We start from the raw sequence: 72,089 nt of genomic DNA, 5'->3' as shown, positions 1-72,089 counted from the left end.
CGGCAAGCTGTGGGACTAATGTTCGTTTTTTATGCTTCTACTCTTTCTTGTCCCACCATGCTTTTGTACAAGTTTAAAGGTGGGTTGGGGCCCGAGTCGGCTATCACTCTTGTTTCATGACTGTTGATTTTAATGGTACAGTGGGGCTTTTTGCCTCAGACTCGTGCAGCTGTTCACCATGAGAACTGTGGTGCATGCTACTTCATCTGAGTAGGCCTCATCTCTGCCTTCTTCGCTCTGGATTGCTGCCACAGTCTTCCTCCCTTTCCACATGCTCACCGATGTAAAATGTCCATACATTCTGCATTTCGAACATTCTTTATTCCTTTCTGGGCATTATCTGATGTTGGCCAGGTGGCTTGTACTAGCGCATCTGTGGCACTTCAACAGTTCACGTTTCCCTGCTGCGTCATCTCTGGCCTCGCGTTGCCCTCAGTCTCTTCTACCTCTATATTGCACCTACTGTACTTCAGGTGATTGCGCAGTGATTCCCCACTCCTTGCGCCTGCAGGACGTCTCTTCCACTGCCCTCGCAATTTGGTTTGCATTATCTAGCACTATTTCCTTTTCAAGAAAACATTTATCTTGTACCTTTCTGTTGTTCGTCCGGACTTGAGCATGTCGCAGATCCTTTGTTCCGACGTTGCTTCAGAAGCGCACAGCGCAGCCATTTCTCTTAGCTTGACCACGTAATAGTCTACTGGTTCCACTGATTCTTGCTCCCTGCCATAGAATCTGATTCTGTGTAGTATAACTTTTTCTTTACATGAGAATCTCTTGGCTATTCTCCTTTTTGCTACTTGATAAGCATCATCATCTTCTCCTGTGGGGCTTGTTAGGCAAAATTGCATGCAGTACCCTCTGGGACCAACACATACAATTAAGACTACAGGTGTAAGCAAAACCAACCTTTGGTATAAGTCGGTACTACACAGTTTTTGGTAGCGAGCTGAGCATCCAGGCTTATCTCAAGAGGGAATGTGAGTAGTATAACATGTTACACAGAGGTCTTACAATCATAGTGGTTCAAGTATACATTTACATTCAAGGTTTCTTGGTAAAACACATATTAATTTATTATATAGTCATTTAGAAAACATTCACTAGAAGGAGGCAACTTAATATCATACACAAATATACTTCAGTACCAAACCAATACGTTTCTAAGTAAGTATAGGCTCCCTTGAAATAGGAGCAAAATGGCATTTCAGTCACTTTAAATATGAGTACAAAGGCACAAGTTAAATAAACTAGATCACACATACTTTCTTAGGCAGTGCAAATAGTTTTAGTTCACTAGAGGACTCGATTCAGTTCAATAGGCCTAGGCCAATGTCAATGGGCTAGTGTCTTGGATAGGAAAGAGCAGTTCTTGTAGGAAAAGGTAAAGTCTTTGCCAAAGTTCTCAGAAGTAGTTTGTACGAAAATGAATGATATGTTGGGTCACTAGCTGATTAGGCCTGCAAGTTGGGAAAGTTTAACAAACTTTCACTGCAAGAGATAAGTTCTCTCAATCGGGTTGGCACAGTACCTTAATATGAAGGAAAGATGCAGCTGAAGACGTTGGTTCCTGGCAGTTCCTGCAGATCTCACTGTTCCTGAGCCTCAGTCATGAGGACAAGAGGGAGGACGTCGGGGGACTCCTGCACTACACAGGGACTGGTCAAACAAGCTGGCAAATAGTAGATCTTCGGTTCGAATAGCTGTAGTCAAGCACACAAGCTGGTGTCCTTCCCCCTGGTTAAACCTAACCAGCTCCGAAAATGGTATCCAGGTGGCTTACGAGTTGATTGGTCTCACCAACTCAAAGGAAGAAGTCGTCCTTGAAGGGGCTTCTCTGTCGAGATGAACTTGGCAATTCGGACCTTCAGCAGGGCTTCACCGGGCAAACCAATGGTCCACGAGTTGCAGCAGCCATCTTCTTCCAGCTCGTCTTCGGTTCTTTCATTCCAGTGGTCGACTCTGCCTTTCAGTCCAAGAGTCGGCCAGCCAATCATGCCAGAGTGCATTTGGGTCTCGTAGGAGACTAAGCACAGGGAGTTTCGGGCACCTCCCTCACTTCCTGCCCACCCCAGACACTCATGCGCCAGAGGCGGTCTTCAGTCCTGAAGTCCGCCAAAGGCGTAAGAACAAAGGGACCAAACCTGGTTTGGCGCGCAGAGACAAACTCTAGAAGGACCTTTCCAAAAAGAAACGGCAAAAAAAGAAGACCGGGCCCTGTTTAAAGAAAGGGGCTTAAGGCGCCATCTTGAAAAACATGGTTCCTGCGATTTTTAGCTACCGTAGTTCGCGGTCGGGGAAAATCATGGTGGTTCATTGTAAAACCACTGCCACCAGCCATTTCAATAAGAAAGGGTAGCATTTGACTGTTACATGAGTTTCTAGATACAGTGGATACTAGGTAACCCCTCCAGCACTCTATACGAAGATAGTGTGTGCTGTGTCTAGGAATTTAAAAAGACTAGTAAAGTCAATGTAACTTTACATTCTCTGGGAAACAGTAGTTTGTCCCAGAGAAGGTATTTAAACCTTTTGGAAGTCTATAAAGACATCCCTGTGTCACTGCACTGAGGGTGCTGTGTAACACACATGAAAAGATGATGCCTATGGAGTTGTCTAAAACTCCATAACCAAAAGAAATAAACATAGAAAACAAACAGATTAAAAAGTTCAAAGCCCCAAAATTTAGCAAAAGAGTTGGGGGTCTCTAAGGTAGAGATGAATTGGCACATTTTGAGAATTCTCCGTAACAGGGCTTCTGGGTTCAGGCCTTCAAAAGTTCTTTGTCCTTCCACGCCCATCGCATTCAGCAACATGGCCTTTTTGCGTGCAGCTGGACAGCCTGTTCCACCCATAACTTCTAGGTACGTTTGAAACAAGGGCTCCCATTGGAGCCCTGGAATAGCTGGCTTGTCTGGAACTTGCAGGAACGGTGGCAGTGGCATTGCTCCTTGCATCGTGTATCGTGCATCGATCCTTGTTGCCAATTATGTTGTGTTCATGCAAATGATCACACGCAGGCAGGAGATTGAGTTAGTGCTCTTTTATTTACGTAGCACACATAACTCTGACTTTATCCCCGAAGTACCTGTCAGCATATAGTGCAGTAATTATTGGTATTGCTAAATTAGTCCTGCTGGCAGTTCCTGTATTTAAGGTAAGTCAAGGGCCCCTATTCAGTAGGTTACAAGGGAGAGCGTTGGGCAGCCTTCCTTTCTCTGGCTTGCCGTGCTCATAATGTCCTGAGCGGGAAGCTCTGCTTATAATCGCACAGTGATTCCCGCAAGACTTGGCACAGGACTCCTTTACAGCTGTTACTTTAAATCCATAAGCGGCAACTCTCCCGTTTTAGACGGTTGACTCCTGATTTTTCAATGAAAAATATTGCTATTTTTCACTTTCTCCTGCCTAAAATAATTATAACGGCAATGCATTCCTTTGGAAAAATTAATTCCTCCCACTTTCTCTGACAAAATCTTCCTCCCAGGTAACAGAATGTTGCATGTATGCTAATCTTCATTACTCCTAGTCCTCCTCTCCACAGTACTTACTTGTGAGGTCCCGACCTCCATCTCAGGAAACCATTCCATCTTTTTAGTATAATTTACATGCCCCATCTTTACACTGAGAGTATAACACTTCCAGTCCCTACAATGTGCAAGTTCAATACCTCCTAACACATGGCAGTTTTTCACTCTGCACCAGAGCAGGTTAGAAGGGTACCAAATACGGTGACTGGGAAGAGCAGGGATATGAGTAATGAAGATTACTAGTAATTTATCGGCTCATTACCTCCATATCTCTCTTCCTTGTCCCAGTCAGTGGTCGGAGTGTAAACAAATAAGTAGTGTTCCTATGTTCCCATGCCCCATCCCTTTCTAATCCCCCACCAGCCTCCCTCACTCGCTAGCGACCCTCTGCTCAAACCCCCAATGCAAACACCATACCTCCTTTTCTCCACTGCACCTCACACAGTACTCTTAAGGCAGACAAGAAAACATTAAAAGAAAATGCAGAATTTTAATAACAACCATTGTCCCGTACAGCATGCAGCTTTAAGCAGCCTCCCCCTTCCAATCACCCACCATTCCTGCCTCTTAAGGGACACGCTGAGGGCTATAGCGGAGCCATACACCCTTGCCCATTATCTGTACAGACATTGTCTGGAGCAATCCATGATTAATTACAGAAGGCACATGCAGTGCCTAGAACGGGGCTTTATGACTGCTTGACAATGAAGTTTATGTCCCAGGCAGTCTATACAAAGGAACATCAACCCAGCAGCTGAAATATAGCTTAGCATGGTGTGTCACTGGAGTGTTACCTGAAGGATCCAGGTTCAAATCCCCAGCTGGGGAAAAGTTACTAAATACATAAAGGTGTCTATCACTGGAACTTGTACCCTTTAGTTCCCGCCGGATTGGGGTTGGAAGCCCGCGGCTGAAAAGACCGAAAGTAATTTTTCCGAAAATAACTTTCGGTCTTCTCTCGCCTGAACATTTCAGCCTTTGCCCTTGCCCCCACCCCTCTACTTACCTTGCAGCGGCACACTTTGCTGTGTGCCGCCAACTCGCTGTGTCCCTGCAAAGCCTGTACCTTTTCACTTCCATGATCGGGAACCGGTGCCGCAGGTTCCTTTCCTTTTTCTTTTTTACTTTTTACATACTGGCTGCGGGGGACACCCCTGCAACTCACACTCATAGTATAGTGAACAAGGGTGCAGGGGACACCCCCGCAGCCCTTGCCACCGAATGGGGGATTTGGTAGAACTTTTCGGCCGTTCGGAATTTTCTAACGACCGAAATTCGGTCAAATCTCTCACTCTGTCTTTTATATTTGAACATTTTGGACGTTTCCGTTCCCGCCCACTTGCCCACTTTGACCTCTGGTCCCAGTACTTACTTGTGAGGTATAACAAACCAACCAGAGTGCGGTTTTAACACCCCATCATGAATGTATTAGCAAACACCACAACAAATCACCCTTGAACATGTGTACCAGCGCTCAACATCCCCTCCCCGAAGGAAGCAGATCCCTGCTTATGCAAGTGGAGATTATGTCTAATGAAGGTATTCGTGTCGCCCCAGGTAGCGGCCTTGCACATATCCTAAGTAGACACTCACTATGCCTCAGCCCACAAGCTGCCATGCCGCTAGTTGAACAACCCTGAATGGAGGCTGGCAATGAAACCTGGCCCACTGAATAGGCCAAAGCTATTACTTGCCGAATCCATCAGCTCATCGTAGGGGCAGTCGCCTTCTTGTCTGGATTCAGACCCCCAAACATAACATACAAACTGTCTGACAGATGAAAGGAAGATGTCTGTGTGGATCTAATCTCGTGTTGGGGGTGGTCAGGAAGGCTCCACATGATTACGAGGGGTTCATGATGTGCACGCTGTATGGCTGACAGTAAACTGGCCGCAATGTTGTAATTTCATATGTATCGAGTGTAGTTAATTATGGATGGGATATGTTACTTTAAGTGTATTTTTTGTTTAGAATTGATACATAGTACACATGTAAAAAGATACAATATTAAAACTGCAAATGTAATATGAACACAATCCACACACAGGGTGCTCTGAAGTACGTGGAAACTGGAAGACGGAGGGGGTTTCAATGTGCATGCAGAGGGGAGCCTGTCCTGAGATCCTGTGATAAAGAAGGAGTAATATTCATAAGGCATACAGACAGAGACACATATAAAAATGAGGTTTAATAAGGAGTTCATAGAAATCTGCATTTAGTGGGTTTTGTGAGTTTATTCTGACTTTGCAGTTAGCAGTTGAACAATGAATTTAGGTAGCTGGGAGATTCTGTTTTTTCGGGTTTGGGGGTTGATGGAGGAAGAAGGAGTCATCCAGTAGAAGGTCAGCCATCAAGCGGGATGCAGGTTTATGGTTTAAGAGCTCCGCAAGGAACAGATGTAATCTTGCCCCTTGCATTGAAGTCGCACAGAGGGATTGGCCATTTGCTTGGGCCGGCAATAAAGATGAGGACCAAGGCCAGGGTGTCAGGTGTTCAATTGTTTTCTCACAGCGAAATTAGAGGCTGTATGTGCTGAAGTAGAGGTCACATAAATTAGAATGCCTTAAGAGGAGCCAGGAGGCTGGGGTGGATGAGATCGCAATCAGTAGTTCAAAAAGAGCCTATTTGCTCAGCCCTTCCTTGTATTGCTAAAATATCAAAGCAGACCACGTGCAATCACACTTAAGGTTAAATGGCTCTAGGACAGTTGTTACTAAGTAATGAATTATGTTGTATGTGAATGTTTCATTGAGCCCTGATGTCACGACCTACCACAGACCAATCCCCAGAAAAGGCGTACTTCGAACACGATCAGAAGATGGTAGTAAAGATTGTCGATGACCAATGAAAAAGAATGAATTGACAATAGATGGAACGTCTTTATAAATGTTTTGTCCTATCATGTTTGAGGGGTGGGTGGTAATAAAATATGTGGGAGTGTTTTAACTGTTGCTAAAATATATTAAAATGTATCAATTGATGTAGTTTGTTGAGACTTGGGTTAGTTTGGTCCGACAAGTACCATCTAACTGCTGCCCAGACATTTGTACAATAAACCTTGCATTGCGTACAAAACATGCACTTGTTCCCCAGGAGGTTGACCCAGGTTTGGGCTGAGGTAATTAGAAGTCCGCCCAAACAAAATTGGCAACCACAAAGGGACCCCAGGCTTTCTGAGATCTTGGCGGTCTTCTGTCCACACCATTCAGCTGCACGTTGGTTAAAGGTTTATCTCCTCCCTAGAGACGTGGCACCATGGTCCATCTGTGCAGGGCAACTTGACGGAGCACCACATCAGACCTCTTTGGGTCACGTAAGTATACTTTTGGAGGTAAAGCAAGGAGGAAAATAGGGTTGTTTCTTTTGATTTAAGGGGTTTTGTAATGATGGAATTGGAATACGGGGGTTCGGAATTAGTCAAGGTTGCAGGGATTGTGGGGCATGGCTACGAGGGCCATGTAGGAGGACGTGATCTGGAGGAGCTCCCGAGATCCTGAAATGATCCCGGCGTAAAAGTGCGCAACGATGGGCCGATGACTACTGAAAATAGACATGTCGGTGTGTGAATGAGTGGACCATGCTTGGTGAACTTTTGGAAGGTGTAGGAGGAACGGCGGCAGAGTTCTGTGCGGAAAAGACAAGGAGCGCCGGAGACAAAAGACGACACATAATGGCCGACCAATGTCCGGAACAAAGGAAGGAGCAGGCCGCATGGTGATAGAACGAAAGAGGCGTACTGGGTGTGCATTTGTCACTTGTGCAGAATACAGGTCCTCTGGGTCATGTCTAATAGGACGGTGAGGCCGAAGGCGAAGCAGCCCACCCTGGACGACTTCGCTAAATCATCCCCTGGTCAAGAAAATACCAAGAATAAGGATAAGTCGCCTGCAGGCAGCATGACTGCAACGGGCACCAACCAAGAAGTCCTAGCTGCGATTGCAGACTTAAAGGCGGCCTGGGAAGCCAAACTCGAACTAGCCGTCACTGAGCTGAAAACGGCACTGGACCTTGAGGTCGGAGAGGTGCAGGAGGAAGTTAATCTACTCCGGCAGGATGTCAGGGCCTTAGCTGAGCGTACGGAGACCCTTGAGAAGGAAGTGAGCCCTAATACCGCGGATTGTGCCTCCCATAAGGCCGAATTGCATGCCCTGATACAGAGAGTGGGCAACTTGGAGAGCAAAGCGGAGGAGACGGAAGGACGCGCCCGACGAAACAACATCCGCATCGTGGGCCTGCCGGAGGGATTGGAGGGCCACGATCCCACGGAGTTCATTGAGTCCATGCTACTGCAAGAGATACCCGGAGGTGCCCTATCTCAAGGTTTTGCGGTAGAGCGGGCACATAGGGCTCTAACAAGGAGGCCGCCGCCAGGAAACCCGCCTAGGCCGGTAATAGCCAAAATTCTTAATTACCGGGACCGTGAGAGGATATTGGAACACTTCCGCAAGGGAGGAACGATTATACGAGGAGCGGCAAACATCACGGCTTACCCGGACTATACCCTGTCGGTGCAGCGTAGCCGCATGAACTTTGGGACGGTAAAGCGGAGACTGAGAGAGGCGGGCCACAAATACATGTTGCTGTATCCGGCAAAATTGAAAGTTATACATAAACACAAAACTTTGTTTTTTTAGACCCCGGAGGATGCCATGGGATGGCTCGATGCGCAGGGATGTCCCCAGGAGTCTGGAGTTCGGACGGAGAAAGAGCATGAAAGAGATAAGTAATGTACGAGGAGGATGCCACAAGATGGCGCGGCACGGACCTATGGGACTTGAATATAGTCATTTCTGCAACCTTCAGCAGAGGAGGTCAGACTGTTACACTAAATGTTATGAGCACTGTAATTATTATCAAATTAATGGGAGCCTTGCAGAGCGGATCTCTCTACCCCACAGAATTCTTAGTTAAGTGGCCATTAGGGCGACTTCACCCTACTGGGCTCTGGGCATTGTTTGGTGCTTTCAGGACTAGATGTGGGGGTGCCTGAGTTCCGCGAACGGAGCTGGGCAACAGTTGGGGTGTGTGGAGTGGGGGAGGGGAGGGGGGGAGGGTGGGGAGGAAAGTTGGGAATTTGTTGTGTACATAGTTAAGGGTAGTTTGAGCTTGTACAAGAGGCTACAAGTAAAGGTGGAGAGCTGTATCTGTATCACGTGGGCGAAGGGGATTCGCTACACGGAAGGGAAGAGGACACTCATGAGCTATGGGGGACCTTAAGATCGTAACATGGAATGTCAGGGGACTCAACAGTTACTTAAAGAGAAACAAAGTCATGATGTACTTGAAAAGACAGAAGATTGATATTGCGTTGTTGCAGGAAACACATCTGACCCGGCAAAAACTGGAACTGATGGGGAAGAAGTGGAGAGGTACTGTAGTAGGATCTCCGTATTCTGCCTACGCTAGGGGAGTGCTGGTCTGGGTAGCACCGCACGTTCCGCTCCAACTTACACAAGAGGTGGTGGACACGGAGGGGAGGTTGGTCATATTAAAGGCTTTGGTGGAGAATAGAGAGGTGTGCATTATAAATACGTATGCCCCCAACCAAAATACTGCAGCATATTTTAGAACCCTGTGTACTTATCTGGCGCGTGTATGGGAGGAGCGGTTATTTGGGGAGGGGATTTCAACTGCGTGCTCAACCCCAAGGCAGATAGATCCGATGATAAGATTGATAGGCCCACCCCAGCAGCCAGGGTATTGGAGACATTACTTGACGACTTCGGGCTGGCAGATGTTTGGAGGCTGAAACACCCTAATGAAACACAGTACTCGCATTACTCAGCCCCGCAACAACTGCATACGAGACTTGATTATTTTTTTGCCACGCCGGAGGTGGTGATAGAGACCACCCAAATAGACTACAGAGCTAGGGTCCTGTCGGACCACTCGCCTCTGGTTCTGAGCTGGCAGCACTGCCGCCCCAGGGCGCAGATACCGACGTGGCGCCTCCGGGCAGAGGCGCTCCGGGACCCGGTCTTCAGGGAAGATATCAGGGATGCGATCATACAGTACTTTGAGGAAAACACAGGTAGTGTGGACTCAGCGTGCACGCTCTGGGAAGCCTTTAAGGTGGTGTTGCGGGGTGCTGCTATTGCTAAATCAAAAGGCCTACAGGGTGGGGTCCTAACGGAATTAAAGAAAGCGGAAGTGAAATTGGAACAGGAAAGCAACAGGGCAGGAGGGGATGCGGAACTTGTACTCGAACTACAGCAGCGGTGTGCAGAGCTTTGGGAAAGGCTCTGCAACCTTAATTATAAGAAGTATGTTGAGAGGCAACATGCAGGTGGGGATAAAACTGGCCGCTTGCTGGCGTGGTTATATAAGAGCGAAACCCCCAGTCCCCCGATCAGGACGATAACTAGAGAAGACGGGGAGGTAGTTGACACCCAAGAAGGAGTCAACGAGGCATTCATAGACTATTATAGGACATTATATGAGGACAGAAAAGGGGACAACCGAGAGGAGATAAGAGAAACTCTAAAAGACATGGAATTACCTATGATTAGTGCTGAAGAAAGGTAGGAGCTGGACGCACCGATTACCTTAGAGGAATTGGATGAGGTGTTGAAGCAGCTGCCCACCTGTAAGACCCCGGGCGCGGACGGATTCCCTAGCGAGTTTTATAAAACATATAGAGAGGAAGTACTCCCCCCTATGCTAGAGATGCTCAATGAGTCTTTTGAGATGGGCCGGCTGCCGGAATCGCTTAGAGAAGCGTTAATTGTGCCGCTTCCTAAGCCCAACAAGCCAGGGCATAGCTGCAGCTCCTATAGGCCTTTGTCAATGTTGAACCAGGATAGCAAGATATTGACGGCGGTCCTGGCCAATAGGCTGCGTAGAGTTATTAGCAAACTGATACACCCGGACCAGACAGGTTATGTCCCCAGCAGAAATACAACTCACAACCATAGGCGACTCCACCGGGTGATTGAAGAGGGGAACAGGAGCGAGGGGGAAATGGTGGTTGTGTCCATAGACGCAGTCAAAGCTTTTGACTCTTTGAGGTGGCCATGGTTGTTGGAGGCCCTGAAGGAATACGGGATGAGGCCGGGCTATGTTAGGTGGGCAAAATTGCTATATAGTGAACCACTGGCCAGGGTGCGCACAGGATCGGTGATATCTGAGAGATGGCAACTTAGCAGGGGCACCAGACAAGGGTGCCCCTGGTCCCCGATTTTATACATTCTAGCCCTGGAGCCCCTGGCAGTGTACCTCAGACAACAATATGACATGATAGGTATTGAGGTAGGGGGAGAAAAACATCTAATATCCTTGTATGCGGATGATTTGCTACTATATCTGAAATATCCGGAAGAAAATCTTCAATATATTCTAGAGGTTATGGAAAGGTATGCAGAACTGTCCGGCATAGCGGGGAACCCCCAAAAATCGAGCATGTTCCCATTGGGGAGCTACAGAGGAACCCCTCTGGAGCGGTTGCCAATGTTGTCTGTACCATGGGCGGTTGATTCCTTCCGCTACCTCGGAATAGAGGTGTATCACACGGTAGAGGAGGAACACTTGCATAATACCGTGGTGGCTGTGGAAAAAGTCCAAACAAGTATGAAGTTTTGGGAGAAGTTGCCGCTGGCGATGATGGGACGGGGGGCGATGCTCAAAATGGTGGTCCTGCCCAGGCTGTTACATTTCTTCAGTAATATACTGTATTTGATACCCAAAAAGGTTTTTGTCAAACTGAATAGCATGTGCAGAGACTTCCTATGGCATGGCACTCGAAATAGAGTGGCGCTATGGAAGCTGCAGAACTTTTATGATAGAGGGGGCATTAAGCTGCCAAACTTTGAGGCCTATTATGTTGCTGGTCAGTTGCAATATGTAACCAAATGGCTTTCTGATGAGGTAACTCCTGAACTTAGGCTGTTTGGACAGGACTGCACTCTGTTTTACTTAAAGGAGATTATTTGGTTGCCTAGACCTGAAATGAAAGAACGCCCGGGTATGATGTTGCTTGGGTGGAAGATGTGCCGTAGAGTATGCCGACTGATGGAGAACCCGTACCCGTGTTCCCAACAAGTGCCGCTAGTGGCCTTAGCAGGGGGAGACAAACAACTAAGAATGATTATCAGGACCTATTGGGAATCGGTCGGGCTGGTCACATTGGGAGATGTATGGCAAGAGGGGACCATTAAGGATTTCGAAGAATTGGGGGAAGAGACAGGCCTGCACAGAGGCCAATGCCAATATGTCACGTATTTTAGGCTAGTCCAGATTATTCATAAAACCTGGCCAGAGACTGTACTGGCGGAGGAGCCAGACGCCATTATGGGGACAATATATGACACATCAGAAGGAGGTCACGAGATCTCTAGATTATATGAGATGGTGATGACCCGGGTGGGGAAGGATTTGACGCATTTGAGGCTGGACTGGGAAGCGGAGGTGGGGGCACAGATGACCGATGGGATGTGGGAGCGTGCTATGGGATACCACAAGAAGTGTCCAGAAATGCCAGACTGCAAAAAATACAGTTATACATAACGCATGCAGCCTATATGACCCCGAAGAGAATATCCAAGTTTGTAAATGCAGGAAGACAAGCATGCCCAAAATGCGATAAAGAAGACGCTGATATGACACATATGTTCTGGTCCTGCCCAGTGATTGAAGGTTTTTGGGGGGAGGTGGCACAAAAACTAGCGGATAAAGGGGTCACGCTCAACATAGATACGGCCTGGGCCTGCCTGTTGGGAGGGTTTCCCAGACCACGGAATACTAAACATGTTGGGAAACTGAGGGACCTGGCATATGTGCTTGCACAAAGTAGGATTGCCATGGGCTGGAAGCAGTGCCACAAGCCACAGGTTGAGGTATGGTGGCGGGATTTGCAAAAATGGGCGGAGGCTGAAACGGTAGTATGGCAGGAGGCATGTAGCAAGAGCGGGGAGGAAGAAGTGGGTGACCTGATGGCATGGAGAGTGTTAGTAACAGGACTGTTTGGCACAGTAATGGATTCCGCAGCTTCGGAAGAAAGTGATACCCGGCCGCATGCAGCAGATACAGAATGAGAAACGCAAATAAGCTCTTGAGGGGGGACGGTTTGGGGGAGCAGTAGTGCGCATTAATTGATGTTCATGTGTCTGTCGCAAATAAGGCTGCTAGTTTGGTTTGTATTGTTTAATTGTTTCTAAAATAATAAAAACCTTTTAAAAAAAAAAAGGTTGCAGGGATTGGAAACATTGATGTTTTGACACAGTGATTGAAATGTTCTGTGTTGTAAGCCCTTTGTATTTATTTTTTACCTAGTTTGTTATTTTAGAGGTGTGTGGTGGTATCCTACCCGGCACACCCACTGTGGGGGCTGTGTTGATACCTTTTAGTTTGCTTGTCTGGCTGGAGCCCTCACCTAAAGGTGGGTTGGCATCTTTTAGTAAGTCCAACAGTAGATACCTTCCTGAAGTATACCCTTGGCAGTCTTTATGATGTTTCAGTTGTGAGGGCTGACCCTTTGCCTAGATTTTCTTGGTTAGTCGAAGTAGTGAATGCGAACTTCCTTTAGTCAGGAAAAGACGTTTTTGTAGTAGAGAAGGTCGTACTAGGGAAAGAAGAGAGAGAAGCAGGAGCAGGAGTGCTGTAGTTGAAAGCATTGTGCCCCTCCCATGCTTAAGTGGTGGGGATATCTCAAGATATTGGCTGGCGCAGTGTTTTTTGATAAGATTTTGTCTTTTGTGTATGAGAGAGAAGTAAATAGTTGAGTGAGGTAATTGCAGCATAAACGATTGCAGTAAGTGAATGTGGAGAACGACTAAGAAATTGCATAAGGGTAGAAAGGGAGTTCATTGGATGAAAATCTTTTGTTCCCCAGGTTCGGCTCGGTATCAGGTTTTGTGAATCTCTTTTTTGATAACTTGGGTTGGATTAAGGAGACTCTGTTGAATCATTTGTGCCAGGTGTTGCCCGGCTATAATGCGAACATTCTAAAGTATCATAGCGAATGGCTGCGGGAAAGTAGGTTAAAATGATCACTCCTTGGCCTGTTGAGGGAACCAATATTGCATAATTTACACACGTTTTTGACTACGAAGCATAAGGGCTCGAAATTAGAGAAGCAGCTAAATGTCTTCCAACTCAGGGGGATGTAAGAAAAATGCCAGAATTGCCATAGTGTTAAAACCATGAAAGAAGGGCCAAAGAAGGAGGCTGCAGGAGTTCCTTCTGCACTGCCCCCATATGCTATCCTTTATTTCCCACAGAGAGGTATACAGACCCTGAGTTCGTACCTCCACTTTCCCCAGCCGCCACTCCAGTGGCTGCGAGACGGGTGCAGGTAACGCCTTCATCAGTTACAGGTTCTAAGAATTTGGATTTTGAAGGAAGTAGAAAGGTAACTCCTTCAATGGTTAGGCCTGCAGAGAGGCCCCGAACGGAGAGCAGGAAGGGAGCAACTCCCCCCACTGCTAGATTTGCAGATAGATTGAGGGTGGAGGAACGCAAGATAGTGGGACGGGCAGCTAGAAGTACGAATAGAGGATCAAGGACAAAGCAGTATGAGGAGGTCCGGTCTTTTCCTGTTAGGATTGAGACTAGGCAGCGGGAAGTGTTAGAGACACATGAGCAGGAAAATATGAAGGAAGCACTGAGGCTAGCAGAGGAAGAAATAGTGCAGCTACAGCGACAAAGAGATGAAAAGCGGGAAAAAGAGGAAAGACAGGTAGAGGATGTAGAAGAAGTGAAGGCAAGTCCCTATTTACGCTCACGTCAGAATGAATGCAACCCAATAGGAAAAGAAGCCAAGCGATAGCTTGCAAGGATAACAAGGTTATATTGTACAGAATACAAAATATCAGCAAAGGACTCTGCTGCTCGAAAACGTTCTGGTTCCAGAATGATTGTCATTGCTTTTTGAGAGGCCACAGCATCACTGCGGACGTCACATATAGGGGCTAAATTTGCACAGTTCATTGGTATGACAGTATACATGGTCCTGCTCCATAGGGGATGCCAGGCTACAATTGGTTAGCTTCTCTCCGCCGTCCGTCAGATTTGTGGGATACATTTACCACTTAGCAGAATTACCCTCCATCTCCAAGCTGCACTTCAGCAGTTACCAGCAGAATGGCGTTGCTGGCTCCTTTGAGCACCATTGCCTCACATCAAAACTGCATTTTGCAGCTACAAAATGATGGCTGCACGGTCTTGCCAAGCACCTATTGGGCAAGAAGAAACAGGGAACACAAGGAGAAAGACTGCCAGTGTGTTTCCGTATGCGCACCAAAGAAGAGAATCGAAAAGCAGCGCTGCTTTGCTGCTAGCTAAAAATTTCCCTTTTGAAAAGGAAATATTTTACATTTAAAATGATGGCTCCCTGATGCTCTTTTCATCTGTTAAACAATATACAGTTCTGATCCAGTAAGGCCCAACTATGCCCAGGCATATTCCAGTTGTGCTTTAGCAAAATAAAGCATCTCTCACTGAATGACAGGCTGTGTCAGGCATGATCTGGGAGATCACCAGAAACTTTACCCTCAGCCGTACGGAAAAACGCTTGACTTTTGCTACAAAGTGTCAAAAATAAATGCTTCAAAAGAAACCCTAGCTCTGTGCATATGTCAATTTCAGTGGACCTGTGCCTTTAACAGATTGCTGTGTAAGAGAAACTGACTAGGGCTGAAAACAATGTTTGGAATCCAGAGGAAAGAGAAATCTGAATTTGAAAGGCACATCCCAGCAGAATTCACCATGTGTCAAAATGTGATTTTTCAAACAAGAAAAATATCTGTTTTAAAAGTGTAATTTTGAATAAGGCCCTGTCCTTGAATGAAATGTAAGGGGGGTGCAAGGGGGGTTTGGTTAAAATATAATATGATGTTGGCGTGGCCAGGACAGGTGCTGTTGATATTACCTCTTTTAGATCATTGAAACTCCTGATCGTGTGTGCAGTCCAATCTATTGTGTTGTTTTCTTCCTGTGCTTCTTTGAGGCCCTATAAGAGGGGCCTCGTGTATGCAGCATAGTCATGAATCCGTGCCCTAAATAATTTCAAAATCCTAAGAATTTCTACAGGTCTTTTACTTTGAGCGGCTTGGAAGTGGCACGCACTGTTGCTGCCCTGTCAGGGATGATCCTTTTTCCATCTTCAGAATAAGTTGTTCTTGGTAGAGTACTTCCAGTTGGCATTACTGGAGCTTTGCCTTGTCTACCTTGTACCCTTTCCGTGCTAGCAGTTGCAATAGGGCATTGGAGTCCCTTTGACAGTTTTGCTCACTGTCACTGCACACTAGTAAATCATCTACGTATTGAATTATTGTGCTGGGTACCTGAATATTGCCCAAGTCTTCGTGCAATATCCTATTGAATATACTGGGGCTTACACGGTACCCCTGAGGCAAACAAGTATGTTTGTAGCATTTTCATCCCAGAGTAAATGCTGTGAGGTACTGCAATTCTAGGTGCAGGGGTACTGAAAGGAAGGTGTTTTTCAAAACAGTGAAATGGGTTGCTTCCTTGGGGATGCTGCACAAAATGGACGCCGGGTTAGGGACAAGTGGAAACTCCTTTTGTACTATGTCATTAAGGGGGCAGAGATCCTGGATCATCCTCCAACTGCCCCTCTTGCTTTTTTGATAGGGTATATTTCTGTGTTCTATAGGTAGAGGGTACTATGATCCCTTGCTGTAGCAAAGCCTGTATTGTTCCCTGATCCCCTCCACTGCTTCTCTGGACAATGGTTATTGTTTCAACCGGGGGAGTATTGCCCCACCCTTAAGTTTGATTCTTACCGGGGTCACTTCTTTTAGCATCCCTACATCATGTGGGTTGGTTGTGCGTAAATGTGTGGGAACGTGTTGTAGGTCTGCCTGGCTGAATGGGGGTGGTGCGACCACAGCCATGAGGGGGCTCTGAACTCTCGGTATTGCACCATTATCTCACATGGGTATGCACATTCCGATGATGATTTCCCTGTCATTGTTGACATCTTCAAAAAGTTCTGCATCGTTTAATTCTTTGAGGGGCACAGCGGGATCTAGCATAACACGGTGCACCACTGGCATCCGTGGGTTTCAGTTCCCAACACCACAATCCATATCACTAACACTGCTAGGCCCTCTAGGTCTAGGGAGAGTATTGTTCCTGCAACTAGCTCTAGGAACACCACAGGTTGAAAGATAAAATCAGCAGGTATTCTCCAGCACATCCTGGTAATATGGGGGACTGCTCGTGCTAGCACTGTAATACCATAGATGAACATGTCAGGATTTTCTGGAATGCCTCTTACTGCTACATCATGTGCCATGGCGTGTATCACGAGCATTGCTCTCATCGCACACATGCCGGACGTGGTGCAGACGATACCATGGTCTGTGAATGAGATTGTCATGTTCAACTTCCTTAGCAGATCCCTACCGAGCAAGTTGGCCTGAGAAAACTCAGAGTATAAGGGGGTGTCCTTATGACCTTCCCTCCTACTTTTACATCTAAATCCTTTGGGTAAGGAACTGTTAAAACAGCTCCAGAGAATCCCTGTACGTCGAGAGTTTTTCCTGATAGCAGGAAGTCACCTTCACTGATGCACGACTTTTCCGCTCCTGAGTCCACCATAAAGATGAATTGTTTGTTGCCTATCTCTGCCCCCACCAACAGTTTCTCTTCCGGATTTAGGGTCATTGAAAGGACGGGACACGCAAGTGCTCTCTGTGGGTTGTCCTAGTCAGGGTATGTGCCTGTCCCCGGAAACAAGAAATGGTTTCCCCCTATCACTGTAGCACCTTGGAATGGGGCTACGGTGCTATTAGGCACACTGCTGAAAGCATTCCTATTCTCCACTTGCTGTGAGTTAGAGCAGGGCTGGTAATGTTGAACTGCCTGCTGAGGGTGTTGTGGGGGGGAAGAGGCCATGGATCTGGGGTGGTAGCTGTGTGTAAGCCTGGTGAATTTCATATGGTATTGAAGTAATTTTGGGAGGTGGCCCTTGGGTGTTCCCTTAATGTGGAGGACCTTAGTTCTGCTGGTTATAGTTTTAACCCCCTCCTTGTCTACCACTGCACTCCCTTGAAAAATACCCCCACCTCCCACAGGTTCAGCACTGCCCTGGTCCACCTCCTCTTGGTCCCAGACCCCCAAACCGATTCCCTCTAGACCCTCAGAACCCACCTTACTCTTGTTGCTGTCCTTGCCACTGTAGTCCCAAGAATTGCGGGTTACCTCCCCTTGTCCTTGTCCTCCTTCAGCCCATACTGCTGCTATTCTGGCATGTACTGCGCTATAGCAATAACCTGCCTCTTCCATCTGTTCTGGCGTTGGCCCTGTTTATTGGTATACAGCCACTTTCACTAGTTTATTTTGGACTAGTTTTGCTTTCTCAGCTTGTCGCCCCTGAATAGTTTTCTTCTTGCGCTTTTTTGTTCTTCTACAATGGTGAACTATGAGGCTTTGAATTTAAGGGCATCCTTTGGCTTCTACACCCGCTATTTTATCAAGCAGTTTTGGTACTTCTTTAGGTAGGCCCCTTTTCACTATAAAATAGAAAAGTGATGTTGATTGATGTCAACGTCCGTGGTACCTCGGCGTTCCCTCTCCTCAACTGATTCTTCTTCTAAGATCTCCAATACCTTCTTCTTTTGATTCCTTTTAGTTTCTTTCGTCCTTCTTTCCTTTTTCTTGTGCAAGTAAGGGTGAGCCACCTCGGAGGCCACCTTGACCTGCAGGAAGACAGGAGCAAGGGGGACCCTAAGGAGCAATCCCCCAAAAACGTCCAGGGAAAAAGCCGATGTGGCAGAAAAAACCCTGGTAGGATAACCGCTCTGGATTGACTGCAGAGTTGATGCTTTTGATGCTGGAATCCTTAAGTCCCAGGAGTGAAAGGTGACTTCTCTTTTTCACAGGAGAGCTCCTCCACAGTTCACCCCTGAAACACAATGGCCAGAGACTGGTCTTTAATCCTTTGATAGAAGAGAATGCGGCTGTGTCAATCTCTCCCTTAGGAATCTTGTTGTAGGTGTTGGAAAAACAAGATACCGAACACGGAATGAAGACAGCAGAAAAGTAAGATAAGAATGAGAGTGCTGAGTAGTTCACGAAGGAAAGGCACCGCGAAGAAAGAATAAAGGATAGATGAATCCACCAGGAAGAAGGCGATACGCTACAAAACCTGATGGGTATCGCAGAAGAAAAAGATGACAGAAAACAAAGGTACAGGAGTAAGTATAATACAGGTAATCATGAAAAAGAGGGATAGATAGAGAGGGCGTAGTCCCGAGATGAAAGTGGAAAAGAGTAGATAGAAACGGTCCACGACCGGAAGGTAGAAATACTGCAAAGAGAAGTCAGGTAGCAGATAAACAGAACCAGGAAGTACTGCAGAGCCGGCACAGTCACGAAACAGCAGTAAAAGATTACAGCTGAGAAGCGAAGGAACACAATGCAACAGGACAGAGACAGCGAGCTAAAGGAAATGAAGTAGAGAAAAGAACAGAGGAAAACAGAGTAACAATAAGCAAGCGAGTAGATGCAAATAGCGCTAGCACGGACAAGACGCACAAGCAGCGAGGGTCCTTAGACGGATACAAAGTGAAGCGTATCTGGAAGTTACCGCCTATTAACATGCGCTGCCATCTTAGGGGTAAACTAGACCGCTGCAGCCGGTTAACGCACACAATACCTCCCAGCCTCCACTGATGCCAACGCTTCCAGGGACGAAGCGTGACAATTGATCCCAGGAGCTGCCAGTTTCTACTCTCCACATCTCTTGGACCCTGAGAATGTACTGGGCTGCGTCTTCATCATCCCCCATTGTAAACTGCATGATCGATTATAAATCTGTGGTGTCAGGGAACGTTCGCCGCAGTGTGTCCAACACCCTTGCTCGAAACTTGTTAAATGACGCTCCATCGTGGGCATCATTGCTCAAGGTTACTCCTGGGTACCCTGCTTTGACCCATACTGATTCTGCCTGATCCCCAACTGCAGCAATTAACAAGCTCTTGATATCCCCTATTGCTAAGGGCATCCGCTGTGTTCTTCTCAAATGCATGAATCCATTTGCCATTCCCTGCTGTGAGTTGTGGGAGATTATTTTTATCCATTTGTGCTCCCTTGTGTATTAACAGCATTTGCACTTTCATTTTTCCTGTTCCGCTTTTAATCACACTTCCCTTTTTCCTCACTAATGCTATCCTGCCAAATCTCTCCCTCAGCCTTCCATCCCACATACTTTCTAATCTTGAGGTGGGCTGGGGTGCTTACTCTGCATCCCCTTCCCCATCGTCCTCCGTCTCATCAAAGTCACTCCAGTATTCTCTGTCTCCTCTTTGGGACCCCACATTCTCATATCCAAAACTATATGTTTCTTGATCACGCTCTACGTGAACAGTTCTTATGGGTACGCTGTCTATTCTGAATAAGAAGTCACCCGACTTACACTCATCTCCGGGTGATGGTCCGGGTGCTCCTATAGGCACCAACGGTGTATCTACATTGGTTGCATCGCAGGCTGCCCTTAGTCTGGCTAGTTCAGTCCATGTTAATTCCAGTTCTACTTCTATGTCTCTGGCGCTCACCCCAGTATTGGCAGTAACTTCTGGGGGCGAGACATATGGCGGGGGTGGGGCTGTGCTTGGTGTATCTACCATCATGCCCGCTGATACATATGCTGGGTTTGCATACCCTTCTGCTGGCCGAGCTGCTAGGGGATATATCCCTTTTTTCCCTTCTACTTTCTTCTAATTTTCCCCTTTGTCTGTCTCCTTGCTACTGTCGAATGTCGCCTTCTCCCCTCTAGGATCCTCGGTGTCCTCAAACATTTTCCAGAGGTTCAATACTTCCCTTCTATTCTGCAACGGTCTCCCCTTGTATTTTGTTGTCAAATATGTGGACATATGTTCAAACATGCTTCTGTCAAAGGAACCCTGGTCTGTCCAGGAGTGGGACACGCCCTCCCCTTTTGTCTAAGTCACCCATTGGTTATGATATTTCTTAATCTCACAATATAGGAGTAGGGCCTTGCATATGTGGTCTAGGGGCGTTTCTACCCCCATTGTCGTGTCTCTCGTTTGTCGTGGCTGTGGGACTGCACCTAAGCTACTGTGTCACCGTTAAACAGTACTTTGTTCCATTCAATAGATATACAGTTCAGTCTCATTTCTAATATATCTTAAGGCCTTCAACAAGTTACACCAAAGCAGAAATCATCACTTTCTTTCCCTTTCCCGCTATCTCCCACTAGAGCTTTTCGCACACACACCTCACACTCTCCTGATATGCTCACACATACACACCATACCTGCCCCTTCTGGGCCTCCTCCTTACACTTTTAAAATACACTAACAAAACAAACTAAAATAACAAGCAAAAATAACAACCACTAATATTCCCGAGCTCTCTAAATATACAGAACTCTTATTTTTATCTTTGTATTTTTCCCACACTGGTCAAGACAGTGTACGTGGCGCCCCCTTCTCTTCTCACAGCCAAAAAATCAACACGTTTTGGGACTGGTCACTGTAGGTGGGCACGGCCCTTCTGGAGGGGCCGCCTGGATACCTCCACAGGTACGGGTGTGATGGGACCACGTTCCCACAGTCAGCAAATGAAGGCAAGTCCCTGTTTATGCTCACGTCAGAATGAATGCAGCCCTTTAGTGTAAGAAGCCAAAAGATAGCTTGCAAGGATAACAAGGTTTAATTGTACAGAATACAAAATATCAGCAAAGGATTCTTCTGCTCGAAAACGTTCTGGTTCCAGAATGATTGTCATTGCCTTTTGAGAGGCCACAGCATCACTGCGGACGTCACATATAGGGTCTAAATCTGCAAAGTTCATTGGTAAGACAGTATACATGGTCCTGCTCCATAGGGGATGCCAGGCTACAATTGGTTAGCTTCTCTCCGCCGTCTGTCAGGCTCCATGTTGGCCAGCTGGGCTCATCTCACCGAGGAGTGAAGGTCAGGTCTCTCATAAGTAACAAATGTCTAAATTATTATGCTACTGCTAAACCTACTACTACATCACTGTGGCATGCACCTCGAACTCTCAGGGACTGGTGCCAGGGGGAGGGGTGGAAGAAATACAGTCATACTGACCCACACATTCTGAGCTTTGCTGATACTGCTCCTCTCGCACCCAAGGCTTCTACCCTAATTTTGATCTATAATTTATCACTCCCTGTACCTCGTGTTACAAATGAAGTATTTTATACTGAGGGGTGAAACATTAGCATGTGCTTAGATCTTTTATGGTCACTTGGTTTATACTAGGGGGTGGTGTCACTCACTATCATGGAATGCAGGGGTGTGGGAGTTTGGTCGTGGTGTGGGCACTGGCTCTGGGTAGGCTGGTTGGGGGTTAGAGGCCTGCTGGCAGTTTGGTTGTGATGAATGGGCACTGCGAGGAGCCTGGTGTTGTCTCACGGCCTTGCAGGGTGCATTCCTCCCAACGACACTAAGTAATTGCAACAGTGAAGGGACAAGAGGCCACTTCCGTGAGAACTGGTTATGTGGACCCATCCTGTCTTAATGATCTGGTCCTCATTGAGACCTTCCATGGAGCTGAGAGATGTGTAGCGCGGCCGCGAAGACCGTACCTTTGCCATAATCACAAAATGTTTTTTCTTTCTATGCGCATTCTAGGGTTATGCATCTATTGTTCGCGCTATATTATATCTGCGCCAAAATTATAGCATGGTCCTTTCCCCCCTTGTACACTACACAATTTCATATGGGATTTACCTCACCTTAAAGCCCCTAGAGGGGTGGGACAGACTAATTTCCATCCCAACAGAAGGAAAGTGGAGGCATGGGAAGTGGGAAAAACCAGAGGGTGTTTCACAACCTAGTCCCGGGGATCCCATACTCAGTTGGCCTGGGGAAGGGCATCACTTTTGGATACCGACCCTAGGGGTGGAGAAGCGAGGGAGGATCACCTGTGTAGGAGGTCCTCGGGGAGTGGGCAGAAGCACCCAATGGTGAGACATGGCATCCCCCTTTTTCCGCAACCCATCTAACCCCTATTCCCACTTATTTTATGGGAAACTACAACTCCCATAATTCTTCCACACAGCTCCCTGACAAAAGTACTGCACCAAAGAAGATGAGGAATGAGGTTAGAAGTATTACCTCCCCTGACTTGCATTGGCCCTGTCCCTGTAATGAGGCCAGGCAGAGCTGGGCATTTATCTCTAAAAATGTACACCTGCCACTCATTAGCACTCCCTGTGAAGATAAAAGGGGTGCACACAAGCACACTTTGAATGAGGCTGGGTACGAAAAGGAACAGCTCTTCCGAGGCTGTTGCGAACGAGACTGTGGAAGGTGGAAGGCCAATGAGCTGATCAATCGTCTGAAGGGTCAAGAGAAGGGAAGGCAAGGTATCCATGCTTTCGAGAGATGGTGAGCTTTCGAAAAGCAAAGCCGAACGAGCGGAGGAAAGAAACCTTCAAGATGCCAGAAAGCGGATTGCGACCCTCCCGGGTGAACAGCAGAGTTGGGGAGGAGCGGAAGAGGCGTTGGTAACGGTATTGAGCTGTAGGAAAGAAATGTAATTAATATACCTATTGAGTTTTCGCGGGAAACAAAAGTCTGGTGATATTAAAAGGGAAAGTGACTATCGTTTGCAAGTTGACGGTAAGGCGTGTGCCGATAAAACGCAAATGAAGAGAACTATTGGTAAAAGACAAGAATACAAAGTAAGAGTGTGGTCCTGCGAAAGAGAGTCGCACATTCGAAAATCTCTGTGAAATTTTTGTGGAATTTGCTAGATATTGCAAGCAGACGTCAAAGGAAACGGAATTAAGGAAGGAAAGCTGAATAAGAGAAAAGGGACATTAGTAAACTGTGAAATATGCCAAGAGGGCAAAAGTAAAGTGAACAGTGAAATATGCCAAGACGGCAAATGTCAATTACAAAGATTGTGTTAGAAAAGCCAAGTGTTCTGACTTGAGTGTCGTGTAGACTGTTGAGACCTGCGTCCCCAAGTGACGCACAGGGGAACCAAAAGAACCCCGCTGTGCAACCTTTGGAGCCACAGGTGGGAGATGTTACTTCCCGGATCTACGGAACCTCTGGAACAGCGATGCTGCTGCAGAAAGAACGGGGTTAAGTACCAGGCAAATACAATAAAATACAAGAATCACATGATCTGAATAATCTTACCTATCTGGTGATTGGAAAACCCGGGAGACCTAGTAAGTGAGGTTCGAGACTCAGATGAGAGGCAGTCCCCAGAACAACAGGGACCGGAGTCACACGTGGACACAGGACAGCCCACCTGAGACTAGAGCTGGAGGCGTAGCATGAGTCCCCAAAGGGCAATGGCGTAGAAGTTCAACAAAGTACCAAGGGATGATCCGAAGGCAGGTGAGGGACGGGCCGAGGTTCAGCAATGAGTAAACAGTTCCAAGCAAAGGTACAACAGGATAATCCGAGGGAGTCCAGGTGAGTGATCTAAAGTCCAGGTAAACCAACAGAGCAAGTCCAAACGTAGCGCCAAACAGAGTCGAAAGACAGCTGAGAAGCGGTGAGTGCTCCGTGCATCAAGCGTTAAGTACTGTGCGCTTCCGAGTCATGTGATGCCTTCCATCGTCACGTGGGAAACGCCGCTCTGAATCACGTGAGCGGATGATTGTTCGATGCGGAAGCGTTCCACCGCCCCTTCTGCTGTATGCTCTCCATGGCAACTGCCAATGCAGGAAGGGCTGCAACCGGGCACGTACACTGTAACCGGTACGAAGCTTTCGGTCCTTTGGGACAACCACATCACGTGAGTCTCGAAACCTGGAGGGAGTAGTGTGGGAAACCAGGGAAGGTGTTGTGGAGGTACTAGCAGTGTTCTGGTGTGCAGAGGAGTATCTAACATAGCCCCCCCCCCAACGGCCCACGACCCTGTGGGCAGGACGGGTGATACCGATGGAACTGGGCCACCAACCGAGGAGCGTTAACGTCCAGGGCGGAAACCCAAGAGCGCTCCTCCGGCCCATAACCCGTCCAGTCCACCAAATACTGGAGCCCACCCCTAAACCAACGGGAACCCAGAATAGCTGACACTTCAAAGACATCAGGGGAGGCCAGGGACACCGGGGCCACCGGGGCACGGAGACGGGAGGAATCAGGGCAAGGCTTGAGAAGGGAGACATGAAAAACAGGATGGATTTGCCAAGAGCTCGGTAGAACAAGACGAAAAGCCACTGGATATACAACCTGGGAGATCACAAACGGCCCAACAAAGCGAGGCAGAAGTTTCTGACAACCAACCAGGCGAAGGTGACGGGAAGACAACCACACCCGGGAACCCACTGCAAGGGGAGGAGCAGCCAAGTGCTTGCCATCAGCACGGGACTTCATGGAGGCCTTTGCTTCAGTAAGGTGGACCAGAGTACAAGCATGAACAGCAGACAGATCTCTAAGACAAGCCGTGGCCGCAGGATTCAAGGAGACAGAAGCATCAGGGACGGGCAAGACCTTGGGGTGTTGACCATAGAGGGCATAGAAATGAGAGAGACCCGTAGCAGAGTGAGCCGCGTTATCGTAGGCGAACTCGGCAAGCCGTAAAACACTCAACCAGGAGGACTGCTGCTGCAAGATAAGACACGAGATACTGCTCCATAGATTGGTTCGTCCTTTCGGTCTGCCCATCAGTCTCGGGGTGATAGGCCGAGGAGTACCTGGTATCGATGCCAAGCAGCTTAGTCAAAGCTCTCCAAAAACGAGACGTGAATTGCGACCCCCGGTCGGAGATAAGGACAGAAGGGAGCCCAACCAACGTGAAAACAGACTCGAAAAACAAGTCAGCCAGGACCGGGGCTGAAGGGATTCCCTTACAGGGGACAAAGCGAGCCTTTTTAGTAAATGTATCCACCACCACCCAGATGGTATCAAAACCCCGCACCCTGGGGAGATCGGTCACGAAATCCATAGTCAGTGTGTGCCAAGGTCTAGGGGGTACCGGTAGCGGAAGCAGCAGGCCGACTGGACGGCCTCGTCGATGTTTGGCTTGAGCGCAAACAGAGCAGGAGTTGACATAACATTCGCGCTTCATAGAGGGCCACCAGCACCAGCGCTTTAGGAGATCCATGGTACGCTCCTGGCCGGGATGGGCGTTAAAGGGGGCATCATGAGACCATTCAAGGGCCAGGTTACGGGTGTCGGGCGTGGGAAGAAACAAACGATCATGCACGAAAGGCAAGCCGTCACAATACACCAGATCCCAATCTCGCAGTTGGTCAGAGTGACTGCTCGTCCATGCTCGCACAGAATCCAACAATGAGAGAGAGGGAGTGCAGAGACAAATCACGTGACTCTTACCTAGAACAGTATATGGGAAGGTTGGCAACGAGACCCCACCCGGAGAGCGTGACAAGGCGTCCGCTTTTCCATGAGTGACCCCAGGACGATGAGTGATGTGAAAGTCAAAGGCGGAAAAGAAGAGATGTCACCGGACCTGTCTGCTGTTGAAGCACTTTAGGGAGGCGACGTCCTGCAGGTTCTGATGATCGGAGTAGACAGTGATTGGATGCTTAGCCCCAAGGAGATGATGGCGCCAGACACGAAAGGCGTCCATGACAGCCAAAAGTTCCTTCTCCGTTACAGTATAATGGACCTCAGTACTGGAAAACTTGCGGGAGTGGTATGCCACCGGGTGCAACTTGCCCGTGGTCGGACATGTCTGAGACAACACCGCACCGAGGGCGAAAGAAGAGGCGTTCGCCTCGACTATGAATGGAAGTTCGGGATTGGGGTGCTGAAGGATCGGTGCGGTGGTGAAAGCGGTCTTCAGAGCCTTGAAGGCTTCCTGATGTTCCTTCCGCCACTGATAGGGTACTTGAGGGCTAGTCAGAGCCGTGAGTGGGGCCACAATTGTAGAAAAGGACGAAATAAAGCGCCTGTAGAAGTTGGCGAAACCCAAAAAGGCCTGCAAGGCCTTGAGTGTCTGAGGAATCGGCCAATCTAGTACCGCCCTCACCTTGGATTCGTTCATGGATAGGGCCCCAGGGGTGATGTGGAAACCCAGAAACTCAATAGACGTTTTATGGAACTGACATTTCTCGGGTTTGGCAAACAGCGAATGTTTCCTTAGACGGGATAAGACCTCCTGGACATGCTGCACGTGGTCATCAAGATCCCGCGAAAAGATCAGGATGTCGTCCAGATAAACAACCATGTACACGTCCAGAATGTCCCTGAATATGTCATTCATAAAACGCTGGAATGTGGCCGGGGCGTTGCATAGGCCGAAGGGCATGACTAGGTATTCATACAACCCGTAACGGGTGCAAAATGCAGTTTTCCACTCATCGCCCTCGCGGACGTGCACTAAATTGTACACGCCCCGAAGGTCCAGCTTGGTAAAAACGGAGGCATGGGATAAGCGGTCCAGGAGGGGGGTAAGATCAAAGGGATTGGATACCTGTCCTTTTTCGTGATGGCATTAAGACGCCGGTAATCCACACAAGGACGTAGATCCCCCTCTTTCTTGGGAACAAAAAAAATAGGGCTTGCGGCTGGTGAAGTAGAGGGGCGGATGTGGCCTAGTCGTAGGGTGTTCTGGACAAACTGCTTCAGAACCTGTTCTTCCGAGGGGGACAGAGAATAGATCCTGCCCGAAGGAACGGTAGAACCCGGGATTAGTTCAATCAGGCAGTCATATGGTCTGTGTAGAGGAAGCACCTCGGAAGAACCGCGATCAAACACTGATTCGAATGCTTTGTACTCAGGGGGAATTCCGCAAACTACCCCTCCAACAGTATGGGAATTCACAACCACTGATTCACCGTCATTCAATGTGAGCTGAGCGAGAGCTCCCAAAGCCTGTGACAGAGTATCTATTTCCTGATGGGATGGGAGACAATAGTTCTGGCAGATATCTGACTCAAAGAGGACCGTGCCTGTTTGCCAATTAATGAGAGGATTGTGCTCACGCAACCAGGGTATTCCTAATATGATACCAAACTGGGGTGTGGTAATCAGGTCAAAACTTAGCGTCTCTGTGTGCATGTCTTGTATAGTCAATAAGAGGGGGGCAGTTTGGTGCCTAACGGGACCAGAGACTAGGGCAGTGCTGTCTACAGCCTGAACCGGTTCAGGTCGGGTTTTCACCACTAAAGGCAGATTGAAAGAATGGGCTAAAGCAATGTCTACGTAGTTCCCCGTGGCACCAGAGTCAATGATGATCGTGACTGCGTGGAAGATACCCGCAGAGGGACAAAAGAGTGGCCTGTACAGAAATGGGCTGGACACGAGCGAAAGCAGGAGAGGAACCCGAAGATGAGGACTGGAAGCTCGACCTGGTCTCCGGGTCTAGGGTCGAGCTGTCCGAAAAACCTGGGACTTCTTAGGACGTCGAGGGCATTCCTTAACATAATGTCCTGTGGTGCCACAATAAAAGCATGCATTATCCACCCTCCTACGTTCTCTCTCGGATGTCGTGATGGGACTACGTAAACCTCCCACTTGCATGGGTTCCTCAGTGCTGAAGGCGGGAGTACTGACCGCTGTAGGATGGGAAAAGCCCAACTCAGCCCTGCGCTCTGAGCGACGTGCATCTACCTGCAGGGCAAGATCCACTAGTTCTTGATACTGAGTGGGCACGGAAGGGACCACTGCTAAGGCATCTTTCATTGGATTACTCAACCCTCTATAGAAGACGACCGCTCGCTTGCTTTCTGGCCATGATGTCTCGGCGACCAATTGGTTGAAGCGGGTGATGTAGTCTATCAAGGCCCCTCTACCCTGGGTTAGTTCTAACAACTCCAGATCCCTGTATTGTGCCTTGTGTCGGGTGTCGAAGACTCGGGACATCTCGGTAACTAGCAAATCAAAATCATAGAGAACCGGGCTATTGTTCTCCAGTAAAGGATTAGCCCAAGCGGCAGCCGTTCCGGCCAGGTGAGACAGGGTAAAGGCCGCTTTAGCAGTGGAGTTAGGGAAGGCCAGAGGTCTGCACAGGAAGTGTAACTTGCACTGATTGATGAAGGTCCTGAACTTCTTGGGGTCGCCTTGATAACGTTCAGGAGCAGCCAAGGGAGAAGGGGCTGGAAGGACCACCGGGGTTGGAGCTGGGGTAATTGCCAATGGAGGAGGTGTGGCTGGAGTGGCAGCATCCCCGAATTCAGAGTCTGCAGGGAGGGAATGCTGGACACTCTGTATAGAATCTAGCCTTTGGTGAATCACGGTGTTTGCGGCGGCCATATCTGCCCTTAATACTGTAATTGCCTGTACTAAAGCTGCTATGGGTTCTTCCGTGGACCCCTGCATTATTCAACACGACTATACGGCTTCTCAGTCTGTTCTGACTTGAGTGTCGTGTAGACCGTTGAGACCTCGGTCCCCAAGTGACGCACAGGGGAACCAAAAGAACCCCGCTGTGCGACCTTTGGAGCCACAGGTGGGTGATGTTACTTCCCGGATCCACGGAACCTCTGGATCACCGATGCTGCTGCAGAAAAAACAGGGTTAAGTACCAGGAAAATACAATAGAATACAAGAATCACAGGACCTGAATAATCTTACCTATCCGGTGGTTGGAAAACCCGGGAGACCTAGTGAGGGAGGTTCGAGACTCAGATGAGAGGCAGTCCCCAGAACAACAGGGACCGGAGTCACACGTGGACACAGGACAGCCCACCTGAAACTAGAGCTGGAGGCGTAGCGTGAGTCCCCAAAGGGCAATGGCGTAGAAGTTCAACAAAGTACCAAGGGATGATCCGAAGGCAGGTGAGGGACGGGCCGAGGTTCAGCAATGAGTAAACAGTTCCAAGCAAAGGTACAACAGGATAATCCGAGGGAGTCCAGGTGAGTGATCCAAAGTCCAGGTAAACCAACAGAGCAAGTCCAAACGTAGCACCAAACAGAGTCGAAAGACAGCTGAGAAGCGGTGAGTGCTCCGTGCATCAAGCGTTAAGTACTGTGCGCTTCCGAGTCATGTGGCGCCTTCCATCGTCACGTGGGAAACACCGCTCAGAATCACGTGAGCGGATGATTGTTCGATGCGGAAGCGTTCCGCCGCCCCTTCTGCTGTATGCTCTCCATGGCAACTCCCAATGCAGGAAGGGCTGCAACCGGGCACGTACACTGTAACCGGTACGGAGCTTTCGGTCCTTTGGGACAACCACATCACGTGAGTCTTGAAACCTGGAGGGAGTAGTGTGGGAATCCAGGGAAGGTGTTGTGGAGGTACTAGCAGTGTTTTGGTGTGCAGAGGAGCGTCTAACACCAAGACGGTGAGTGAGACAGAATAAGAACTATGAAATAAGAACTACAAGTAGCAAGAGTCATTGGTGCTACCAGAGAAAATTGTGAACCAAAGGATTTTTGAGCGAGAGGTCGATGTGGTCATGCAGATGTCTATGTAAATTTGTTGCAGTCTTGAAAGTCTTCGACAGATAAAAGATGTATGAGATAGGTCTCGAGCTCGGCAGAGGCAAGCCTGTACAGATCTGTACTGTGAGGAATTGAGAATATATGAAGTACATTGTGGGGACAAAATTGCACAGGGAATTCTCAAAAGGGCTCTATTTCCTCCTTTTAGAGAGTGAACTGGAAGATACCGCGAGAGGTACTTTAGGCTTTGGGGAAGCTGATGTAACATCTACCACTGAAGCAAAACGGGAAGAAGAACCAACCTTTTTTCCCGACCTAGCCTTCGCCCAGTGAAATGATCCAGCTCTCACAGAGGCTTTCTTTCAGGTGATTCCTAAAGGGGAAGGATTAGAGAAAAGAAGTCCTTTTTTCTTCCCAAGACAGAGATTACTGTAAAGAAAGGAAACATCCACAGAAGGCCTAAGTAAAAGTCAGTTAGTAATCCCCAAAACCCATCGAAAGATCGTACTAGAGATTGCACATTCTCATTTGACAGGGGGACACTTGGGACAATCTGAGACCGATGCGCACATCATTGGGAAGTTTTACTGGCCAGGTGTTCATGCTGATATAAAGAACATAATTCAAACATGTCATATATGTCAGAAAACCAGTACTCATATTCCCTTGCCTCTCCCTCTGAATCCTTTACCAATAATAGAAGCCCCTTTCTCAAGGATTGGGATGGATATCATTGGACTGTTGGAAACCTCTAGATTGGGTGACAAATATGTCCTCGTAATCATCGATTACGCTACCAGATACCTCAAGGCATTCGCTATGCAGAACAACACAACCCAGCAGATTTTAAAACATCTATAACCATATTTTATAGGGTTGGTCTTCCTAAGGAAATTCTAACGGATCAAGAATCCAATTTTATGAGCAAACACATGGGTGAAATCAAGGAATTGCTCCATATCACAACCCTAAGAACCTCAGTTTACCACCCCCAAAAACAAAGAGAAAGTTAGTAGATAAAGATGGGAAGGACTGGGACCACATGATTCACTGGGCCCCATTTGCAATAAAAAAAAAACCTCAGGCGTCCACTGTATTCTCTCCTTTCCAACAATTTTATGGTCGAGAACCTAGAGATGTCCTGGACATGCTCCAGGAGACCAGGGAAGAAAGAGAAAAGGCACCACTTCCCCTTTCACAAACGGCTACCAGATAGCGAGAGAATATGAAACTTGTTTGAAATCTAGTCTATATTCATTGGGAAAAAGCCCAAGCACAACAAAAGTCCACCTACGTCAAAAAGGTAAACTTAAGATCATTTTCAATAGGACAAAAGGTATTATTCCTCTTACTTACCTCTGAAAACAAACTTGTCTCAAAGTGGCATGGGCCATATGACATTTTAGAACAAACAGGGACCTCTACCTGTAAGGTATCCCAATCTGACAGGAAACAAAAGACCCATCTATACCATGTACATCTCTTAAAAGAGTGGAAGGAAAATCCTTCCGCCACCAATGCCACAATACTATCTTGTTTGGTACCAGAAGAAATAGATAACTTCAAATTAATTCCCCAAGAGCTATCTAGTCAACAACAAGAAGATTCAAAAGATTTAGTCACAACAACATTCACTGATGTATTCTCTGAGAAACCAGGAAGAGTGGAAGGCACTTATCAATACATCAGAACTTCAAAGGGAAACTGGTCCATCGGAAACCATTTAGACTCCAGGAGCCCGTAGGCAGATAGTGGTTGAGGAAGTGAACAAAAAGCTAAGGGCGAATATCATCGAACCCTCTTCAAGCCCATGGTCCTCCCGTATAGTATTGGTCACAAAATCTGACCATTCCTGGAGGTTTTCCATCGACATCCGACAGGTCAACGCCATCTCCGACTTCGATGCCTGTCCCATGCCATGCATTGATGAATTGATTGATAAACTCGGAAATTCCACCTTCCTATAAACCCTAGACGTAACCAAGGGGTACTGGCAGGTCCCAGTACATGGACCTGATAAGGAGAAGACAGCTTTCTCGTCCCCCTTAGGACTATTCCAGTTCAAAGTTCTCCCTTTTGGCTTACACAGGGCACCCGCCACCTTCCAACGATTTATGGACAAGATATTACAACCCTACTTTGATTTCTGTGGGGCTTTTATTGACAATATAGTCATTTATAGTAAAACATGGGAAGACCATCTTTTCCATCTCTTTACTATTATGAGAGCCCTCAGAGAAGCTCGCCTAACTTCCAATCCATCCAAATGTAAGCTGGCTCAATCAGCCGTGAAATACCTCAGCTTCTTTGTAAGGAATGGTAGTGTCCAACCTCAACGCAAAAAAGTGAAGGCTGTTCTAGCTAGTCCATGCCTAAAACTAAGAGAAACCTCAGAGCATTCTTAGGGTTAATCGGTTTTTACCGTAGGTTTATCCATAACTTCTCGGACAGGACAGCTAGACTATGCTGACAGACAAATTAAATAACACCAAACCCCAGAAAATTAATTGGACTGACAAGGACGATGTTACAACAACCTAAAACAAACCCTGTGCCAGAACCAGGTCCTAAAGGTAGTAGATTTCTCAAAGGAGTGTGTTTTGCAAACAGACGCCTCCATTACAGGGCTAGTAGCAGTCTTCTCACAAGTTTGTGATGGATTGGAACACCCTATCTTATTCACTAGTCGCAAACTCTTCCCACGTGAAAAGTGAAAAAAATACTTTGTACTGGAATTAGAGGCCCTTGCCATCAAGTGGGCCATCACCCACCTTAGATACTGCCTCCCAGGAAGGAAGTTCACACTCGTCACGGATCATTCTCCATTAGTATGGATTAGCCAGAGAAAAGATTCTAACCCTCGAGTCATGCAATGGTTCATACACCTTAGGATACTTAGGAACTCACCCCCCTGCCCTTTCACAATACAAACTCTTTCTCACAGACAGCTTGCTATGAGAGAAAACAGACTAACACCTGGGCCGTATACCTGACATGTCCCAATGTAATGGTCAGGCAATTACTTACCATCATGCACACCTGACTCCCATTACACTTCCCCGGCGGAGAATGATTGAACATTGTGTTAAAACAAATCACCCGAGATATTGGATACATGGAAATCCTACAAGCATTGTGTAAAAGGGGATCTGAGCCCGGCTGAGGTGGATCGGAGGTGAACAGTGAATCACCTGAGAAATTGAGTATGTGTGAAATCCTAAGAGGAAAATAACTTATTGTTTGTTTGTCGCATCAGGCCCTCTGAAAGAAGAGACTTTGAAAGGCAAAGAGACTTGGGCACAGAAGGCCGTGATGCTAATATTTTAACTGCACCCTTGTGCTAGAGAAGCCAGAGACTGTGCTAAACTCGAGTGTGCCACCTTGTGCCATGCTGACAACGTGGGGATGGGAGGCCAACGGCCTGAATATCCAGCATATTTTTCTTGAACGCTTCTTTATTGTGCATAACATTGTTTCCCACACTATTTGGTTTTAGAGGTAAGCATTGGCAATAGGTTTATTAGTATAGGCCCTTTTATTTTGACAATACACCACTAGAGCTGCGTTATTATTATTTGATGACCGTAGTTTGCTCCCATCTTAAGATTTATGATTAGATAGGTGTTTTTCAAACCCTTTTCGAAGTTCAATAAACACCCTTAAACTGTGGTCACTTGTATCTGTCTAACCGTTGATACCATGCCTTCCTTACAGAACCTAGTCAGGTCTTTAGTCCATACTCACATGGAGGAGCCTCAATGCCAACAGAAGCTTTCATATGATAAGAAAATAAGTATTTTTCAGTGGGTCAAAAGGTTCTGGTTCTCTTGCCAACTTCAGAGAATATGTTAACCTTGAAGTGGCATTGACCTTATGAGATATTGGAACAGGTGGGAACACGCACTTATAAAGTAGCCCAACCAGACAGACACCAAAGACTCCCACATCAACCTTCTAAAAGAGTGGAAAGAGAATCCAAAGTTCTCCCACACTCCCATGTTTTCTTGTTTGGCACCTCAAGAACTTGTTAATGTAATTAAAACCCCAAGCACTTCCTGAGGAAAAGCAAAAATGTTTCTGCATTTTCTGATGTATTTTGTGACACACAAGGGGTTCACAGAATTTACCATTATATACAGACACCACCGGGTAAAGTAGTTCATTTGAAGTCGTATATATACTCCCAGAGGCAAGGAAAAAGATCATTATTGAGGAATGGAGAATATGCTCAAAGCTAATGTCAATGAGCCCTCTTAAGTCATTGGTCATCTCTCATTATATAGGTGACCAAACCAGACCAGACTTGGAGATTTTGCATACATTTTAGACCGGTCAATGCTATCTCAGCCTTTGATGCATATCCCATGCCCTGTATAGATGATTGATAGACAAGCTGGGAAATGTGTTTTTTTGTCAACATTAGATTTAACTAAGGGATACTGGCAGGTTCCTTTACATGGCCCGACAAAGAAAAAACAGCCTTCTTAACACCGATAGGACTCTTTCAATTCAAGGTCCTACCCTTTAGTCTGCATGGTGCACCAGCGACTTTCCAAAGACTAATGGATTGGATTTTACATCCCTATTCTGATTTCCGCAGGCATATATTGATGATATTATTATTTATAGCCCAACATCGGAAGTCCATCTTTATCATCTCTATACCATTATGAGAGCCCTACGAAAAGCTGGACTGACAGCTAATATAAAAAAATGTGGATCAGCTCAATCAGCTGTGAAATACCTAGGCTTTTTTGTAGGAAATGGTCATATACAGCCTCAGCAAGAAAAAGTAAAAGCTGTTCTAAATGCACCAACACCTAAAACCAAATGAGATTGGGTTTAATTGTTTACTATCACAGATTTATCCCTAATTTCTCCGAAAAAAACATCTTGGCTAACTGACAAACTAAAAAAACGCAGAACCACAAAATATTCGCTGAACTGAAGAAGATGAAGTCTGTTATAATAATCTAAAACACACTTTATATCAGAACGCCATGGTGAAAGTGGCAGATTTCTCAAAAAGCTTTATACTTCAGATTGACACCTCTCTGACTGGATTGGGGGTCATACTACCGCAAGTACACGCCAGCTTGGAAGACCCTAAATTATTTGCCATTCACAAGCTATTTCCCAGAGAGAGGAATTATTCAGTGTTAGAATTATAAGCGTTAGCTATCAAATGGGCAGTCCTTTACCTTAAATATGACCTCTTAGCAAGAAAATTCATTCTGGTTACTGATCATTCTCCCCTTGTCTGGATAAGTCAACAAAACATGTTATGCAATGGTTTCTGGACTTACAACCATACTGTTTCACAGTGGAACATCGGAAAGGCAAATATCAGAGCAACATGGATTTCCGTCCACGGTTCCCCTGTGAAACAGATTCGTCCACACACACAGGGGGATGGTCTGTGAAAAACCAGAGGGTGTCTCACAACCTAGACCCTGGGGATCCCGTACTCAGGTGGCCATGGGAAGGCCATCGCTTTTGGATCCTGACCCTGGGGTGGACAATCGAGGGAGGATCACCTGGGTAGGGCGTACTTGGAGAGTGGGGGAGAAGCACCCGATGGGAAACATGGTATCCCCCTTGTTCCACAAACCATCTAACTGCTATTCCCACCTATTTTATGAGAAACTACAACTCCCATAATTCTTCCCCACAGCTTGTGACAAAAGTAATGCACCAAAGAAGATGAGGAATGAGGTTAGAAGGAGTACCTCCCCTGACTTGCATTGGCCCTATCCCTGTAATGAGGCCAGGCAGAGTCAGGCATTTAACTCTAACAATGTACACCTGCCACTCATTAGGACTCCCTGTGAACATAAAAGGTGGCGCACACAAGCACACTTTGAACAAGGCTGGGTACAAGACAGAACAGCTCTTTCAAGGATGTTGTGAATGAGGCTGTGGAAGGTGGAAGGCAAATGGGCTGATCGATCGTGGAAAGGATCAAGAGAAGGCCAGGCAAGATGCCCATACTTTCAGGAGGCCATGAACATTCGAAAAGCAAAGCCGAGCGAGCGGAGGAAAGAAAACTTCAAGATGCCAAAAATCAGTCCGTGGCCCTCCAGGGTCAACGGCAGAGTTGGGGAGGAGCAGAAGACGCATTGGTAACGGCCTTGAGCTGCAGAAAAGAGATGGAAGAAATGCAATTAAGATAACCGGTGAATCATCAAAGGGAAACAAAAGTCTGGTTGATGTTAGAAGGGAAAGTGACTATTGTTTAAAAGTTGAAGGTTACATGTGTGCCGATAAAACGCGAATGAAGAGAACAATAGATAAAAGACAAGGATACAGAGTAACAAAGTGGTCCTGTGAAAGAGAGTCGCACATTCAAAAGTCTCTGTGAAATGTTTGTGAAATTTGCAGAGGTCAAAGGAAACCGCAATAAGGAAGGATGGTCGAATAAGAGAAAAGTGACATTTGTGAAATATGTCAAGAGGGCAAAAGTCAATTAGAAAGATTGTGGAGAAAAGCCAAGATGTTGAGTGGGTGAGAATAAGAACTGTGAAATAAGAACTACAAGTACCGAGAGGCATTGATGCTACCAGAGAAAATTGTAAACTAAAGGATTGTTGAGAGAGAGGTGAAAGTGGTCATGCAGTCTTGAAAGTCTTCCACAGATAAAAGATTTATGAGACAAAAACATGAGGAAGGGAACTTCACCACCCACCATTCCCTGAAGGAGAGACAGGCTTGAGCCCGGCAGAGGGAGGACGTGTTTTATTATTGTTTGATGGTTGAGATTACCCCCATTTTAGAGTTAAGGCCAGTTAGGAACTCTACCGTCCCAAACAAACGTATAAATAAAGGTTTTCAAAACTTGTATCCATTGTGTCTGTGTCTACTTGTGGTACCATGCCTTCCTCACAGCAGGTTCTTGCGAGGCTTGATACATCAATTATCAGGAAGGTTGAGGTGGACATGGAAGTTGAGGATTCTGCGACAGGTACCGGGGTTGATCAGGGTGGATGGGAGACGGCACCCTATGGTGGTGTTGAGTATACCTCGTGCCTATAGAAGGGTCAGGGGATGCGATGGCTGGAGTAGACGTTGAAGAGCAACAGTATTGGGATGCTGAGTAGAAGGAGCAGGGTGTAGTTGCCTTAGCTCCCGCTCCAGTGGTGGTGATATGTAATACACCATGGAATTATAGGACACACCAGGGTACTCGCATGGCCGTACCAAGTAGTAGGGGAGAGATGGGGAAAGCCCCAGTTAAATTGGGTGTAACTCAGTTGGAGTTACTCCAGAAGGGTCAAGGAAGGTGTATTATGTCCCGTGGTCACACATGGACTAGAATAACCTGGAATAACCTGATGAAGGCACTCCCTTTGCTCACTGCAGGAGCGTGGATGTCAATTTATGCATTGGAGAAATATGCTGCTAGTGTCACATAGGCTATAAGAGATATGAAAAGCCTATTCACAGCTCTGAAGGGGGAGTGGTCAGAGCAGCTTTGGAAAAAAAAAGTGGGATACCCAGGAATTCAATTAGATACGAATACCCATGACGTAGCAGCATTTAACAATTATAGGGCACAGGTTTGGGGGTCCCAATGAATTATGTATCAGGATACACCGGATATAAATTTGATACTAACAAAGACAATGAAAATGGTGTATGATCCTGCTGCACAGATCTAGTTAATTCAGAAGATGTGGAGAGCAGGGACGGGAGAAGGGTGTCATGGCCACAGGGCAAGGACCACAAGCTACACTACATAAAGGGTCCAGTTGGACCCAGTCGAGGTGCCTTTGGCGCCAGGCTCATGAGAAAGTGTGCTCTACACACTTTTATTCTGGTGCACATGCTATTTTCTCTCCTGCAGGGCCTCCACGTGCCTCCAGGTCAGGTGTAGCCATAGGAATGCATTGGGCTACACATGCAGCATCTTCTGGGAGTGGCAGGGTGGGGCCACAAGTCAGAACAAATGGGCGTGGTTGAGACCAGGCTATTTAAGCCTGGACCGCCCGCATGCAAGCGCTTCGCGTTAGTCTGCTTGTAGCAACATAACGCTCACCGCCGCCTGACTCCAGCAATAACCATCACCTGAAGCGCACCTTACCTGATTCCAGCAATAACCATCGTCTGAAGTGCATCCTTACCTGATTCTAGCAGCAACCGCAGTCGGAGCGCATCCTTACCTGATTCCAGCAGCAACCGCAGTCGGAGCGCATCCTTACCTGATTCCAGCAGCAACCGCAGTCGGAGTGCATCCTTACCTGATTCCAGCAGCAACCGCAGTCGGAGCGCATCCTTACCTGATCCCGACTTCAGCCTCAAACACTTACTCGGGAGTCCATCTCCGGCCAGCATCATCCCGGTTCCAGGCATCCTTCATCCGCCAGCAGATTTTCGGTCCGAATTCGCTGGGCCATCCCTGCAAGAGAAAAGGACAAAAGGTTAGAAAAACTATAAAGACATTACGCTAAGGTCACGCACAAACCAATCCTCGTGCTTGTCCTAAGGACCAAACTTACCACCTATTGGGACATCGAGAACTCTCTTCTTCTCCATTGGGGCTCCCTTCTTGCACCGCGATTCCGCTGGGCCTCATATCACCTATTGGGAAAGAGGAAAGACATTACAAGATACGGACAATAATCATTAACAAAGAATACTTACCTTTGAAGTGGTTCAGCCACAGCCGGTCTGGGCTGCCACAAAAATGGTCCAGTGAAGAAACTCGGTCTATCTGAAAGCGTCCCTGCATTGAGAGCAGGACGGAGAGCTTGCCATCATAATTAAACAGGTGAGACTATATGGGTAAGCGCATGCTCACCACTTTCTGGGAAGAAGGGTCAGAGAGAAACCACAGCCATACCACAGCATTCTTACGGCCTCTCGTATTCTCGCAGGAGCAGTACCAACAACCATTGCAGTCCACAACACAGGAGCAGGGGAGAAGGTCTGACCAAGGGGAGTTGGTTCCTGAGAGAGCTGCAACCATGCCCCAACGTCCCTGCAAAGACTAGTGAGCGTAACAAAGGGTGGGATCCAAGTGTGGCAATTCTTTATCACGTGCTAAAGAAAGAACTCCTTAAGAAATTCCAGCATGATTTAGATAAGGTTGTAGGGATGGGTGCCAAGAGTTGGCCAGAGATTCAAGCACATATTGCACATTTTTCAAAGGAAAAACAAGAAAAAGAGAGGGAGAGTGTAGAGCAGGCACAAAAAGCAGAGGCTAAGCTCATTCAAAGAAATCGGCAAAGATTTGTCTACAAGGGGAAGTAATTATGAATTCTATGGAGGGACATCAGGGGCAATCTGGACAACAGGGACACATTGAATCAGGTAGGATACAGGGGTGGATGGACGGGTATGTTCCTGGTCCAAGACCAATGAGAGGGTTTCTAAGGTGCAGGGGAGGATTTTCGCGAGGGAGCGTGTCATTTGGCAGGTTCGCCAGAATGGGTCCTCTGTTTAATGGACCAATGGGAAACAGTTATGGAGGATTCTATGGGATTCAGTGTTGGTTGTGTTGGTTGTGTGGAAGGTTGGGACATGTGTCACAGGATTGTTGTGAGCGGCCACAGTACTTTAACATGGGAGCTCAACAGATGCAAGCCCCAACCCTGCCATACGCCCATGGCTCTGTGCAATCACAGCAGGCACAGGTTGAACAAACCCCAGAAACTGGGTCTGCACAGACCTATGGGATCCCACCGACCATGCCTGGACCAGTATCGGTGCAGACATGGTAAAAGAATCCGTGAGCCCCAAGGAGCAGTTACTCACTATAAAGGAGCAAGTGTTTTTGGAGAGAGTCATTTTCCTCTATCAGGTGCTAACATGTATCAGGAATAAGACTGCCCACAGGGGTCTCTGATGTGTCCAGTCCTGTCCATTACCACCGATCTGAAAAAGGAACCCCGGATCGGTGTGCAGGTAGGTGACCGAACGTTCTCATTCATGTTCAACACAGGGGCTACAAAATCGTGCATTAAGTAAGTTGAGTTCCCCTTGTCAGGCAAAATGATGGACACACAGGGATTTTCTGGGGCTATCCTGTCGGTTCCTTATACTGAAGATCTTTTGTATTAAGGTAGGTACTCAAAATGTATCAGCCCATTTGTTGCATTGTACAGACACCCAAGCAAATCGTTTGGGAAGGGATCTCCTAAGAAAGCTACTGATGTTGATTGCTTTCACAGAGGAAGGTATTGTATGCTCAACTCTGGGGGTGTATCCGGTAAGGGAAGCAGCGTGTTTACAGGGCTATCGTAGCCACAGCGCGAATAGATGGGTTCCCGTACATTCAGCATTGTTTCAGCATTGTATCTTTATAGGGGTATGGTTCTGTTAAGTTGGGCCCCGGGGATCAGAAATCAGACTTGGCGACTACCAATTGAGTTTTTATTTTGACCAGATAACAAGGAACGCCAAGAGTGGCGCACAGTTCTGTGCATCGATCCAACCTTATCACTAAGGTACATGTCCAATGAGCAGTTGTTTGAGGACACTAAAGATACAGGAGAAATGGTCTTTGAAATTGGGGTGCCATGCCCCATAGCGATAGGGCAAAGGGAAGAATAACAGACCATGCTCATCGTTAGATATTGGAAGGGGCATTTAGAAAAGGTGCCTAGTCCACATCTCACATCTAGGTAGATTGTGTTAGTCAGCCGTATATCACATTCAGACAGATTGGGTCAGGTAGCAACATTTCACATCTAGGCAAATTGTCCACTGTTGTACTCGCAGCAAAGGCATTCACCATCCGCGCTGGTATCCCAAACCTTGCAGCTACTGCTTGCATTGCTATACCCCCAGCTGGGCAATTTACTGTCTTTCCAGGTATTCCAAATCTAGTTGTGGTACTGCATTTTAATATCTATCGTTGCAACCCCCATTTAGGTTGTTTCCCCCACTATCCAGGTATCCCAAATCTAGGTGCTACTGTATTTTACTGTCTTCTGTTGTATTTCCAGTTAGGTGTTTCTTTTTTTTTTTTTTAATTTTATTTGGTTTATTCAAACCTTTAAAATAACAACACATTGCAATCTTCCAGTCTCTCCTTTCAATTCCTAGTTTCCTTCATCAATCTGAAACATTTTAATTTCACACACACAAACCAGGTTCCTACTCGGTAACAGTTTTCTTAATTACGTAAACCCAGTTTCTCATTCTCCATGTCTAAATTACTTTTCAGCAATCAAAGGAAATTTACTAGAGCAAATAGAACTGCTCTGTTGTTCCCCTCAAACAGTGCCTTCCACCAATCCTCTGTATTCATGAATTGATGCTCGTTGATCAGTTTTCCAAATTGTCTTTCTCTTTGGTGTTCAAAAGCAAGACAACTCATGACTAAATATTTAAACGATTCATTGCTCTTTTTACAGAATCTGCATACTGGATCAATGTTAGCATACTTTGTCCATGTAGCCAAACGTTCTTTTGTTAAGAACAAGTTCATTCTGAATCGCATATACAGAGCTCTTGAGTATTGATCTGGTAAGCAGGTTAGATATGTGTGTCGCTGACCGTAGGCTTTTGCTTCTCCCGGTACCTCGCACATAAGAATTGAATTTGCTCTTAAGTCACAAGTTCATATCCAGTCAGTTCTCCACATTTTCGTTTTAGCCATGTCTGGATTCTTTATTAGCAGTGAGAGATTGATGCCATACTCCTCTAGTAGAGCCTGGCAGAGGACGTTCCAGTCGAACAAAGTAGTAGTGATTCTGTCTTTGTCAGACTTGTGTAGCAATTCAAATTGCGGCACCAGAGTTTTAACCATCGTTTTTCTATATATACTTAGGAGGTTCCATGTAACTCTTGCTTTGATTGATATGAGCCCTAGCTCATACCGTAGACATGTTGTTGATGTACCCTTTGGAAGCTGCAAAACACGGGACCAAAAAATGTTTTCTAGGGATTTCCACAAGTCCTCTGCGCAACCAAATGCGTTTTCTCCGCCGTATATAAGTGCAGGTACCGCTTTTTGCTCATAAAATAAAATGACAGGTTTTAACGAAAATTTGCAAATTTCTTGTTAATTAATTGCGCTTGACACGCCAGCTGCCGACACTTGCTTTTTGCAACAATAGACCACGGTTCGTCTCTTCTACTGGCGCTAATTTTCATGCCCAGATAGGTCGAGCTCTTTACGATTTGTAGGTCCTCATTTGCAATTCGCCAGCAAAATTTTCCTTTTTTACCTTTGTTTCCCTGTAACTTTTCCAAAATCAAAATTTCACTTTTTTCTTTGTTGATTTTAAGGCCGTTTTCTGTTGTATAATGCTCAAGACAATTGAGTTTTCGCTGGAGCCCAATCGGCGTCGAGTCCACCAAGATGAGATCATCAGCATAGACCAAATATTCTATTGAGGTTCCATAAAGTTTTGGAGGAAAGGTGGCTACACTGTTGAACGCTTGCTTTATATCTGAGATAAAGAGATTGAAGATAATTGCTGCCAATGGGCAGCCTTGCTTCACGCCCTTATATGTAGCAATATCAGCAGACAACGTGCCTTTCTCATCCAAACGGATCTTAATAGAAGTGCCTGTGTGTAACTCGCGGATTGCATCCACTAGACTCGAAGGACAGTTCCACCTCTTGAGTTTTTCCCACATCAGTTCCCTGTTTATGCTGTCAAACGCCTGTGACAGGTCTATTAGTGCCGTGTATATCTTTGTGTTTGACTTCAATGCATCCATTTTTAGCAGATTTAGCAGTAGCAAATTCAACCCACATCCTACTCCTTTTACAAAGCCCGCTTGTCTGGGATCTACGTGTTTTGAGGCTATGGCCCATTTGAGGGGTTTTTGTTGTAGAAGGCTGGCATAGACTTTCCCCAAAACATCAAGTAGCGCTATAGGCCTATAATTTCGAGGATTAGTTCGGTCCCCTTTTTTAAAAATAGGTACCACCACCGTGTTTTTCCATGACTTTGGGGTCGAACAGTTCTTAATAACCCTTTCGAACAGCGTTACACAGAAGTGTGTCCATAGTTCTGGATTTTTCTTGAGTGTGAAATTGGTTAAGCCATCTGGCCCGGGTGCTCTAGAGTCGTGCACGTTTTTAATTACATTAAGTATGTCAAGACGCTCAAACACCAAATCCCATTTCTTTAGCGCCGTGTATGCCCAAACTGTGGAAGATGGATCTTTAGCATATAGATTCAAGTAGAATTCGATCCACTTTTCTTCCGAGACTGCGTTGGCTTGTAATGCATGTTGAGGAGCCAAGCTGTTGTTTACCAATCTCCAGTACTCAGCCGATTTTTTACCATACATTTTCTGTAACATAAGTTCAGAGTCATTTTGCATCAAAATTGCGGCATGCGATTTGTGCCAGTTCCGATATCTTTGTTTAATCATTCGTTTACACTCCTTTTTAGTTAAACTGCTTGTATTTTTTATGGCCCTTAGTTCTTGTCGCATGGCTCTTTTTCGTTGCATAACAGCCATATCAAATTTGTGTTTTGCTCGGAACCCCTTGCGATATGTGTTGCGTTTCTGTTCTTCGTAGTCGCACAGGAGGTCTCGATATTCAAGTGCTTTTTAGCCATGTTGGAAATTGTGTGTAATGGCAATAACTTCTGTATCCAACAAATTTAAACGAATCCTATTGGAACCAGCAGTAACCGCAAAGCCCCAACTTTCCTTAGTACACGGAATAGACAGTTCAAATATGAATTGAACCATATCGTGGTCACTATGCTTCGTTCTCATGACTTCCATTTTTTTTGTCCGTTTGTGGATGTTTTCAGAAACGAATATATAGTCAAGTACTGAGGCCTGATCGAATCTTCTCCAAGTAGAACATGCAGGAATGTCCCCAATAGTATGGCCGTTGAGCATTGATAGACCACGAAACTCCATTTCTAGGCACCACTGCGCTGCTATTCCTTCATGTTTATGCGCCTTCTTATCTTTTAGCTCAGTTCTATCTCCGTTTTGGGCGCAGATAATGTTTAGATCCCCACATACAATTAGGTCCAGTGGCAGCTCCTTTGTTAAAAGATCATCGATCAATGCTGTAATTTGATCAATAAAAAGTGAGTCGTCCTTGGCCAAATGATTCCAATATACGTTAATGATAAACAGACAAGGTGCCTTACATCCATTTTCATGTGTAGTGATGGTGACAACCTGGATAAAAGGGGATGGATTAAAAGAATTCACAATCTGGAGGCCGGATGCTTTTTTTGTGGCCACAAGCAGGCCAGCCATCGGTCTGCCTTTTGCCTGTTTTATGGCTGGATTAAATGCCACCTCAAAGCCTTCCAGCAACGGAGTTTGCGATAGCCAAGTTTCTTGTAAGCATATTATGTCCAATTCACTGGCCCACGATGTTTCGAAGAGGTGCAAAAAACCACGGGTATTCCATGAGCCCAGGGTGCATCTTTTAGGGTTCTCTGGTTCCTGGCGTTACTTCTCCGATTGATTGTTTATGGTTGCAGCCAACCATGTCCAGTCGTCATCTCTGTTGCCTGAAGATTCCTGATTCTATGTGGCAACTCCTGTGCGCTGAGGGCTTGTCATACCGTTAATCGTTATTCTTATCGGATCCTTTATGTAGGATACCTGATGCAAACCCAACGGCGACTTGCCAGTTTTGGATTCGCCCTGATTTGCTTCTATTTCTTCAATCAGAGGATGGTTTGTCGCCGCAACGGTTTGCAAATCTGTCTTCTCTTCGGGCGAGCCAAACTGTCTGTCTTCTTTGATTTTCGCTATGTCAAACCCCAGCGATATTAATACGGGGCCGGCGTCCAACAGGGCTTCCACTATGAGTTTAGACTGTAGGTGTAAAATCACAGCATCATTTTTCTTCTCATCAAAGAATTCAACGATTTTTAGATCCGCGGATTCGATTGCTCTTAGGCTTGGAATTAAATGGCACAGCCATAACACATTATGTCGATTTAGAATTAAATTGTCAGATGTTTCAATTCGTTCCAAGAGGAGTCGGTGAAGCACTTGTGTTGAGTGTGCTTGTGAGTTCCTTCCCTTGTTGTTGACTTTTGTAACTCTGCCTCACTGTTTGCGTCTTTAGATCAATTCCTGTCTTAAGGCATGAAGTTTGTCTGTTTCTGTGCGGTATCGGGTGACCATTATTCACAGAGAGAATTTCTCTGTTTTGATCTAGCGCGTTAACAGTATCATGCAACACCTCCCGATCAACTTGTGGATTTGGCACCCGGCCTTCAATTTGCGACTTGGCAGCAATTAATCTTCGTTTGGCCTCTAGTGTCGTAAATATAGGTTCCAAACGATCCTTTGCATTTTGTAGCGAGGGTAGTGGTTGGAGAAGTTTGCACTTTCTGTGTGGAAAAGTCGAGGAGGTCGCTGTAATTTGATCCTGTGTTACGGCCAGTGTCACCGTATCGCATACTTTTATATCATCCTGGACCGCCGGCACAGTGAGTCCCTCTAGAGCAATTACAGGTTGCATCATAATAGGTGCTTCAAGCCACTCGAGGGGTGTGGCGCGGCAGGCTCCTTCTCTACCAATTCTTCATCATTATATGTTGAAAGGTTTATTAAGAGTTCGGTGCCATCGCTGCTGCTACTTATAGATTCTTCTAAAATGATTGGGCCAGCTGGTACTATGTGTACTCCTTCCTTTATTCCAGCGTTTTCAGACCTATGTAAGGGCCCGTTAACCGTTACGTTGACTGTTTTAAGATGACGCAGGAATTTTCTTGAGTCAGCATTGCGTTTGGCTTTCCTTTGCGGCTGATTTTTACTTTTTTTAATCAAGCCGCTCTTAGGATGTACACTACTTGGAGTGGTCTTTTGGGTGTCCAATGGGCCTTTGAAGATGTTATATAGTTTGGGCATGGCAATAGCCACCCCATTAAGGGGCGTAGCTGATGTTTGAGTGCTTGCTGCTTCCCTAATGGCTGGTAGTGTTGAGGTCGATGGCACTTGTGGATTTAAAAGAGCCAAATTCGAGGCCACTTGGGACTCCTTAATAGCGTTTGTGAAACCACTGCTGACCTTGTTTAGTTCTTTTAAAGGAATGTTCACAGGTTGGCAGTCAACTGCAAGTGTGCTATTCGCAGCAACCACAGATACTGATACACCGCCAGGATTCTTCAGTATTTGTAATGAGCATACCTCGCTGTCAACAGGGCTCTGACGGTTCAGTGCATTTTCCATTTGTAACGGTGGGCTTAAGGTAGCATCTTGTGCTGGACCGCTAGGGTGCCTCTGAGTGTTCCGTGTAGTATTAACACAGTCTTGTTCAGTGAGGCGTGCCACATTTGTTGGATTAACTGTTTTAGGTAACAGGCCGTTTGCTGGACAACGGGTCGCGTCCATTTGCTGGTCGTTCTTTTTTTCTGCTGTTGAAAAATCCCCAATGCCTCTTTTGCGACTTCGGCCAACAATCTTTTGTCCAAATTTGCGTTTTTGGCATGGTCAACAAGGGTTTCTATGGCCCAGTCGGTTTTTCGATGGATTTCATGGAGCACTTCTTTACAGTGGAAGTTTTTGTTTTCCATGCTAAGCAACTTATTGTTTATTGTAGCAACCACTGATGAAAGCTCTTTTACGTTCTCATTAAGATTTACATACATTTTGATAAATGGAGCAATTGATAATGTCATGGATGACATTATAGTTGCTTGTAAGTCTTTGGCATGGTAAGCAGTATCCCTCTCTTCTGACACGTTACTAATAATTCGTGGATGTATCCTATCACAATTCATAGGTCTTCTAATCTTTGGGTATGGGCGTTCCATTATCGATGAGTCAGTAGAGTCATCATCTGTTGAAGAAACGGTAGCGGCTAAGGGTTTAGTGGGTTCTAGCCGTATTGTGTTAGTTGTTAAGAGCGGTGACGAAAGCTTTAGTGGAATAGTTGACATTTTCAGTTTTTTATTCTGTGAACAGCTGACGCTAGGCGATATGCTCTCAATTAGCCTCCTACGTTTCAATAAGGAGATTTCTTCTCGTGATTGAGTTATGGGCTGTGGTAACGTTGGTGCTTCATCAACACACGGAGCAATGTTTTCAGACTCCGACATGGACACTCCACAATTCGCTAAATTTTTAGAGGCTCTTTCCGCATTAAGGCGTGTGAGGGCATTTAAGAGTTTGTTAACTACCTCCAAAGAGTTTCTTCTTTCTGATCCAGGTTTCAGGTCAATGAAGGGGGTAGGGCAATCGTCTCCCTCTATCCAAGTGTCCCAAATCTAGGTGCTACTGTATTTTACTGTCTAGTGTTGTATCCCCATTTAGGCATTTCTCCAGCTATCCAGGTGTCCCAGATCTAGGCGCCACTGCATTTTACTGTCTATTATTGCAACCCCCATTTGGGTGCTTCTCCCACTATCCAGGTGTCCCAAATCTAGGTGCTACTATATTTGATTGTCTACTGGCTTATCCCCATTTAGGCATTTTACATGCTATTCATGTGTCCCAAATCTAGGTGCTATGGTATTTTACTGTCCGCTGTTGTATCCCCATTTAGGCATCTCTCCCTCTATCCAGCCGTCCCAAATCTAGGTGCTACTGCATTTTACTGTCTACTGTTGTATCCCCATTTAGGCATCTTTCCCACTATCCGGGTGTCCCAAATCTAGGTGCTACTGCATTTTACTGTCCACTGTTGTATCCCCGTTTAGGCGTCCTTCCCTCTTTCCAGGCACCCCAAATGTAGGTGCTTCTGCATTTGAGTGGTAACTGTTACAATCCCCATTTGGGGTGTCTCTCCCGCCATCCAAGTGTGCCAAACCTAGGTGCGACCAAGTTTACTTTCTACTGTGGTAACCCATTTTAGGCTCCCTTCTATCCCGGTGTCCCAGAACCTGCTCCAACTGCCCTGAACAGTTGCCCCAAGGCCATGTAGGTACACATCTAGTGTTCTACCGCAGTTGGACGTGCCCCCTCTGCTCAGACACATAATCTGATGTACACTTCCCACAGGTTAGACCCCATGCCACACAATGGTCAAATCAGAGCCGCGAGCTGGCGCACCAGTAGGCCTATTGAGACCCACCACACCCTAACACAGCCATCCCCAATGCACAGCCCATCATCCCAACCCTCCACCTTGTAACACAGCCCAGCACCCACCCTCCAGAACGCCAAGGTATACATCCCTCCTCCTCCCCTATCCAACCCCCCTCTCCCTGACCTGCCACACCCTCCACGTAGATCTTGTTCCGCTCAATCAAGAGCAGCAAGATGGAGAGAGGGAGCAGAAAACATTGACCTCCTGGAACATACCGGACTGCCCAGCGACCCAGGTAAAACAACCTTCCCACCCCCGCCGCTAGCTGCTCACCTGCTCCCTCTACTCGCACCTCTCCCGAACAACATAGCACCCCCGCCCCCAACTCGCCCTTCACTTCTCTTAGTGCAGCAAAAGCAACCCTGGCAAAAATCCCCCACTTCACACCCCCCACTCTCACCCACACCCCATGGGCTGCCCAAAGGTCAAGGAAAAGCCCAGGCCAAGGCCACCTCAGGCCCTGCCCTAGCATCACCTGTTTTCCAGCCCAGATCCCAAACTGTGCCACCTCACTATAGGGCCCAAATTCCTGGCGGCACCCACCCCGGTCCTAGCCCTTTCCCCCCCTTAACCCATCCCCCACTGGTCCACCTCCACTCCCCCACGACTCCTCCCCTCACCCTCCACCGCCCCAACCCACTGTAACCAACCCCTTCCCCTAACGCCCTACCCTAGTTACAACATCCCCCAACCTCTAGCCACCTCCCTCCTATACTCCAGCTCCTCCTACCATTCTCAACCCGACTCGTCAACCACTTGCAAGCATACCCCATCAACTCTCTTGTGCCCTCATCAAAGCCAGGTCAGTCGCCAAAAACAAATTCCACATCTTTGACCTTTGAAATTCCAGACATCCTTTTCATCACAGAGACCTGGTTTGCTGATGATTATAAGACCACACAAGGCCTTCCCACCCAGATACAACCTTACTGTTCTGAACAGATTGCGAAGGGGTGGAGGACTTGCGATACTACACAAACAACAATTCACACTAATAATTAAGTACACCTCAACCAACACCAAAGACTATGAATCCCTTCTGGTAAAACTCCAACTCTCACCCTCCGCCTCGCACAGCTTCCTACTCATCTACAGACCCCCTGGCTACAACAAAAACTTCCCAGACATGCTCTTCGAATTCTGATAAACAACCGCAACCTCCATCCAACACTTACCATCCTAAGGGATTTCAACATCTGGTTTGACTCACCCTCAAACCCTATGACCCGATCTCTCACAGACAACCTAGAAGCACTCAACCTGACACAACACATCGCCACACCCACCCACACTGGAGGTCACACCCTCTATCTACACTGCCTCCATGCACCCTATCATGGACTAATCACTCAGCAATCTTCTTATCTGTACCACTGCAGCCTGCGCCCAAAGCTAGGCATGACCACCGCCAACCCCACACCCCTCACCCCACTATGGAATAAAGTCGTTATCACCCCAGATCTAGCCAACACTCTCCTCGCCTCTCTCCCAACACTCTCCTTCCAGAAAGGGCCACCCCCCATTAAAATCTTCAACCTCTGGCTCTAGAATGCCCTTATACCGCTCACACCAACAAAATAGCCCTCTCAGAGATTAGGACCCACACCCAGGTGGTTCACCACCAAACTCATATCACTAAAAACCCTCAAGCTTCATCTGGAACTGACCTGGAGAACCATCCCTATGACCCAGAAGAAAACTGCCCTAGCAATACTAACCAGAGCATACAGACTGGAAATCAGAAAAACCAAGAAAGCATTCTATGGGAACAGAATCTTAATCTCTTGCAACCTGAGCAAGGAACTGCATAGAATCATTTCTGAATTCAACTCCCCGGCCTGCTCTAACCCTTCACCCATCTCCCAATCCCTATGTGACTCATTATCAGAAAACTTCCACAATGTCGCTATCAACAGACACTCCGCAATCATCTCTAAATTGACCCTGCCCCTTACCCATCCACAACCTGACCCACATTGAAACAACCCTTTGATACAAACCTTCACCTCTTTCTCTCCCACCTCACACCAGGAGTTCCTCTTGCTCCTTGCACAAAGCCAGCCATCAGGCTCCCCCGCACACCCTCCTCAAAAACATCCTAGCTTCAACGTGTACAGGCAGTATCGCACGCTCAATCCTCAACCATTCCCCAACATAGGGAACCTTCCCGGAAGCCCTAAAAAACCCCTACTACATCAAACCCTTCTTAGAAAATCCACACTCGACCCACTGATGCCGACCATTCAACCCTAACCGACTGTCTAAAAGAAGTCTTCAACTGGATGGATGCCAACAACCTGAAAATCAACCCAGGAAAGACAGGAATCATGATCGTATCCAAAGACCAAGAGAACGAAACCACCATCCCATGGCCTACGGAAATGGGAAACACACAAACACCATTGAAGGTAGTAAAAAATCTGGGAGTCCTAATGGACAACCCCCTAACCCTAGAACCACAAATAAATGCAACAGTGAAGAAATGTCTTTTCCTCCTCCACACGGCAAGAAGAATTCTACGTTACCTTTCCTTCATGCACAAAACACTCACTATCGTCGCGCTAATCATGTCAAAAATTGACTATGCAAACAGCCTCTACCTCGGAATACCAGAATACCTCCTGAAGAAACTACAACAGATCCAAAATGCAGCATCAAGACTACTACTCAAACTATCCAGAAGAGACCACATCACTCCAGCCCTAAAAACACTACACAGGCTCCCAATAAAACATTGCATCACCTTCAAAACAATGTGCATAACGCACAGGGCAATCAGCGGACAAGGAGCAGAATTCCTACAAAAGAAAATAACAGTCTACAAACCAACGAGACCCCTCCAATCAAGCAACGAAATCCACCTGGAACTCAAACCATACCTTAAGAAAAAACTTGGAGGCACCTCCTTCTACCACTTAGCCGCAAAAACCTGGAACAACATCCCAAAAGAAATAAGAAACACTGAAGATCGACTAAAATTCAGGAAATTACTAAAAACCTGGCTCTTCAACACTACAGACTAAATCTGGAAACCAAAACCGAAAAAGGATGACTAAACCGGAAAGGACACGGACATCCCGACCCGAGAGGGTAACTCCCACGACACCTGGATGGGTAACACCGGATAGAATGGAACACAGGCGGCATGCACGGAGACTGAGTCAACTACCCCAGACAATCCCACCAACACTTTCGCCTGCCCTAGTTACCGCCAGGTACCACAGTGGTGTGGAATTGTCAAGATATTGGCAATCACCACACTACCTGAGAGGTTGACATTGGCAGCTGCACTGGCCACAAGAGTATGAAGGGAGGATAAGGGAGCTATGAGAGAGCTTTTTAGAGGTGGGGGCCAGAGGAGTAAGGAACCTTGTATGCCAGTCGGACCCAGATCAGGACAGAGCCGCATCAGGGGAGACTACGGAAGCCATACACCGCAATTCAGGATAGAGACGCAAACTAACCAACCCTACTAACAATTTTCCTTTCTGCATACACCTCTCAAACTCCAAACCAGACACAACCAAAACCTACAGCACAACAAACCGCACAAACTTCACTTCATTGCAACAACAAGACAAAAACACACATAGTCTTGCACAACAGGACACAACGACTACCGGCCGCAAACACCCCAGGCCCAGCCAACGGACCCACCGGGCTGAGGCCGCCAACAGCACATCACTGCTCTCTTGCACTTTTCCTGCTTCCTCCCACTAACCCAACCTCCCCTCCTCATTCAGAGCCGCCAGAGCGCCAGGGGACCACTCCGGTGGTGATAGTGCGCAGTACAAATGTCCTTTAACATAACATTAACTCCTCCTCAGAACATCCAGCCAATCTCCAACACCCGTTTCATGGCCAAACTCATGGATCGCACAGCATGCAAGCAGCTTGGCCTTTTTACTAAAGCCAAAGACCTCCTGGACCCTGCACAATCTGGCTCCATACCGCTCAGAGGAACAGAATCCTCCCTGGTGTCAGTCGGGGATGACCTAAAAAGAACAGCTGATGCAGAAGGCTGTGCTGACTCATGTTGCTTGACCGCTCTGCCGCCTTCGATACCATCAATCACACATTCCTCCTAGACAGGCTACACTCATTAGGAATCAAAGACACAGCCCTCTCTTGGGTCTCCTCTTTCATCTCTAATCGCTCACAAATCATGCTCTTCCACCCGTTCACTTCCACCTCATGACCAGTAAAAAGAGTCCTTATCTCCCCTTCTCTTCAACATCTTTCTAAACCCTCTGCCCACACTCATCTGTTCACACATTCATACCTGCTACAATTACGCAGACGACACCCAGATCATCCATAACATCCCAAAATCACCAGGCTCGAACCGTCCAGATCTGCCATCATGCCTCTCGGATATTGACTACAGGATGACGACCAACCACCTCATCCTCAATTCTGGAAAAACGGAAATCTAGTCTGTGTTCCTCCCCCAACCTATTCCCTGGCCGCAATCCCTAGGCCCAGCACAGGCAACCTCCACCTCAGTGAAAAACCTCAAATGCACACTGGACACTGATTTATCCCCCTCCCAACACATCAACTCTGTGTCCAGAACCTGTTTCTTCTATGTACGCATCCTCAGGTGTATCTTCTTTTACCTCACCTGCCTTCACTGTTTCTCTGCCATCATCTCCATCATTCCCTCCCGCTTAGACTACGCAAACTGCCTTTACTTAGGCGAACCAGTGTCTCAGCTAAAGAAACTGCTAAGAATTCAAAACGATGCAGCTCGCCTGCTTATTAACCTACCTCCCAGAGAAAACATCAGCCCTACACTGAGTCCTCCATTGGCTCCCTATTGGTTGATGCACTACCTTTAAAGCCATGTGCATCACCCACCGGCCATCTACAACAACAGCTCAGAATTCCTTCAAGACAAAATCACTCGCTACCACTCCTCAAGGACTCTGAGATCTGGCACAGCATCTCTCCTAGTGGTCCCACATTACAACTCCTCCAGACTGGGCTTATCCTCTTTCTGCGTCCAAGCGCTGATCATCTGGAACTCCCCACCCCTGCATATTCACAATATTGACAATCACCTGGCATTTAGAAAGGCCCTGCAAAACCTGGCGTTTCCCTTCTTCTGCTTGAAACCCTACCTCATTCTACACTCTCGATAGGCGCACAGGAACACGGACCCAAACACAACAACATCCCTATCCACCAATACTCCATGGATGCTGGCAGTGTTCGCAGTAGCACACCATGATGAACTATCATCCTCCCCAAACACAACAATACTCCTACCAACCAATACCTCCAGAAAAACACAACACTCCTACCCACCAATATCCCACGGATGCTGTCAGCGTTCGCAGAGGCACACCATAATAAACTATCGTCCTCCCCTCATCCCCTGCCACCTCTTCCCTCTGGGGCCCTCTCCCACTACTCAGACTTTCGTTCCAGGGAGACCGTGAATAGCAAGACCAGACAATTGCATTGGACCAAGAAAAAAGAACACTGCAGTCGAACTCTATCCAAGCATATAGTACGTATACAATACACCACGACTGTGGACACAGGCCGCAGGAACGGCCATCCATCCATGCACACTATAATGCCGGTCTAGCAGCACATATGGCCATCCACATTGAAACCCCTGATGTCCCTCAACACCTCTGCCATTAGTATACAGCGACAACCAATGGGAAAAAAATCAGTCTAGCTGGGCACACATCGAATCTTCAGCACTAGCACTCTATCCTGAACCGCCAACAGCACCCACCCATGTGCCCGACCTTTGGGCTGCTTACTGGAGCCTAGCCAGCCCACCTAAGTCCTAACCTTGCAAAAATGCACACACGCATCTTTTAATTTAAAGTCTTAGAACCACCTACACATGGACTGCTGTCACTGAGGGCGTTCGAACCACAAAAGCGCCTACAAATGGGGAAAGGGCACTTTATAAATAACAAATCCAATACAATACAATATAATTTGTGGACCAGCAATCCTCATGATGTGAGGCTGCTAAAGAGTGTTGGAGCTGTGAGGATAAAATTGAAACCAGGTGCGATATTACTGTGGGTTAAGCAGTACCCCATGTCTAGGAAGGCAGGCAAAGGGATTTACAAGACCTTTATGGCCTCAGTTAAAGGAAGACATACTACAACCCTCTGTGTCGCAATGCCATACGACTAGCTACCCTGTGAAGAAAGCGAATGGATCCAGTTGGGGAATGGTCCAGGATTTGCGCCCCCTCAATAATATTGTTGAGCAGGAATTTACGGTGGTACCAAATCCTGCCAGCATTCTCTTTAACATCCCTACTGGGTCTACCCACTTCACTGTGATTGATTTAAAAAATGCATTCTTCTCAGTTCCCCTACACCCCGATTCTCAGAACCTCAATGCAATTACGTATCATGGTCAGAGATTCAAGAATATGAGGTTGCCCCAGCGAATCTACGAGTATCTTGAACAGGGTGGTTCAAATGGATTTGGGAAATGTGCATGTGCCGAGTACCGTAATTCAGTACATGGACATTCTATTAGTCTGCAGCACTTCAGAGGAGCAGTGTCAATGAGACTCAATACCATTTCTCAGCCTGCTTACGGGGCAAGGGGTACACAGTGGACAAAGAATAATTGCAGTACTGCCAGACAGAGGTAGTATAATTGGGGCAAGTAATATCGGCCGCATGAATAGAAGTAATGCCGGAGAGAGCAGTTCAGAATATGCCCCAGTCAGTCATGGTGAAACACTTGCAGCAGTTTTTGGGGAACTGTAACTATTGTAGATCGTGGATCTTTGATTACTCAAGTTACGTGAGGCCCTTACTGCAAGGACTCAAGGAAGTGCAGAAGGTGAAGGTCTGATAGAGTGTTTTGAGGAAATGGGGACTTGCTTTCTGGAACTCAAGGCTGCGATCAGTAATGTTCCAGTCTTGGTAACCCTAAATAACAATAAGCCATTTTATTTCTTTTCACATTCAAATGAGTAGGTGATGACAGCAGTCCTGACCCAGCAGACATTGTTAGGCCACAAACCTTTGGCTTATTACAGAGGACTCCTAGACCCAGCAATGCAGGAACAGTTCGCTTGTGAGCAAGCTTTTGCAGCAGTGGCTTTTGCAATTCAAAAGTCTTCGACCAGTACTATGGGTTGCCCAGTGACATTGTACATGGGGCATGCAGTTTTTGCAATTTTAGAAAGTCCACATTAATAACTCAAATAGTTTTGGGGTATGAGTTCATTTTGTCAAATGCATCGATTCATCCTGTGCCATGTCACCAAGTCAACCCTGCAACATTTGTAGCATAGCCGGTACATCCTGAGGATACTGTTCATGATTGTGCCTTGTATGAGGGAGAAGAGAAAGAAAGGATGAATGTGAAAGAAGATGCCCTGCAGGGGGGTGAGGTGACATTTGTTGATGGGTCTTCAATCTTAAACCATGAGACGGGTGAGAGACATACCGGTGCAGCTGTCGTGGGTCTTGTGGATGAGGGATACCGGGTCAGACAGAAGAAACGGTTGTCTTCTCATTACTTTGTACAAGCGGCGGAACTGGTGGCACTCAGGAGCTAGTAATGAGTAAAGGGAAGGCAGTGACTGTTTATTCTGACTCCAAGTAAGTCACCTCCACCATCCAGTCTAGGTTATCAAGATGGCAGAGAAGAGGATTTAGGAGGTCTGATGGGTCCCCTGTCCAGAATGCTGTGCTGCTATCTCGACTAATTGAAGCATTAACTTTGCCAGCAGAGATAGGTTTATTTAAATATGCGGCCCATACTAACCACACTAATTCAATAGCACTTGGGAATGATGCCGCAGACAAGACAGCAAAGAAAGCAACATATATTCCTTTTACAGATTCACAGAAAATGGAAACCGTGTCCCAACAGGTACAGTTAACTGCCCCATGCACTGCAGTCCCGGTTCTTCAGATGATAGAAATGTAGAAGAAAGGCCCTAGAGAAGAACCGGAGTTCTGGAAAAAGAGAGGATGTGTTCTCTCACCCACAAATTTGCTCTGCAGACAGGAGGTGACAGTGAAGGTAGTAATGACTGTAGAGCTCCTTCTTTTGGCTTAAGAGCAACTACACTACCCCTTGCATACTTCTATGTGGTAAATCGCAGCAGAGCCTCAGGAGAATTGGTTTATCCTTAACCTACAAGAACAGGTAAGTAGATTTGTAGGGAATTGTATAGTGTGCAAGGAGTTCAATCCCGGAAATACCATGACATCTGTGAGGGGGGTCTTGCTCAGGTCCTTTGGTCCTTTTAAGGAGCCCCAGATAGATTTTGTGGACATGATTACGAGGTGCAGTAATTTCAGTTATTTAATCGTGGTTGCTTCTCTATTCTCCCGCCTTGGTTTAGGTTGGTCCCTGTGTACTTCCTGATGTTAAATCGGCAGCAAGATTTCTGGTGAGAGATTTGTTTCCGCTATGGGGAATTTGTGAGGTCCTAAAATCCGACAATGGAACACACTTCTTTGATACCTTGTTTGCAGAAATTACTTTGCCGTTAGAGATCAAGCACATGTTTGCTGGGTTTAGCACTCGCAGGCCAATGGGCTTGCGGAGAGGCTCAATGGGGTCTGTAAAGGCCTGTTTATCCAAGTTTTGCAATTAATTAAAGAAATCCTGGCACTATTGCCTTCCACTGGCGTTATTTTACTTGAAAAATCAGCCAGGGAATGACCATCACTTGAGCCCCACCAAATCATGACGGGGTGTCGGATGCATACACCTCTCTCACCTGCATGCATGGCATCAGACGCACACAAGACTGCAGCGGTCCTAGGAGAGGAGTTTAGGTAATACCTTAGGGCTTTAACGGAAAGTGTTAAGATTATATCTTCACAGTTTGTGTCTTCTCACCAACATAAAGCAGGAGAAAACGGCAAGAATACAGAGGATCAACGCAAGACACAACTACTCCCAGAAGACCAGATCTACATCCGCACTTTTGTGCATCGTTGAAACAAGCAGCATTTCCATGACCCTCACAAAGTGATCCACTCAACTCCGACTTCTGTGAAGGTGGAGGGAAACAAGACTTGGATACACCTTAGTGATTCCTGAAGAGATACCGGCAGCCCTCCACCGGCACAGGAGCAGGCATAAAGTTAAGTATGCCATAAGGATTCACTGTTCGTTTCAGTGCAAAGGAGGGTGCAAATAAAGATCTGTAATTTGAACCTTTCTGTTAAGCAAATAATGTCTAAGTTTGCCAATTGTGTGAAAATGAATAGTTTGTCTTTTATAGTCTTTCTGTCATAATGCCTGAAGATGACAACCAGTGCAAATACAGCAAATTTAAATTTGTCTAGTTCTGTGGAATCCAAGGAGATAATATTAAGAGATAGGAGAAATGTTGATAATGATTTTTCTGATAATGGAGATTTTTAAATTTTATTTTATTGGGTATTTATAATGGACCTATACACAATGGACCTCATTACGAGCATGGCGGTAGCCGTGCCTGTATGGCAGGCACAGCTCCCACTATGCTCTCTATCGGCACCACCACCCGCGATTGGGCAATAACCGGCCCATTAGGAGTTGAATGGGCCGGTAATTGCCCATTCACGGGTGGCGGTATTGCAGGGCTCCAGATCCCCGTTCTGCCCCATAGGGCAGAATGAGGGTGGGGAGCATGGTTGCACCGGCACCGTTGATAACGGTGCCGGTGCAATCACGAGTTCTGCTCGCGGGTGCCGCACAGCGGCCAGGCGCCCGCTAGCAGAACTTGTCATTTGTTGGAACGGTATGAAAGGTGCTGGTGCCTTACCAGCACCGTTCATACCGTTACCGCCAGGGTCGTAATGAGGCCAAATGTGTTTCAAGGCGCAACAAGACAATGGGGGACAAGGATGAAAAAATCAAAAGTGGTCCTACTAAGCATTGTGACATTTGAATTGTGCAAGCAAGTGCAGTAACAAGAAGTGTGGGGGAGAGGGGCAGGTTGAAGTGCCCGTCAGGGCGGAAGTGCCAATGGGTAAGGGGCTATGGGAGGTCAGGTGAACATAGCCAGAGTAATGCAGAGAGTGGAGCGGGAGGAAGGTCCATGTGGTAAGTGCGAGGTATGGGGCTGGAAGGGCTCAAGGGGTGCAGGCCCACCCAGGCTAGTGTAGGGGGAGGGGGCCCGGAAAGACAAGTGCAGCTTGGGGGGGGGGGTTCAGGGGAGAACAAGTGCATGGGTAGACTGGTCGAGGAGGGCCTGGGGCCCTGTAAGAATCTGAAGGAACCAGGCAGCCAGTCAAGAGGCAGAGAGGGACATTAGCAGGGGAGGGGAGAGAAGGAAGGAGGAAGAGAACAGGAGGGCCTTGAGAAGCTCCTGGAACTTAAGGAGATCTGGCTCGAGTCTTAGAGGGGCAGGGAGCCCAATCCAGAAGGAGGCACCTGTGGAGGAGAGAGATCGACCCCCCACTCTCTGCTTGGAAAAGCATCTGATCTGCAGAGAGTTGGAGCTAGATGACCTAAGGGCTCTAGCAGAGAGGTATTTAGGGAGAGGGAGTTGGATGTAGCAGATCCCATGCCCCAGAAAGCCTTGTGGATGATGCAGAGGGTCTTGACCTTGATCCTCTCAGCAACCGGGAGCCAGTGGAGAGATTTTAGGGGTGTAGAGATGCGGTCCCTGGGCTAGAGGTAAGGATAAGTCTTGGATAAGTCTTGCAGTCCTATTCTGGATTAGTTGAAGCGAGCGAAGGGAGGAGTTAGGCAGATTGAGGAACAGGCTGTTGCAGTAGTCCAGCCTGAAGAGGACCAGAGCTCTAGAGACATTGGGCCTCATCATTACTCTGGCATTTTTTTTCCGGCACCCGGGAACGGGCAATTACTGGGGCATTACAGCCCTAGCGGACCCGGTAATTGGCCATTCCCAGGCACCGGAAAAAAGTGCTTCCCATTCCCATTTGAGCTCCATAGGGCTCAATGGGAATGGGGAGGTCGGATGCACCTACACCATTCTTGAATGGTGCTGGTGCATCCTCCATGGTCTGCTCGCGGGTCCCGGTACACCCGCCAGGTCAGCCCAAGCGGGCGAAAAGGCACCTGCGAGCAGACCTCGTAGTTTGCTGGTCCGGTAACAACGGTACCGGCAAGCTTACCGGTACCGTTGTTACTGGACCGGCAAACTCATAATGAGGCCCATTGAGTTTCTGGGGGAAGGTGAGGAAAGGGAGAATGCTTCTGAGGAGGTGCAGCTGAAAGTGGGCCTTATTGGCAAGGTCTGTGAAGTGAGGAGAGAAGGAGAGAGGAGTCCAAGATGACAAGAAGGTTTTTTGCCTCACAGGAGGGTTAGGGGAGGCGTTCCATGGAGAGTGGTGTAAGGAAGGCATGGTATCAAACAGTAAGACAGACACAAGTGATCACAGTACAAGGGTGTTTATAGAACTTCAATCGGGTTTGAAAAACACCTATCTAATCCTAAATCTGAAGATGTGAGCAAGCTACAACCATCAAATAATAATAACGCAGCCCTAGTGGTGTCTTGTCAAAATAAAAGGGCCTCTACTAATAAACCTATTGCCAATCCTTGCTTCCAAATACAAATAGTGTGGGAAACAATGTTATGCAAAAGAAAAGTGTTCAAGAAATCATATGTCAGGATATTCAAGCCTTTGGCCTCTCTTCCCCACGTTTTCAGTAGGGGACAAACAGCGGCACACTCGAGCTTAGCACAGTCTGTGGCTTCTCTAACACGGGATGCAGTTAAAATCTCAGTATCAGGGCATTCTGTGTCAAAGTCTCTTTGCCATTGAAAGTCTCTTACTTCAGAGGGCCTGATGCGACAAACAAACATTCAAAAGTTCCTTTCTCCTCAGGATTCTCATGTATAACTTCTTGTGTGATTTTCGATTCACCCCGGGTCTCCCTCTGCCGGGCTCAGTCCCACCTTAATACGAAGCTTTCAGTTGATCTCCCACTGTTGGGCTCGGACCAAATTCATATACTTTTCCAAACGTTCTCTATTTCATCGAAATTGAAGACTTTTGACTGTGTGCAGGATTTGACTTGACCCTTTTCAGTACCAATTGGATTCACCTTTATTCTTTTGATCTCCCTCTGTCGGGCCCGGACCAAATCCTTCTACTTGTATCAGTTCTTAACTGGGCACCTTACAGAGACCTTCGATTGAGGACCCACGCTGTGCGTGACCACTCAGCAGTTTAACTTCATTTGCTTCTCTTATCACATGCATTTTAACAATATTCGTTCCAGCGCTTGCCATACATAGTTGCTGATTGCAACCTTGGCTTCAACACAGACCGGTCTTGTATTGGTCTCCCGAACTCACCAGCTGTGTTGATTTCACTGATGCTGCTTTGTTCTTGGAGCCAAGGACAGTACCACAGCAGCTGGCGCTTCTTCTTGCCTTAGTTACTGACGCGGGAGGACCTTGGTAGCTCCGACACACAATGCAGGATTATTCAGCCTGGTTTCCTGTTCTTAGGCTTTCTCTCAAGGTTTCATGGAAGTAACGTGCCCTTGTCGAAGAGGCCAAAGGAACTTCCCTCCTTGTGAGCTTCTTCTGTTTCACCATCTTTCTCTTCTTGTTAAACTGCCATCTTGGAACTGCTGTTTCCTCGTGTGCCTGGCCTAGCTCAGGGTGTGCTCTTGTGCTCTGCCTTTTATCCATGTGGGGAAGTGTAATGGAAGTCAGGTGTGAGTGATTGTCGATAATTGCTTGACCTCGCCTGACCATAGTAATGGGGCATGTCAGATACACTGCTCGGTTATGAGTTTGTTTTCTCTTAGAGCAGGCTGTCAGTGAGAAAGTGTTTGTGTTGTAAAAAGAGGGTAAAGTTCCTAAATATCCTACCAGCTAGGATGGGGTAAAGGTGTTAAAGGGAAGGGGATACCTCATCTCACCATCCGGGGTCCCACCCAAAGACCCCTCACCCAGGTGATCCTCCCGCACTGGTCCACTCCTAGGAACTAGACCCAAATGTGATGGCCGTGTCCTGGCCACCTGGATGACAGATCACCGGGACCAGTGGGTGAGACGCCTTCTGGTTTCTCACAGTGGCCAGAGTGTAGGAGGGAAGGATGAACCTTGGGTCTTAGTCTTACTAGCATTCAGGCAGAGATCGTCAGCAGTGCACCAGACAGTGAATAGCAGACAGAGAGTCAGGAATGAGAGAGGAAGAGGAGGAGGCAGAGGAGGGAAGCTTGATGGAGAGCTGCATGTTGTCCACATAACACTGGAAGTTAGGAGAGAAGGCAGAGATCAAATGGGCTAGAAGGGCAAGGCAGATGTTGAAAAGCCAAGGCGAGAGGATAGAGCCCTGGGGGCCACCACAGCTGGAGAGTGAGATGGAGGAGAGAAAAGGGCCCAGTTGAACCTGGGAAGGTCGATCATGGACGAAGGAGGTTAACCAGTCCAGCGCTAGGTCTGTGATGCCAAGGGTATCACAGAGCCAATTTATAAGGGTGTCATGATTGACTGTATCAAAGACAGAGGAAAAGTCAATAAGGATGAGAACAGAAAGAGAGTTGGAATTGAGATTAGAGAGCAAGTCTTCACGGGTGTTCAGGAATGCAGTTTCCGTGCAGTGGATACGCTGGGAGATGGCCAGCTTCTCCAAGAGTTTGCTGAGGCTGGGGGTAATGGAGATAGGGCAGTAGTTAGCCGGACAGGAAGGGTCGGCAGAAGGTTTTTTAAGGAGAGGGTGCCCAAGGGAGGCCTTGAGGAGTAAAGGGAAGGATCCAGTGAGAAAGGAGTGATTGCAAAAATCAACCAAGGCTGGAGCAAGGGAGCCAATGTTGTCCTTCATAGTTCTAGATGAGCAGGGGAGCACGTGTCTGGATGATACTTTCATAGAGCTGACTTGTCTAGAAACCTCATCAGGTGATATGGGAGAGAAAGAGGAGAGTAGGAGGTAATGGCAAGGGGGGCAAAGGAGGCCTGAGAGCGGGTAAGGGAGAAGGGAGTGGTATAGAGGAGAGAGAGGGCAGGATGTCCTGAGTTTTAGTAATGAAGTGAAAGGCCAGTGCAGTAAAGAGGACCAGGGAATGCAGAGGAGAATGCAGAATGCAGTAGGATTTGTGCATTCCTCGCAGATTTTGAAAAGTTCAGCCGTGTTGTTAGTGGCCCCAGAGATGCAGGCTTGGATATAGGCCCTCTTCTTCGAGCAGATGGAAAGTCTGTATTGGCTTTGGAGCAGGTGGCGGCCAGTTTGTCAGAGGAGGTGCTTTAAGCCTGCCACTTAAGATCAGCAGCTCTGCACTTGTGTTTCAGAGAGGCCAGATCGAGCTAATACCAGGTGTTTCGCTTGGAGGCAGGCTTCATGTGGATACTCATGACAGGGGCAAGGATGTCCAGAGTGTTGGAGATGGAGAGTTGAAGGTTAGTAAGGGCTGTGTAAGAATGTCTGTCCTTGCCCGTAGTTGCCGGAGGAATGAAGGTGGCGGCAAAAGCAGCAACTTACACTCGCTTCATTGGTTGAATGACAGAGATGAAGACTGGCAGTGCAGGAGGGGACTTAGCCAGGGGGGACCCAGAAGGTCCAGGTGAAAGGACAGGTGAGCATCATCATACCAGGAGAGAAGAGTAGTGAGAGGGTTGGAGATGGGGATGTCTACAGAGATGAGAGCATCCAAGATGTGTCTGCCTGAGTGTGTCCGACTGGAGGGAAGAATGGAGAGGGAAAGAGAGTCACAGAGGTTGCGGAAGAGACCAAGGAAGTCTCTGAGGAATAGAAGCTTGCAGGTGGAGGCCAGGAGAGGTGAGGTCAGACCACTCTGAGAGGAAGAGGGAGACTGGGCCAGGGGGCCTGTAGATGGTGGCCAGAGTCAGCGAGAGGATAAAAGAGACCTCAAGCCTGCAAACAAGGCATTCGAAGGAGGAGCAGGACTGAGTGGGTATGATAGTGGCAGGGACACATTCAGGTGGCCAGAGTAGACAGTTGTTGGCCAGAGTAAGACAGATGATAGGAGAGACCCCAAGCCTGCAGACAAGGCATTTGAAGGAGGAGTAGGACTGAGTGGGTATGATAGTGGGAGGGACACATTCAGTCCACCCCTCGACTAGTTAGGCCTGGGCTTACAGACGATCTTGTAGCCCTTTGGGAGGAGATTGTCAAAACATGTGACACAGCGCGCCATGTACCACACCCCGGTGAGAGCAAGAACGTGGAGGTTGAGTTCTTCAAGGAGGTGACAGATGTCAGAGGAGTGTTTGACGGCAGAGTGAGAGTTGAGGGTAACTAAGTGGGGCCGGTTGCCACTTTTGAAGGTCTTCCCGAGGAGTGGTACAGGAATGTGTTGCACCTGTCAGTGGAGGCAGAGGGGTGGCAGAAGGAGGAGTGGCAGGAGAAGGGAGGAAGTTTATGAGAGACAGAAGACCCCTATCAAGAAGGAGGAGGTTGGGTGAGAACCCTGGACCATGATAGTGCAATTCAGGTAGACCTTAATGATGGCCATAGAGGAAAGGAAATATGCCAAGAGTCCTTCCCAGTGGGTGCCACCATTTATGGGAGAGGAAGAGAAAAGGGGAGCACTGAGACCATATGGGGAATCAAAAGTTCCAGAAAGGGAATGATAAAGAGGATGTCGGTGACAGTCTGCCTGGAAGAAGCATTGATATAGGTGTCAGCTATGGGCAGGCCTGGATTGGAGACCAGGAGATCCTTCTTGAACTTTTTCCTTCCAGCTTCCAGTCTTTGAAAAAGAAATAGGATAGGTGATAGAATAGCAGTTAGAGAAGATAGGGGATATTGAAAGCACCAGGGAGGGAGAGTATAAAGAGAAGGCGGGCAGAGGAAGAGAGGGAGAAACTGCAGTACACAACACTGAACTAAAACACAGAGCAATGTAACAATCTAGAATAAGGTGTCCAGGATAAAGGGAAAAAAGCCTAGGTTTCAGTAAGTTTACTGGATGGAGGGAAAGAAGATCTAAGGTAGAGGGATAGAGGAAAAAGCCTAGTTTGCCAACACAACAGCTGATGCAAAAACACCCAGATTCGACTTTCCTAGAAAGAGGGGAAAAGCATAATTTTCAAGCACAACAGCAGAAGAAAAAACACACAAATTCAACTTTCCTAAAATAGGGAAATAAAAGCCTAATTTTCAAGCACAACAGCAGAAGCAAAGACACAAAAATTTGAATTTCCTAGATAGAGGGGAAAAGCCCCAATGGCTAACTACGACAATTCACCAAATGCCAGAAATGGATAACATACAACTGTGATGTGCAGCCGACTGCAAACTTAGCTGAAAGGAGTATTAAGAGAGGAAGGGCAGTTAAATCGGGAGCAGCAAAAGTTTGAACCTTTGGTGGTAGCATTGTAGGTAAGTATAAAACAAAAAACACTGCAGGGGTGTCCCCTGCAACATCCCGCTCACTATGATGTGTAGTATAGTGATGGGGTGTTGTGGGGGACACCGCTGCAGCACACCTGAAAAGAAAAGAAAAACAGGGGCTACGGGGGTGTCCCCCGCAACACCCCACTCACTATATAAAAGCTAAAGAAAAGGACCCTGCGGCGCCGGTTCCCGATCACAGAGTGAAAGGGAACTGGCCCTGCAGGGACACAGTGTGAAGAGAAGGTAAGTAGGGTATGTTTATGTTGGGGGTGTGGGTAAGGGTGTGTTGAGGGTGTGGGTGGAGGGTGTGTTGATAGTGTGTTGTGGCTTTGGGTGGGGGTGTGGGTATTTAAAGGTTTTAAAACGTGTGTTCGCATGGGAAATGTACAAACCTTTTGTGGTTCATACATTTCTCATGCAAACTTTCCGGCCGCTGCAAAATCAGCCGAGGTCGGATCACGTAGATCCTTGTCAGTCATTGCTGGTTGGCGGCTGTGCTGCATGCTGTCATGATCTCTGCTTCCAAAAGGTCAGGACTCACCCAACTCCCTTGGAAGCAGACCCATAACTCAGGTTCCAAGTGCCAACCAGTCCCAATTGGGACCTTTTGGACCCTGTCCTGGCGCCAGTGGCACCAGGCTCATAAATATGCCCAGTCCCAGCGCTGGAAGCGCCGGGCTCTTAATGCTTGGGTGGACTTACCTGCAGCAGACCATGCTGCTTACTTACCTGCCAGTTGAGCCTCGGATCCTCTTCTGTTTGGGACTACTTTTCCTGTTGGGTGGGGCAGGAGCCACTCCCTAGGTTCAGAACACTGGAACTCTTCTGGAAAGCAGGAACTCTTTTCTTACCTAGGCGAGGCTGTGGAAGGAGACACCTAAGCACTACAGGAGGCTATTTAAACCACACCCGATGGATGAATCTTGCTTTGCGTTATTCTGCATCCTCTGCAGCAGAACGCTCATCGTGTCTTCTGCATCTGATCCTGGGCCTAAGGGAAAAAGGCTTACCATCCTGAATCCAGTCTTCAGCAACACCTATAAAGACAAGAAAGAACAGGTTAGCACTACGGTCTTCAGTGACAGCGCATCTTTTACCTGGTCCATCGGCTGTCACCAACGCCTTGCGCTGCATTCCGGCATCTGAAAGACAAAGGCTTACCTACTCTTCGCGTGCTCCGGAGGTCTTCGCACTGCATTCCGGCATCTGAAAGACAAAAGCTTACCAACTCTTTGCACGCTCAGGAGGCCTTCGGCGCTGCATCCCGCATCTGAAAGACAAAAGAAGGTGCGTTTAAAGACATTGGGTAACTTTATTACTCATGTGCCATTACTCCTTCCCACGCCGAACCCAGTGGGTATTCCGGCACCCTTCAGCAGCTCCGAACTTGTACCTGCAAGATAAAAGGACAGTTAGTGCGCATCGTGAAGCAAGCAACAAGCGCTTACTTACGTGCTTCCAGGCGCTTCTATTCCTCACACGGGTTCCATCCTCAACTCACTTCAGCCCGTCATCCGCCATCGCCGGAACCCTGCAAAACAAGAGACATCATTACAAAAGACTTTTAAAGACATTTGAAATACTCGGAACTTACCCTTCGTGCAGTAAACGACGGACAGCAGTCCTCTGAGGTCAAGAGGCCTGCACCCTTATCCAGTGAAGAAACTGGTTACGGCACCCTGCCCCGAGGCAGATGGAGAGCTCGGCGTTCACTTACCTAAGGTGAGAGCGTTAACCTTTGGGGTTCTACAGGAGAAGAGAAAGGGAAGAAGAGAGAGACACCCAATAACCCCAGTTCATTAATCCCATATTTTCTATCTGCAGACATCTTACTCTTCGAGTCAGACATACAGTGCACAGAGGTCCAGCCCAAAGAGCCAACCGTGTGTTACACATCACCTTTGAAGATACGGTATTCGCCCAGTCAAGACCGGCGCCTCTGCGGGAATCAGGTGAGCGTTACAGAACGCAAAGCCTACCGCAAAACTCCCGCCCAGGCGCTATGGAAACCTCGAATACCGACCAGCTAGCCCAGTTACTTGGGGAACTAAGAGCAGAAGTGCATGCAGCCCGTCAGGAAACGAACGCTCTAAGAAGGGAACTGATTATTTCCAAGGAGCGAACAGACGATCTCGCTAGACAATTGCTACAGTCACAAGCCGGACAGACCCCATTACCCGCATCAGGGGCAAATCTTCCTTCAACATCCTCTATGAATCCAGTGCAGATCAACCTACCTGGGAATGTACCTCTGGCTCCGTCCGAACGATTTTCTGGTGACCCAAAGAGGTTTGCAGTATTTATTAATCAGTGCCAGTTGCATTTCTTATGCCGGCCAGCAGCATTTCCAACTGATCAAGCTAAAGTAGCTTTCGTGCTTTCGTACCTTAGTGGCAATGCGGCAGACTGGTCGATCCCTCTAGTTAATCAAGATGATCCGGTTCTCCATGATTTTCAAGCTTTTCAGCTCAGTATGGAAAAACTGTTCGCAAGACATTCACAGGGGCAGGCCTTGGACAATGAGCTTCTTTCGTTGCGACAGGGTAATCAAGACCTTTTGGCTTATATTGCGTCTTTCAACAGACTGATAGTGGAAACTCAATGGCCTGAGGACAAAAGGATTACGCTGTTTTATAGAGGTCTACGTGGAGAGTTTAAAGATGTGTTAGCCCAAGTAGTGAATCCCCCGCAAGACTGTTCGGACTATATAGACTTAGTCGTTCAAATAGATCACAGACTGCAGAACAGGAAGGGCGATCGTTCCAAGTTTGATGCTCGAGTATTTTCCAAACCACCAACTCCTTCCAAAGGAGTAGACTCCGGGGAACCCAGGCAAATAGGGGGCCTGAAAGGACCACTAACACAAAAGGAGCGGGAAAGGAGAAAACAGTTGCAATTATGCCTCTATTGCGGAAACTCAGGGCACTTTCTTCGAGACTGTCCGGTGAAACCAGCCAAGAAGGCAGTAGGAGCTGCAGTTACCAAGGTCACAAACTCTGAGCAGGGAAACGACCTCGCCCGACAAGAATAGAGGTCCTCTTGCCGAGCGTTAAAACCAGTTCCGTGACCTCGCATTTCGTGATACCTATGGTCCTCATTAGCCCTGATCATCCGGATCGATTACATGTGATTGAAGCTTACGTCGACAGCGGTGCCATCGGCAATTATGTGGATCATGAAATGGTTTTGAGGATGAATCTAACTCTTTGTCCCAAGGCTGTAAAGGACGTCATTACTACGGTGGATGGTACGGAGATAGCCTCCGGACCAGTAACGCATACCACTCAAGAAGTGACGCTAGTAAGTCAAGATGGACACCATGAGAAGATCGTGTTCGATGTGATCAAGGCCCCTCAGTTCCAGATTATTCTAGGAATACCTTGGTTAGAGAAACACAATCCTCAGATCGATTGGCGAGCAAGAACGGTTCAGTTTCCAGAATGTGTCTCTACTTGTCACCCTCCACCTGGTGTTGCACTGGCAGCAATTTCTTCGGAGACTCCCCAGTTACCTCCCGAATACCTAGAATTCCAAGATGTTTTCCGGAAGGATCAGGGTAACTCTCTACCTCCTCATAGGTTTTATGACTGCCAGATAGACCTGATACCTGGATCTACTCCTCCTTGTAGTAGAATTTATGCCCTCACCGAGCCTGAGAACCTTCACCTCCGTCACTACCTGGATCAATACCTAGCGAATGGGTTTATTCGTCCTTCCAAGTCCCCTGCTTCTCAGCTTTGTTCTTCGTTCCAAAAAAGGAAGGGGACCTTAGAACTTGTATAGATTATCGCGCCCTGAACCAGATCACCGTTAAGAATAGATATCCGTTACCTTTGATCCCTGAACTCCTGGACCAAGTCAGAAAAGCATGCATATATACAAAGCTGGATCTTAGAGGAGCCTACCACTTGGTACGAGTAAAAGAGGGCGATGAATGGAAGACGGCCTTCCGCACTAAGTTTGGGCTATTTGAATATCAGGTCATGCCCTTCGGACTTTGCAATGCCCCGGCCGCCTTTCAATATTTTATGAACGATGTCCTCAGAGACCTCATAGATGTGTGTGTTGTTGTTTACATTGACGATATCCTCGTTTATTCTTCATCGGAATCTGAACATCGGAAACACGTGAAAATGGTCCTCGAGAGGTTGCGTCAACACAAACTTTTCGCTAAGTTGGAAAAATGTGTTTTCAACGTGACTGAAGTTGAATTCTTGGGATTCATATTATCACCTAGTGGAGTGCGTATGGATTCAAAGAAGGTCGATGCAATTCTCAAATGGCCATCACCATCCTCCGTAAAAGGTGTTCAAAGCATGTTAGGCTTCGCTAACTTTTACCGCAGGTTTATCCCCGAATTCTCTCGAATAGTCCAGCCCATCACCGCCTTGTTAAAGAAAAACAAACGTTTTGAATGGTCTACCGAGGCGGAACAAGCTTTCCAGAATTTGAAGACTAAATTTATCTCTGCACCAATTTTAAAACATCCTCGCCCCGAACTCCCCTACATCGTTGAAACTGATGCTTCGAGCCTTGCCATGGGGGCAGTTCTATCACAAAAGGACCCAGTAACCAATCAGTTGCATCCCGTGGCATTTTGGTCCCGCAGATTCTCGCCTCCTGAGATCAATTACACTATTACTGATAAGGAACTTCTGGCTATCAAGTCTGCCTTTAAGGCTTGGCGGCATTATCTTCTGGGTGCCCGACACACCGTTACTGTGATTACAGATCACCGAAACCTGCAATATTTGAAAACCGCAAAAGCCCAATCCTCTAGACAACTCCGTTGGGCACTATTCTTTGCCGAGTTTGACTTCATAATTACCTATCGACCTGGTACAAAAAACGGTAAAGCTGATGCCCTTTCTCGGATGGGAGTGGAAGAACACTTGATCAACCCTAAACCTGTACCTATCATTCCCGAACAAAGAATTCTGGGTGTAATAGCCACACAATCCATAGAGGAAGTTAAGGATAAAGCCAGGCAACTTGTAACTCCAGCAGACATACAGAATTGGCATCTGCAGGGAAAGGACTTTGCAGTGAAGGACAACTTATTGTACTTCCAAGAACGATTATACCTGCCCAGCACAGATTTACAGAAAAAGGTAATCTCTTGTTATCACGATTCTTTAATGGAAGGACATCCCGGTATGGCCAAAACCTCAGAAAAGATCAAGCGCTACTTCTGGTGGCCGTATTGGAAAAAAGATATCAGAGACTTTATAATGTCCTGTGGAGTATGTGCCCAAAACAAGAGTCAAAAGGAAAAACCAGCCGGCCTTTTACGCCCTATTGACATCCCACCTCGCCCTTGGCATACGCTTTCTATGGACTTCATCACCGATCTACCTCCATGCTCCGGATACAATACAATCCTAGTAATCGTGGACTTATTCTCCAAGATGGCGCATTTCATTCCACTCAAAGGCTTGCCAACAGCAACAACTCTGGCCCGAGAATTTCTCGAAAACATCGTCCGACTGCACGGTTTTCCTTCAGTTCTAATTTCGGATCGAGGTAGTCAATTTATTTCTCATTTTTGGCGAAGTTGCTGTCGGTCGGCTCAAATTGATGTGAGACTATCGACCAGTCACCACCCTCAAACCGACGGACAAACCGAGAGGACCAATCAAACTCTGGAACAGTATTTACGCTGCATGCTGCAACAAACTGAAAAAACTTGGAAAGATATCCTTTGGATAGCCGAATATGCCTACAATAACTCTGTCCACTCGGGAACTGGGAAAACCCCGTTTTTTCTTTTATACGGCAGTCACCCTCGAACCTCGGAGTTGGATCCACTCCAAGATCTTGGAACACCAGCAGTAGACTACCTGCATTCTACAATCACCCAAGCCTTTAAGGAAGCCGTTTCTCACCTTCAAAGGGCTAAGGAACAATACAAGAAAGGAGCAGATCAACATCGGAAGGAAGCCCCCCAATATCAAGTAGGAGATCAAGTCTGGTTATCCACCAAATATCTACCTCTAAAAGGACCACGCACATTCAACCCAAGATACCTTGGTCCCTATTCCATCACTACCATAGTAAACCCAGTAGCGGTCAAGTTGGACTTGCCCCCTCACATGAAGATACATCCGGTCTTCCACGTCTCTCTATTAAAACCTGTGCAACCTCAAACCCGACTAACTAAATCTCCAAAAGCTATCCTAGTTGATGGAGAACTCGAGTTTGAAGTCAAAAGCATCCTGGATTCCAAGATCTCCAAATCTAAACTATTTTACCTAATTGACTGGAAAGGCTACGGCCCCCAAGAAAGATCCTGGGAACCTGCAGAATATGTCCACGCTCCTCGTCTAATCAAAAGATTTCATTGAACATTTCCTGACAAGCCCAAACCCCCGGAGAAGCCCTGTTTGGGAGGGGCCTTGAGGGGGGGTGCTGTCATGATCTCTGCTTCCAAAAAGTCAGGACTCACCCAACTCCCTTGGAAGCAGACCCATAACTCAGGTTCCGAGTGCCAACCAGTCCCAATTGGGACCTTTTGGACCCTGTCCTGGCGCCAGTGGCACCAGGCTCATAAATATGCCCAGTCCCAGCGCTGGAAGCGCCAGGCTCATAATGCTTGGGTGGACTTACCTGCAGCAGACCATGCTGCTTACTTACCTGCCAGTTGAGCCTCTGATCCTCTTCTGTTTGAGACTACTTTTCCTGTTGGGTGGGGCAGGAGCCACTCCCTAGGTTCAGAACACTGGAACTCTTCTGGAAAGCAGGAACTCTTTTCTTACCTAGGCGTGGCTGTGGAAGGAGGCACCTAAGCACTACAGGAGGCTATTTAAACTACACCCGATGGATGAATCTTGCTTTGCGTTATTCTGCATCCTCTGCAGCAGAACGCTCATTGTGTCTTCTGCATCTGATCCTGGGCCTAAGGGAAAAAGGCTTACCATCCTGAATCCAGTCTTCAGCAACACCTATAAAGACAAGAAAGAACAGGTTAGCATTACGGTCTTCAGTGACAGCGCATCTTTTACCTGGTCCATCGGCTGTCACCAACGCCTCGCGCTGCATTCCGGCATCTGAAAGACAAAGGCTTACCTACTCTTCGCGTGCTCCAGAGGTCTTCGCACTGCATTCCGGCATCTGAAAGACAAAAGCTTACCAACTCTTTGCACGCTCCGGAGGCCTTCGGCGCTGCATCCTGCATCTGAAAGACAAAAGAAGGTGCGTTTAAAGACATTGGGTAACTTTATTACTCACGTGCCATTAGTCCTTCCCACGCCGAACCCAGTGGGTATTCCGGCACCCTTCAGCAGCTCCGAACTTGTACCTGCAAGATAAAAGGACAGTTACTGCGCATCGTGAAGCAAGCAACAAGCGCTTACTTACGTGCTTCCAGGCGCTTCTATTCCTCACACAGGTTCCATCCTCAACTCACTTCAGCCCGTCTTCCGCCATCGCCGGAACCCTGCAAAACAAGAGACATCATTACAAAAGACTTTTAAAGACATTTGAAATACTCAGAACTTACCCTTCGTGCAGTAAACGACGGACAGCAGTCCTCTGAGATCAAGAGGCCTGCACCCTTATCCAGTGAAGAAACTGGTTACGGCACCCTGCCCCGAGGCAGATGGAGAGCTCGGCGTTCACTTAACTAAGGTGAGAGCGTTAACCTTCTACAGGGTTCTACAGGAGAAGAGAAAGGGAAGAAGAGAGAGACACCCAATAACCCCAGTTCATTAAGCCCATTAAGCCCATATTTTCTATCTGCAGACATTTTACTCTTCGAGTCAGACATACAGTGCACAGAGGTCCAGCCCAAAGAGCCAACCGTGTGTTACACATCACCTTTGAAGATACGGTATTCGCCCAGTCAAGACCGGCGCCTCTGCGGGAATCAAGTGAGCGTTACACATGCTCCCATGGCGAACACAAGCAAACACAGTCTGGAGCTGCTACTAGAGGAGCTGCCCTTTGCCTCAGGGCCCTTAGCCAAAGGGGCTGCAATGGGTAGTTGGCTGGATTGAGTTTTGGGTCAAGGGAGCTGGGGAAA

This window comes from Ambystoma mexicanum, chromosome 4p (assembly GCF_040938575.1).
Source record: "Ambystoma mexicanum isolate Mex_15411 chromosome 4p, UKY_AmexF1_1, whole genome shotgun sequence".
NCBI classification, from domain to species: Eukaryota; Metazoa; Chordata; class Amphibia; order Caudata; family Ambystomatidae; genus Ambystoma; species Ambystoma mexicanum.
This window is presented reverse-complemented; position numbering follows the sequence as displayed.